Source organism: Budorcas taxicolor, chromosome 4 (genome assembly GCF_023091745.1).
Source record: "Budorcas taxicolor isolate Tak-1 chromosome 4, Takin1.1, whole genome shotgun sequence".
NCBI classification, from domain to species: Eukaryota; Metazoa; Chordata; class Mammalia; order Artiodactyla; family Bovidae; genus Budorcas; species Budorcas taxicolor.
This window is the reverse complement of record NC_068913.1, coordinates 65,845,489-65,917,577: the sequence shown is the minus strand read 5'-3', so window position 1 is coordinate 65,917,577 and position 72,089 is coordinate 65,845,489. Positions and strand designations below refer to the sequence as shown.

At 39.3% G+C, this 72,089-nt stretch overlaps 2 protein-coding genes across 3 annotated transcripts; one reads left to right on the top strand and one right to left on the bottom strand.

Moving 5' to 3' along the window:
• Positions 1 to 5,286: 5,286 nt before the first annotated feature.
• Positions 5,287 to 8,326, bottom strand: LSM5 (LSM5 homolog, U6 small nuclear RNA and mRNA degradation associated). Its single transcript, XM_052638903.1, has 5 exons — positions 8,281 to 8,326; positions 7,120 to 7,215; positions 6,811 to 6,838; positions 6,143 to 6,215; positions 5,287 to 5,544 (listed from the first exon to the last, which is right to left on the bottom strand). Exons 1-5 carry the CDS (start codon positions 8,324 to 8,326, stop codon positions 5,512 to 5,514), a joined length of 276 nt encoding a protein of 91 aa, XP_052494863.1. The 3' UTR covers positions 5,287 to 5,511.
• A 4,163-nt stretch (positions 8,327 to 12,489) lies between these two features.
• AVL9 (AVL9 cell migration associated) lies at positions 12,490 to 64,486 on the top strand. 2 transcript variants are annotated; one of them, XR_008199263.1, is made up of 17 exons: positions 12,490 to 12,704; positions 30,588 to 30,708; positions 32,389 to 32,474; positions 35,581 to 35,652; positions 38,427 to 38,516; positions 39,192 to 39,258; positions 40,585 to 40,625; positions 41,792 to 41,830; positions 46,070 to 46,139; positions 46,411 to 46,943; positions 54,374 to 54,508; positions 55,682 to 55,901; positions 58,136 to 58,253; positions 60,757 to 60,810; positions 61,322 to 61,410; positions 62,809 to 62,919; positions 63,664 to 63,689. XR_008199263.1 is itself a non-coding variant. In XM_052638650.1 (16 exons), exons 1-16 carry the CDS (start codon positions 12,615 to 12,617, stop codon positions 63,777 to 63,779), a joined length of 1,941 nt encoding a protein of 646 aa, XP_052494610.1. In that variant the 5' UTR covers positions 12,490 to 12,614; the 3' UTR covers positions 63,780 to 64,486. The 2 variants fall into 2 exon arrangements, 1 of the variants encoding a protein (XP_052494610.1); XM_052638650.1 differs by lacking the exon at positions 62,809 to 62,919 and having other exon boundaries at positions 63,664 to 64,486.
• The last annotated feature ends 7,603 nt before the right edge of the window (positions 64,487 to 72,089 follow it).

The window sequence follows — 72,089 nt, the reverse complement described above, 5'->3', positions numbered from 1 at the left end:
GCCTGTTGTAGAGGAAGGAGGTAGGGGTGATCTGTCCCAAGGGCCCCCACCACAACCCACAGCTCTGGATTCAATATCCTCCCTACGGGCCAGTCCTGCCCTGAGGGGGCTGTGGGGCTGCCGTTGGCTGCTCAGCTCCCTGATCACCCACTCTGCCCTTTACTGACCTCTCAGGACTTGGGATGTGGGACTCCTGCTAGACAGGCAGCACTCAGTAAACTACTGCTAGGACATCCCTGGTGGTCAAGTGGTTAAGAACCCATGTGCCAATGCAGGGGACGTGGGTTGGATCCCTGGCCTGGGAGGATCCCACATGTTGCAGGGCGAATATGCCCACGCACTGCAACAGAGAACCTGATCATTGCAACTAACACCCGGCATATCCAAATAAATATTTTTTTAAAAATTGCTAGAGAAAGAGAAGACTGATTGTGAGCAAACTTTTCCTTCTACCAACAGAGCTCTCAGACCCCAGGGTTTTAAGGATACAAGTCATGCCTGTACTCCCATTTCTACTTTTCATTGCTCTGCTGGGACATCCAGAAATGGTTTCTGGATGCCAAACTACAAAAGCAGCACCAACAACTGCTCATGTTCATTTAAAAAAATTTTTTTCTAAATTTAAACCATTGAGATGTAATTGACATTTAACATTGTATTACTTTTAGGTGTGACAATGTTTAGTTTCAAGTACTTACACATTCCAGGCTATGCAACACATAGCGAGACAATGGATGCAACCCCCTTCTTAAAGTAGTCAGGAAAGGAGGCAGGACCACTGAGGATCTCAGGTCTTCACTGTCTCTACAAAGAAATTTTACTGAGAGCGAGCATGGGCACTGTGACTAATTTAAAATTCTGTCCTGACTTCAATAGCTTGGAAACGAGCAAGTCCTCAAATTGCTGTACACAGTGATTTTAGAGATGATTAATTTTCTGATCTTTTTTCTCATTCCAGCTTCTTTTCCTGGCATTAGGAAGCCATAGTAAACATTAAAATGTTAAATCATTTAGCAGTCAAATATGTTGATTATCCCAAAATGAATATAGGAAGATCTCCAAAATAGTTAAAAAAAACAAAAAGCAGTAGTGTACAGGACAGTGTGTTCCATACGCTTGTATTTGTGTGTACAGAAAAAAGAGATTATTATTTATATAAACAGACATGCATATACAGGAACTGAATATCTCTGGAAGAATACCTGAGGGAGGGAGTTTTATTTTCACTTACATTTATTTATGTGCAAATACCTCAAACAATGTTCAGTGTTTTTTAATTACAGAAAAAAAAAATGAAGTTATTGTCACTTTCCTGACATCTGTGTCCCAGGCTAATATAACTCTAAGCCAAAGGTAACCTAGTACTTGGCATATTGCCCCCACACACACACTTTTTTTCTATTAGGAGCTCATTTCTGCTATAGTTATATATATAGGCTGTATTTTTGTTTTGAAATTTCAATGTTACTTCTCTGTTTCAGGAGTTATTAAATTTCCACTCTATCTCTAACCAACTTGCTATTTCCTCCTACCAAAGAACAGGTACATTAAATTTTCAGGTGATACGGAATGTTCAATGTTTAATTACTCCCTGCAGAAGTAACCAGTCAACAATTATCACGCCAGGCACAGTGCTAAGTAAGTACCAGAAGGGAGAACTGAGGGGATAAGGCTACTCTTAATGAAATCTAGAAAAGCTACAGTAAAAACTGCTCTTAAAAACCCCCACGTAACTCTTGATAAAGGTAACTTCATCTTGGGATCCACAAAATGGAGGCCTCCTCAGTGACCCAGCTCATGTCACAAATCAAAACCCGTCAGCCTGCACTAACCAGAAATGCCTCGCTGTCGAGGAAACCTAGAATACCCCTGGCACAATCCTCCAACTTAGCCTTAGTTTATCTTACCCTAGATAAGAGGACCCACTAGCCTTAAATCCCTGACCTCCTCAGTCAGTTCTCACTCAGTCCTGTCTGACTCTTTGCGACCCCATGGACTGCAGCATGCTAGGCTTCCCTGTCCACCACCAACTCCCAGAGTTTACCCAAACTCATGTCCATTGAGTTGGTGATGCCACCCAACCAAGCTCATCCTCTGTCGTTCCCCTTCGCCTCCTGCCCTCAATCATTCCCAGCATCAGGGTCTTTTCCAGTGAGTCAGCTCTTATGAGAACTGTGCATGACAGAGAACTTAGGTGCCTTGAGCAGTTTTTTAAAAAACAGGATCTTTTTCTAAAAAATTATTACTTATCTGGCTGCGCTGGGTCTCCACTGCTCGCGTGGGTTTCCTCTAGTTATCTGCAAGCAGGGGTTACTCTCTCACTGCAGTGACTCCTCTGGCCATGGAGCACGGGCCCTAGGGCATGCAGGCTTCAGCAGTTAGCGCACGGGCTTAGCTGCTCCGCCGCATGTGGGATCTTCCTGGACCAAGCACTGAATTCATGTATATCCCCTGCATTGGCAGGATTAACCACTGGACCACCAGGGAAGCCCGTCTTTCAGTTTAAATGCAGCAAATTACTAATGTGTAAAAGATCTATATACCCAGTCTTATCCCTATAATCAAGTCTTTGCTTCAGTCGGATCTGCCTTAAAAAGCTACACCTAAGGCAGTGACTCAGGCTTTGGTGAGGAAAAGAACTACCTGGAGAATTTACGAACTTGGTAAAATGCAAAGGCCAAAGGCCCTGTCCTATTTCAGTAAGCCTGGGCCTGTGTTCTGTAGCAGCTCTCCAAGTCATTCTGACTTGTCATACCAGTTTTGAAACCGAAGTCTGAGGCAAACTGACTGAAGTCACCAATGCCAGCATAGCTTCAGCCTTTTTTGCTAAGGCCCCACCTTCACTACAGAGCCCAGCACATACAGCCCGGGCACCACAGAAATGAAAACACCTGTATAAAAACAGCCATTCACCAGCAGACTGCCAAAGTGAAAATCCTTTCAAATCATTTCAGCTTAAAATCACCTTTTACTCTGCCAGAATCTTCAATCACATTTTCTCCCCAATTTTTAGCCCTCTAGATCCAATATTCCTTGCCCATGCACTAAATTTTGAGGGATTTTAGAGAGCCAAATAAAGAGTTCTTATTATGTAAACAGTGGTTCTTAACCACTGCGATTGTTTTGCCCTCAGGGGATATTTGGAGCCACTTCCTTGGGAGGAGCAGGGAAGGATACTACCGGCATCTAAAGGAGCCTACAAGGCACAGGACAGCGCATGCTGCTAAGGATTATCCAGACAAAAATGTCAGGAGCACTGAGGTTAAGAAACCCTTATTTACAATAGTATCCATTCTAAAAGAATTGCAATGTAAGACAAAAGTATAAGCAGGTGGGAGTCAGACCATCAGTATTACAGCTAAAGACTAGATTAAGAGATATACTTTATCTGTAGGCAAGTGGACCTTCTGTCACTGAACCCCAGAAATAAAACCAATCTTCTTGCCACAGACTAGATAACTGGAGGCCTCCCTTTGAGAGGTCACATTTCTCTAGAACTCATAGCATATTGGAATTAAGAACATGTGCTCCCTGCGGGCTACTAACTCCCAGGAGGAAACAAATGAGCATGACCAACCACCTCGCTCCTGCCGGATATCAAGCAGAAGGGTAGAAAGAGGATGGCATTACTTCATTCATGTTCCTTCCAAAAGGAAAAATAAAAAAATATTAATAAAAAATTAAAAATTAATTAAAAATTAAAAAAAAAGTATTGCCTCCTATCCCTCCAACAAGGGTCGCAAGTAGTGGGATGGAATGACAGACTCCTAAGAACCTACCATTAAATCCATGCAAAGTTTGCAAGCCAGCTATTAAACCCATGGCAGCTTGAAACTAGCCAAGCAGGAGTGTTTACACCATGAAAGTAAAAAAACACACAAATCAGTGCTTTGTTTTTTGAAAAGTAAAGTTAGGTCCTTTTACCGTTTGGAAACACTGAAACTAAAGATGGATTCAAGATTGATATGAAACAAAATATAATAATGCACTAATATATGTGTGTGTGTATATATATATACACACACACATATATATAGTATCATGGTTTTAATCATAGATAAAAACCATTAAGGACAAGGCCAACACAAAAAAAAATTATTCAAAAAAGTACCAACAGGCAAACTACAAATGGGAAGTTACTGTAAAATGCATTGAGTAACCTATTAAGAATTCTTACAGATTAGTAAGAAAAAGAACAGTATCTCAATGGCAAAACTCTCATATAACTCACAAAATACAAATGAGTTCAACATTAATTTAAAAAAATTAAACATACCAGATTTTGCCTATCACAATGGCCAAGAGGGGAAAAAATAGAACACAGCCAGTGTTGATAAGTATGTGATGGGTACTATGAAAAACTGGGCTTCCCAAATGGCTCACTGATAAAGAATCTGCCTGCCAATGCAGTAGATGAAAGTTCGATCCCTGGGTAGGGAAGATCCCCTGGTGCAGGGAAGAGCAACTCACTCAAGTATTCCTGCCTGGAAAATCCCGTGGATGGAGGAACCTGGTGGACTAGAGCACATGGGGTCACAGAGAGTCAGACACAACTGAGCACACACACTAAGAAAAGCTACAGTGTGAGGCTGGCATAAACTTTTTGTTGGCAACTGACATTGATCTTACCATGTAAGGTAAATATATACCAAATTGACCATGCAAATTTCTGAATTTATTCTAAGAAAACTAAAAACGCATAAAGATTTAGTTAAGACTACTGTGACCAATAATAAAGAATAGGCTAAATAAGTTATGGTAAAACCATTTAATAAAATACTTTGCCCACATTAATGTTGCTGAAATATCTGACATAGAAACTTTTTCACCATTTAAATTCAAAAAAGTCTTAAATGGAGGCAACAAAATGGTACATTTAGGAAGTTTTTTTAAAAAATGTGTACGGAGAGTATATTGAAGTCTAAGAGCATATACAACAAAGTGTGATTAATATTTTTCTTTTCACTTTACATTTCTACAATGTCCATATATTATCTGGGTATGCTGCTTGTTTAACAGGAGTTAATGAACTTGAGTTTAGTAAAAAAAAAAAAATCATTTCAAAGCATCAGAGTCTGAAATGAATTTTGTAAACAATTATTTCTAGTTTTTTAAATGTACCTGTTCAAAATCAAGGCTCATCATTTTGTTTGGAACAATTTTTGTTTGAGAATCAGATGTCATGTAGATGAGAACGCAAACATAAAGTGACAGGAAAGTGAGTGAAACTAACTACAAGCTTTGTTTCACTGGCTATTGCAGTATAATGAATAAACTGACAGTTAACAAAAACACATTTATTTCTGTCTTCAAAGAACAAACTGTTCTTTTCCCAGTATAACCATGATTAACTTACAAAAATGGGTATTTACAATGCATCTTCAAAGCATTTCCCTTTAACGGGAAACTTGGCTTCACAGAATACAAACATTAAAAGGTTAAAAAAAAAAATTCTATTTTGTTGTCATTATAAAAGAAAACAGAACCTAAGCATACGTCAAGGAAATTCATTCATACTTCAGGTCCTTCTCCTCCAGGAACCAGCTGCAAAGGAGGAAAAAGTTTAAAACTTAGTACCACATGATCTAAAAACCCCTACTGAGAGCTCACTGACTGGTCATTGATCAGCCTTTGCCTCTCCCTCATATTCCCATTTTCCCCATGTCACCTCTGTTTACAATTCCAACAGTATCAATTAATACTTAGTGATTTAATGTTTCAACAATTAATTCTTGGTAAAATAAATGATTAAAAAGCACAAGCAGGGACTTCACTGGTGGTGCAATGATTAAGACTCCATGCTCCCAATGCAGCGGGCCCAGGTTTGATCCTTGGTCAAGGAACTGGATCCCACATGTTGCAACTAAGTAAAGATCTTTCGTGATGCAACTAAGACCCAATGCAGCCAAATAAAAAAATAAATAAATATTTTAAAAATACATAAGATAAAAGGTATAAACAAACTAATCTTAGGCCTAATGTCATCTTCAACAGTTTGGCCACAGAATCCTGATCAGCAGAACATTCCCTTCCCATCCTAAGCACCGCTGGGCCAAGAACATTGAGTCAAGCAAGTCAGTTCTGTAATCCCTGCCCCACAAAGATGGCTTAACATCTAAATAAGAGACCTTCACTCTCTTACCATTGTTATATTATTTCCATTTAGCAAAATTTGATCTAATTTAGTAATTCTTCTTCCTTCTGGTGTGATTTCACTAAACAAAAAGATTTTCAAAAAGTCAGGATAAAGAGTGATAATCAAAGCCAACATTCTGACCCGCCAAAAGGTTAGTTACTATATATAAAGGAACTGTACACTTTCCAGAGACAAGGTTATCCCCATGGTGATGTCAATTCTCCAAAGGCAATAGAGTGGACTGACTGGCCTAAGACTCACATCCACTAGTGCAGATCTTCATCTAAAAAACTGAAACTTGCCAAGGAGATCAAATATGAAATAAAATGTTTATATATATACATAAGTTGTAGAGTAACTAATTTAAAACATTAAATGTTTTTATTATAAGTTCCTTTATTTGATCTGAGCCCTAAGATCCCTGGCTGCTTTTAGTATCTTTTACCTTAAACCTTTGTCTCCACTAACTTCCTAGCAATTAGTGACAATTAAATTATGGTAATAATCCTCCAATCCAATTTTACTAACATCAGTAGGTAAACTTTCTCTCTTTAGGGTAATTCAAACAGGCAGTGTGCTCTCCTACATCCTTTTACTGACTCAACAGCACTAAAACTGCCTTAAATCAAACAGAGATTCCCCCTACCCATTCTTTAATTTTTAACACTACTCACAATTCAGTGACATCTTCCAATACCATATCTGAAATTTGGTGTTAAGAAAATAAACATACCAAATTAAATTTACTCTGGCTTATTTCTTCGTTCAGTTTTAATTATAACATTGAATACAATGGCTCAAATGCAAGCTGCGTGCAATTGGTAGGAACTTCATCTTTCAGTACCACAATCCCTTAAAACACTATCACAATTTCCAAAAAAATAAATTAAACTTTATTATAATAATCAGTAAGTACTGATAGTCTATAGTTCTTTTTTAAAAATCTGAAGAAAAATCCATACAACCACCTTTTAAAAGGATACTGACAAAGTCATCAAATCCCAGAAGTGTGCCAACAATCTCTTTATCACTCTTCATCACAATGTGAATTCTTGATCCTATACACTTGTCCACAAGCTCTGTAGATAAGGGCGGGAGAGAGAAAAGATTAGTTTGCCCATTCATAACATTAACAAATATTTGAATGCCTACTGACACTTGTTACATGCATATGGTGAAAAGATAAGCCAGGAAAAGTATTCACTCCAAAACTTTAGACCTTATGTTACATATCTCTGTTCAGTCATTCTATTAAAAGGAAAGTTTTCCCTCCCTGTTCTTCATTTAACTCTCCTTTGTAGCAATTTATCATGGTTGTGGTTTAATATTATTTTAGTTATCTGATTAACATATGAACGCCCCTCTTGACTCTAAGCTGAAAGAGAGCTGAGAGGTGGTTTTTACTCATCAGTGTATCCCCAGTGGACAATGCCTGAAATGTACTGGTCATTCAGAAGAATTTGTTCCAGGAAGGAAAAAAAACTTTACAATCACTGCCACATCCACTAACCCGATAACCCTTCAAATATAAAATATTAAGGAAAAAAAAAAGGCAGAACTGTCTTCACCAGAGATTCCTCCTTGTCATTAAGTCTACGTCTGCCCTGTACCGTTTCCTATACTGGTTTGCATGCTATCTGAAGGTAATGGCCGTGATTTAAATTTGTTGAACAGTGCCCAATCACAGTGTCTAGTGCACAGATGGCACGGTAACTGTTTGCTGAATAAATGAGTAACAAGAGCTAGTTTTCAGAGACCTCTTTAAAGGCTCATTCCAGACCCAAGTGCCTCACTCAAAAACCAGCCAGACAGGCTATATAACCCGGGTAGTTTAAAAGCCCGGTTGCGGAATGGGCCTGTTACTATTATAAAGGCGAGCGCCCAACAAAGAAGGTCGACGACGCATTCACCAAGACTGAACCTTTCCGGTGAAGGTTTGGGGAGTCAAAAATCCCTGCCTCAAGAAGAACCCCCCCCACGCCAGAGAGACGTGTGCGGCCTGAGGCCTCCGAGACTTGGAGCCTAAAGGAGAGCTGCAGAGAAAGCTACATTTTTCTAACACTCGGTCAGGGACTGCCTTGCTCTTCAGCCCCAACCCTAACTTTCAACTCCCCGCCCCGGCTCCCCAACAGGACAAAGATTACCTAGAGGAAGCAGCTGCGACGGGTTAGTCGTAGCGTTAGCCGCCATGGCTACGCCGGAAGTGGCCTGCCTCTATCGACGTCGGAACGGCGAGTTTGAAAGAGCGCGCTTCCGCTTTTTTCCGGCCCGGGCAGGCTCGACCAATCTGAGGCCGAGAGTGCGATTGAGGAGATCCAGCCACTTCTTTATCCTGCAGTGAGATTCTAGAAAGTGTTTCTGTTCACTGAGCGTTCTAGGTTCTCCACAGATAACTCTCCTCTCCAAACTTCCAAGAGACTTTAGAGATCTCCGGTCTTATAAATAAGTTATTTCTCTAATCCGGAAGACTGCGAAACGGAAGCCTTTGTGCTGTCTTATTTCTCCTTATCGAGGTGTGTCTCATATCAACCCAGCATCTTTCTTCGACCAGAATCAATAAATTTGATTTTCCCGCCACCGATTCATTGTGTTGCAATTTTCGTTAAAAAAAAAAAAAATCTACCGCTTCTTTTAGAAGTTTGATGATTTGAAAACCCACAACTAGCATTTTTAATAAAGTTTTCTGGGCGAGGGGTAAATTTTAAGTATGTTTTCTATTTTCTACTATCGTTTTCTTTTTCTGTTTTTCTATTCTACTTTTTCAATTTTTTCCATTTCTACTGTTTTCTATCTTCTACTATCAGGAGTTGGTGATGGACAGGGAAGCCTGGTGTGCTGCAGTCCATGGGGTCGCAAAGAGTCGGACAAAACAGTGACAGAACTGAACTGTCCTTTTTAATCTTGTAATATCTAGGAGTCTACTATACATTTTGTATACACTGTTTCTTCCACAGTCCAACAGGCAACCACCAGATGTCATTCTATGTTAATAACATCACATTTAGGAAACCTTGGTGCTTTTACGCATCTGTTTTGAAAAGAAAAAGCGAACAAATTTTTTGCGTTGGTCTATTTTATGTTTATATCTGAGGAGCTTAAAGCTAAAGAGTTTAAGCAGGAAAGGCCAGGAAGAACATCATTCACTCACACAATGGCTGCAAAGCACCAATCATTCATTCATCGAACAAATACTTTAGTTGAACATTGGCATTTTGCTCAGTATAAAACAGCGTAAAGAACAGAACTACAACGTCTTCTGCCCTTATAGGAGCTAAAGGATAAATGGGGGAGAAAGACAACTAGCAAGCATTCTGTACAAAGCACGTGGAATTTAATATGTAAAGCAAAAAGTCCTCTTTTAACTTCAGGGATTTTAGTCAATCGTCACATCATTCTTTGGCAAGACAAAGTAATGCCAAAAAAATTTTTTTTCCGATATCTATTCTTGTTTCATTTTCACCATACCATAATGTTAATATGAACCAAATTCAAGGTATTGTTGCTACCTGATAGAGTTTAAAATTCAAGAAAATAAGCTTCAAGTCAATATCTTGCTTTCCATTACAGAAACCAAGTTAACATTCAGCACTATTGATGAAGAATAAAGGAGGTCTTATACTCTGAAAAAGGAGATACAATTTGTTTACACAGTAGTTAATGGGGATTGCAGGAAGAGGTGTTTTTATTCTACTGAGTTCTTTCCTGAGGCAAGACACGAAAAGAAACAACAGGCCAATTCCAAATGAATTTGAAAACTATCATAGCTCTGTCTCCGAGGTTTTTCTCCTGGTTCTTACTTACAGAGCAGACATAAAACAGAACTTATAATTTATCATAACATATTATAATTACAAGAAGCTCTTCAATGTACTGTATGTTCAGAAAGACATTTCTAATTTTTTCCCTGGAGATAAATTTCATCATAAAATACAAGCAAATGTTTCCTTTCAAAATAATATTAAGGAAGTATTTCATTATCTCAAATCGCTATTTCCAATCTTGTTCTTTCCAACACTTTTTAATATAAAGGAGAAATTCCTGTTTTCCCTCAACGTGTCCTTATAGACAATATGTTGCTGATGAATGTATTTTATATAAATAGAGCTCATTAAAAACTAATGTAAAAGTTGTTAAATTGTTAAATGGACCAGTCTGTATAATTAGAGATTGAAAAAATTTTAGAAATTCCCTTGCTTACTTTCTCTCCCAGTTTTCCATGACATATCTTCTTTGTAGGCCATTATTTTAAATGACATATTTTAAAAACATTTAAGCAAATAATGCTTATGAATAAATAATTACATCTTAGTTAGAGACCCTAGCATGCAAAATGTAACAGATTTGGGGGAGGATGGCTGTGCTGGGCCTTATCTGTGGCACTTGAGATCTTTAGATGTGCCATACAAACTCTTAGCTGGGGCATGTAGGATCTAGTTCCCTGACCAGGGATCAAACCCAGGCCCTCTGCATTGAGCCACTTTATACTGCTATCACTGGGGTCTCTGGCACAATGAAGTAAACAGTTGGCATTCACTACAGATACAGAGTTCTAAGATGCCCTGACTTTTCTTTTTTTAAAAAAATGTTCAATTTCACTTCAATATTAGCTAGGCTAATTGTGGAAAATGTCAAAGCAGATGGAAGAAAACAGTAACATTCTGTATACAGGGAATGTTATAGTTTCACACACAGTTCTGAGTCAGTACCAAAAATTTTGTAATACAGAAAAGAAATAGCAACAACTTGAAGTTTTTCTACAGTATTATTAGCATTAAAACAATTCTACTGAATCACAGAAAGTATGTTCTATTAATAAGAAGAAAATGGAAGTTAAAGTCACTCAGTCCTGTCCAACTCTTTGGAGACCTCACCAACTTTAATAGTCTTCAAGGCGCCTCTATCCATGGAATTTCCAGACAAGAATACTGGAGTGGGTAGCCATTCCCTTCTCCAGTGTATGGTCCCTACCCAGGGATTGAACCCAGGTCTTCTGCATTGCAGGCAGATTCTTTACCATCTGAGCCGCCATTATACAGTTTTTCCCAGCCATACTTCGATTAGAATGCAGGTCCTTAAATTTTAAGGCCAGAGTGGAAAACATTAACTATTAAGGTTGTCTAAACTAAGAGATGGGCAACTTGTAATGATAAACTTCACAACTAGTTATTGCAATGATTGTGAATGCTATTTGAAGCAGGCACCTACCCGCAAACTGCCCTGGACAAGACTTGTTAAATCTGCTAGTATTTCCACTATTCACTTTAAATTGACATAAAATGAGATACAGTTTCTTTTTTAATTCAACTAGAACAATCAGTAAGGAAATAAAAACCTCTGATAACTGACTCCATGTATTTTGTGCTGATCAGAGTACTAAACCCAGAGAGATAGAATGAAAAAAAAATTTTTTTTAAATAGCAGGACTAAATTGGCCTTTCCTGGTGGCTCAGATAGTTAAGAATCTGCCTGCAATGCAGGAGACCTGGGTTCAATCCCTGGGTCGGGAAGATCACCCGGAGAAGGGAACGGCTACCCACTCCAGTATTCTTGCCTGGATAATTTCACGGACAGAGGAGCCTGGCGGGCTACAGTCTATGGGGTGGCAAAGAGTCTGACACGACTGAGCAACCAACACTTTCACAACAAAGTAAAAAATAAAATATCAGGACTAGAATAATCATTTTTACAGGTTTCTCTGTAAACTTACTTTATTTTCAAGGATATTCTGCATGAGGCCTTAAAACGCTTACAAACTCTTATACATAATATTTAAATAAGGAAAAAACACAGAACGAAGCAAAAGAGAAACTCTGGGTAAGCAAGTAACTTAAAGGTTGAATACACAGACATAGAGCTGCACCGATATGTCTCCATGTCATCAAAATTTAAGAATAAAGGGCAGAGACTCCAGGCCAGAGAGGCGAAGGGAAGGAGGTGGAAGAATTGGATAGACGGAAAATGAAGGGGAAAAAGGCAGGAAAAAACTGACATTAAAGATGGGTAGGGGCGGAGATTTTAAGGAGGAAGAAGCAAGGACAGAGGAGGAAGGGGGAAAAGGTCGCACACAGAGGGGGAGAACTGGGGACAGGTGTGCCCAGAAGCCCCACCAGGCCCCGCCCTCGGCCCCGCCCACCCAGCGCCCCCGCCCCGCTCCCCAGGCCCCGCCCCGCCATCAGGCCCAGCCCCGTCAGGTCCCTCCCGGTCCTGCCCAGTCCCGCCTCGCCCGCGGCGGCCCCGGCATCAGGTGACAGCCCGGAAACAGCGGAAGCGGATGAGGGAAGCGCGGCCGCGGCCCGGGGGGGCGGTGCAGAGCTGCAGGATCGTCGGCCTCCTCCCGGCCCCGTGCGCGGCTCTCATGCGGCTCCCTCGCTGACACCTGAAATCCACCTCTCGCCGTCCTCCTGGGGATCGCGGGGTCGCCGAGCTTGCCGCCCTCGGCTGTTGAAGTCATCGTTGTGCGGGCCCGCGGCGTTCGTCCATGGAGCTCAGGCGGGGCGGCGATGGCCCCCCACGGGGGCCCGTCCTGCACATCGTGGTGGTCGGCTTTCATCACAAGAAGGGCTGCCAGGTGAGGAAGGAGCCTGTGCCCGCCCCCGACCGTTCTGGCGTTCGCGCGCTGCCGACACCCACGCCGTTCCGCTCGGCTCAGACCACCCTCCAGTGCCCAAGGCCCTCCGCCCCTGAACTTGACTCCTGTCTCCTGATCCTCGCACTCTCCCTACCTGAAGCCCACCCCACACGCTCCCTGTTTTGCCCTCCCCCTGAAAATTGTATCTTGAGCAGCGGAGGAGCTATGTGTCGGTATGTTGGGGTAGGTAGATATTTAGGTTCTTCCGTGGAGTCAGAGGAAGGTAATCGATGGTCGGCCCACTCTTCCTCATCCATCTCTGTCTGCGTTGACTTTCTGGTTGTCTGCTTTTAGTGGGATTCCCTTAGAAAAAAAATCAGCACTTGGGCTGCGTTTTGAAGGTAATGAGCTCTGGGCTTCCACACGAGTACCTTAGGATGGTCGAGCACAGGCGGCACCGTGGGAAAATCAACTTCCTTTGTTTATCTGTGAAAGCCCTGGAACCCCTGTTGGGCTGATGTACTGACTCCGCCCCCCTTCACATTCGGCCTTCGAGTTCCTATTTAGTCTTGTCCAGATCTTGCCTTTTGATAGACTCTCCAGCTCAGTTGCAGTGAGGGGAAGTGTTATTTACTGAGCAAAGAAACGTGGAAACACTAAGTCATTCTTAAGCTTCTTCACTGAAATGGTGAACGGGAACAATAGGACATCTGCAATCTATGTATCGAAGGCAGGGGAACAAAGGTAGAGGATATTTAATGAGCACAGACATTGGAAGGCAATGATGTCATAATGTGCTATGAACAGTAAATTGAAATGCTTAAAAGTATTAAAAATGCTGATTGCTACCGCTAGGTAATATAGCATTTCAAAGAAAATGTAATATTTTAGAAGACTGATAGGCAAAATTTCAGTTCATTAGAGGATAATGACAGAAAAGTGATGGAGTGAAAGTAGTTGTGTATGTGTGTGTTTTAAAGACAGCTTCACTTAAAAATATATTCCTTGTCCCTCAAGTAAAAATGACATAGAAAGTTACCAAGGAGGACGTGACATTGTTCAGGGTAGTATTAGAAAATTCCAAGCAACAGCAGTGGAATATATATGTTTTTTAAATGTAGCCTTATATTTGGAGGTAAGAAAATAAATATTTGAGATAACTGTACTATGGCACGTGAGTAGTGCCTTTGTGCTCAGTCGTGTCTGACTCTTTCGATCCCATGGACGGTAGCCCTGCCAGGCTTCTCTGTCCAGGGCATTCTCTAGGCAAGAATAACTGGAGTGGGTTGCCATTTCCTACCCAGGGGATCTTCCCCAGCCAAGGGTAGAATCCGCCTTTCCTGCATGGCAGGCAAGTTCTTTACCACTGGGCTACCTAGGAAGCCTGTAAGCAGTGTTCATCATCCTTAGACTTTTAATACTTTAAAACTTCATCTAGTTGTATGACAACTAACATCAAAGAGATGAAGTTTTTAAAGTATTAAAAATCTAAGGATGATGATCACCGCTTACCTCAGATATGGGTGAAGCAACTGAAACTTAGAGGAAGTAGCTGATCTTGCCAAGGTTATGCTGGAGTCAGACTTAGAATTGCCTTGGCGCCCTGTGTGTTCATTCAGCTGAGCCACGTGGCATGTAGGAGTCTTCTATGAAAAAGTAAGGGGTGGGTCCCGTTCACAAACAAACGAAATTTTTAATGACAAAAAAGAAGGAAATATTGGCAGGGAACAGAATAAACTTTAATCATTGCTGTCATCTAAAGTCAAGATTAATTATGTGTTCTTCCTGTTTTATTGGTAGAAGTAATATAATTTATGTTTCCAGTAAGGAAAAATGACTTATCGTATGAAAAATATATACTAATTAGGGATTGCTGCTGCTGCTAAGTCGCTTCAGTCGTGTCTGACTCTGTGTGACCCCATAGATGGCAGCCCACCAGGCTCCCCCGTCCCTAGGATTCTCTAGGCAAGAACACTGGAGTGGGTTGCCATTTCCTTCTCCAGTGCATGAAAGTGGAAAGTGAAAGTGAAGTCTCTCAACTCTTAGCGACCCCATGGACTGCAGCCTACCAGGCTCCTCCGTCCATGGGATTTTCCAGGCAAGAGTACTAGAGTGGGGTGCCATTGCCTTCTCCGTGCCTTCTCCTAGGGGCTGCTAAATAGCTACTCCACTCAGACAGCAGAGCAAATTAATGAAAAGGCTCTCACACTGAGTTGGTTGATAAAACTGACAGGTCAATGCAGTCAAAAATAATTAAACTTTTGCTGGAGACATAATTTGTATAAATTTATGAAAGTTCATCCAACTGGAATAGGATGTTCAGTTGATGTAGAATAGTATAGGAAAAGATGGTAAAATAGTTTGTTCAACTACATTTCTAATTTTTGGTTGCCCTACTTTCCTCCCTTTTTTGTCTTAGTTTTTATAAAATATCAAGAAAGTGTTCTAAAAATCCCAATTTAAGTCATACTGGGTTTTCCAGGTGGCGCAGTGGTAAAGAATCTGCCTGCCAATGCAGGAGACACAGGAGATGAGGGTTCAATCCCTGGGTTGGTAGGAAATGATAGCCCGCTCCAGTATTCTTGCCTGGGAAATTCCATAGACAAAGGAGCCTGATGGGCTACAGCCATGGGGTCACAAAGAGTCAGACATGACTGAACACATAGGCAAAACATGCGTTGTATTAGTTCTTAAATGATGTTCTTCACTTTTGCAAATGATTTTAGAAGACCTACAACTCTGCTTTCTTAAAAAAATTTTTATTGGAGTATAGTTGATTTACAATGTTGTGTTAGTTTCTGATGTACAGCAAGTGAATCAGTTACACATAAATCCCACTATTTTTTTAGATTCTTTCCCATATAGATCATTACAGAGTGTTGAGGAGAGTTCCCTGTGCTATAAATAGGTCCTTATTATCTATTTTTATATAGTAGTGTGTATATGTCGGTCCCAATCTCCCAGTTTAGCCTTCCTCCCTTTCCCCCTACTAACCGTAAGTTTGTTTTCTACATCTGTGACTCTATTTCTGTTTTGTAAATAAATTCATTTGTACCATTTTTTTAGGTTCCACTTGCAAGTGATATCGTATGATATCTATCTTTCTCAGTCTGAGTTACTTCACTCAGTGTGACAATCTCTAGGTCCATCCATGTTGCTGCAAATGGTATTACTTAGTTCTTTTTTATGGTTGAATAATATTCCGTTGTATATGCACCACATCTTTATCTTTTCCTCTGTCAATAGACATCAGGTTGCTTCCATCTCCTAGCTATTGTAAATAGTGCTACAGTGAACTATGGGGTGCATGTATCCAACTCTGCTTTCTTAATCTCTCAAAAATCCAAATATGTTTGATGTTCTGTAAAGTTACATGCATTAAGTCCTAGGCAGAAGGACTGTTGTAGAGACTGCTTTTCTTTGTTAATTGGTATATCAGGTGTTTCAGACTTTTTAATTACATAAGGTTTCCCTCAGGATGAATTAATCAACTACCTTCTTGTGTAAAGGATTAAAAGTACATGGCTCATTGAACTGTGGCTGGCTTTGGATTGTTTTAGGCGGTTTGAGGGTGCTTTGTTAGACTGCTCTTCCAAGTACTGAAAATGCTGCAGGTCATGTTGAGCACCAGTTCATTCAATGCACTGAGATCATTCATAGAAAAAATTTCCATACTTGGTTGTAATTTATAATATTTAGATTCAAGTGAGCCAAAGTTAAACCTTCATTTAAAGAAGTAACTCCTTGTAGCATTGTGCTGGGTTGAACATGGTGACTTTATCTAGAGGAATGTACTAAGTCTTTGTAGACTCTTCTGCTATATTCTGCTGTAAAGGTGCTCTCTAGTGCTGTGATAAAGAAGTCAGGTCCGTTCACATGGGTCAGAGGAAAAACCATTTGTGTTGAAGGTCCTCAAACTAGGCATGTAGATGTTCACTCCTTCATCTTGTTTCTGACATTTTTCCAACTTTGAGGCCTTCAGATGTATTTTAAATGAAAAATGCCTCTTAAATTAGAATCAACATCTATTAACGTTATCATTTGATTATTTTCTCACTTTTAGTTGGTTAATTCATGGGGGTGGATTCTTCTATAGATACATGTTCGTTTCTAGTGTTTGTTCTCATTTATTGATATACTTAACATTTAGAACATTTTAAGTGAGCTAAGGTACTACCATGACATTTCAAATGGTTTTGAAATATTTACTCATTCCGACTCTTCCCCTGAAATTGTTTAAAATTTAGCACTTAGTAAAGAACTCTTCTTCCTTAAAAATTCACCTGCAGTTAGACCCATTAACATGAGGTAATTTATAGACTTCTCTGTAGTAGTTTGCTTATTATAGATTCTGTGTTCCAGAGTTTTGCTTGTTCTTTATTTGCTTTGTGGAAGTAAACATATAAACCGAATTTGTCAGATTCACCATATTTTGGCAAAATAACATAATCAATGTATAGCAAATAAATATTCTGGTTATTTCTTAGAGTGGAACTTTATTAAGCACTCAAATTAGTAGGGAATAGTTATTTTCCAAAAATGATGTCATAGAAAGTTGGAATTAGGAACGTCCCTGGAAGTCCAGTGTTCAGACTCTGTGCGCCTAATGCAGAGGGCACAGGTTCAATCCCTGGACCTGGAACTAAGGATCCCACATGGCACAGCCAAAAAAAAAAAATTCCAAACCAGAAAAAGTTGGAATTATTGCTTTAATTTTGGCCACTATTCTGGTAGAGTTCATGGTTTTATATACAAAGCTAGCAGTTTTAATTCTTGAAGAAACTGGTTTTACCAGCCTGTACTTCTCTAAAAGGTAGAATTGTGAAAGAACTAGAACTCACACTTGCACTAGTTAGAGCAGTGAATGAGTGAATAAAGCAACTAGATACAGTGAAGAGAACAGTGTATTTTCCTGGTGGACTGAGTGGGCTCATCATAGGAAAGTATCTGTGAGTGGCAGGATGTAGCATTGTAAATTCAGGGGTGGGTTGAGGAAATCTGGAGGGACATTTGGTTTATGTTGGGGTTATAGTGTCAAGTCCTGACTCACTTCAGGTTTTGGGGACAGAAGGCTGGCTGACAAATACACAGTTTAGGCACCTGCTGTTGATGGGATCCTGTGGTGACAATAATGAAATATTGGGGAGATCTTATTTATAATTCTTGTTGTAATTAAATAGGTCTTTGGGACAGGAAAAGCAAATTTTGTGAGAATTAGAGGTTAGGGAAGAATAAAATCTAAAGTTTGTTTTTTGTTCTTTCTTTAGCTATGCAGAAAAACTCCAGAAATGAGATTACGTTTTCTGGCCCTCCATAACATTTTTATATATTGGTGGAGGTTTCTCCTTGATTTTAGCCATGCTTTTTCTGTGCTGAAATGAAACTTTCTCACTTTGCAGGGCTGCAACATTAACACTTAGTAGCAGTGGAATACGTTTTCTTTTAGGCCTTGGCATCACAGCTAAGCAGGATAGGGGGGCAGGGGGTCAACCTTCAAGAAATCAGGAAGATTCTTTTGTCTTAAGATTCTCCACAGGTGGCTAAGACAGTGCCTAAGAGCCTAACAGTATATAAATTTCTTTCTTTACCTTAAGTCCTTGATCCCCAGTAACCCACAAGTTACCTAAGTAATATCATGGGTAGTCTTCTCCTTGTTATCAGTGTGATCGCAGATCCTTTGCTGAGCCCAGATTTTGCTAGATATGGGGAAATTGCAGGGATGGGCACTATAAGAGGAAGATGAAGACCTACCTACTGAATAATTTTTAAAAAGACTGGTCCTTTTATATTCTTTGGTTAAGATGCCATCGGATTAAAAACTGTTTTCGTCCTAGGATATTTTTAGAGGCTGTTATTTAAGTTGATTTTTTGGACAGTTTTTAAAATAGTATTTCAGCTGTTTTAAGAAATGACATTTCTTTTCAGAAGTAATATGTATTCACTGTGGTAGAAAAGTGAGAATTAGAGAAAAAAGAAAACTGGCACTTAAAATCCTTTATCCTAGAGAAGTCTGCCTTGATAAAATTCCTCCATTTCTCCATTTTTAAATGAATATACATAGCTTTTTCCAGGAATGTATTAAACTATAAACAAGTTTTTTGACCTGCCCTTTAAATGTAACTTTATACCATTAATATCTTCCATTTTGAGAAGTATTGAATTTTAGCATCTTAAAATAGCTAAGTGTTTTATTGAAATCTTTATTTAACTGGTCTCCTTTTTAGACACTTCAGTGGCATTCCAGTGTTTTGCTATTTTAAATAGTGCAGCAAAGAACATCATTGTGACATTGCACCATTTTTGTTTAAGTGTGGAGACTATTTTAAGCCATCTCTCTTTTTAATGATGAGCTTGTTAAAATAAACTTTGAAGCAGAATATCCTGAACACAATTTAAATTACTCTGGATGATTCTGTCTTCATCACAAATGTCACCCATTGTACTATGGCATTCTGGGTTTATTTTAACATAGAGTGATTCGCACATGCCTATGACTCAGCGGGGCTTTTGATAACCAGTCCGAGAGAGGGTACTTCTCAGTGTCGACCAGAAACATAACGATGTAGTTTTCAGCTTACCCTCCCTTCTTTCTCATATGTTGCTTCTTTTCTTATGTGGACTGGAAGGGCATATCTACTAAATATGTACGAAATACAATGGCTTAGTCATGAATTTTGAAAGAAGACCTAAAGAATTCTCTTTATCCAGGGGTTCATGATAGCTAGTTAAGCTGATAGATGCTTTTCTCACTTGTTCCTGGTCGGCAGTGTTCTAGGTAATTAAATCGTCAGAAGTCCAAGTTCAGGGTAAACTGTTTTGGGTGTTCAGTTAGATTTGAAAACAGCCCTCTGCACTTGTATTTTCTTAATCCAACTTGTTGTCACAAGGTTTGCTGCTAGCTATGTATTAAGGGAATCACTGCAGAGTTGTTAATGAAACCTGTTCCTGCTCCCCTAGCCTTCACGGGTGATGTTAGTAATTTGTTAGGTTCTGTTTGGTGGGTATGGTGCACACCCAGAAATTGAAATTTTTTATTGAACTGTTCAAAATAAATTTATGTATAACAGATTGCTAAGGTAGAGTTTATTAAAATAAATTGATTTAATCATTTCTTAAGAAGTTTTCTAATTTTTTTCTGTAAGAAAATAATTTTTTGTTATTTTAGTATATATTCACAATAGCTTAGAGATTAATGTTCCATTTATATCATGTTATCCAGAAGATCAGTCTTCAACATTGCACCAGATTTTTTTTTAATAATTACTCTTCCTATCTTCCATTGTTATTGTTTAGTCGCTAAGTCGTGTCCGACTCTTTGCGACCCCGTGGACTGTAGCCTGCCAGGCTCCTCTGTCCAGGAGATTTCCCAGGCAAGAGTATGGGAGTGGCTTGCCATTTCCTTCTCCAGGGGCTTTGTATATGGAATTCTTTATATCTCTTTGTAATTTCAGCTCTGCCAACTTTGTTAGAGAATAATGAGGAAGAGTGCCAGTTCTTTTCTAGCATTGAATCTTCCAGAAATTTGCAAAGGAAAGTATAACTTAGAGAAGACCTGATTTCTATGTCCAGCATTTCAAGTGAAAAACATTCTGACAGAGCCTTGGTGCCTACAATGTTTTGACTGTTAGGAAAACAAATCCCTGAGATGCTTACAAAGGAAGCAGAGAAGTGGAGCAGCTGGTTCAGAATCTCATGAAGTCCTCTCCTTCTCTCAGTAAGCCTTGTATCCTTATTGGTGGAGTCCAAGGATGTGTTTAGTTGGTGTGCTGTTTGGCACTGTGGCTTCTATGGGTCTCTGACAGTGGAGTGGTTGCATTGTTAGAGAACAAGGGCATTTTTGAAGTACTCAGAGTTCACATCAGGACACTATGTTACTGTTTTGGTTTTGTAGTTATTCACTGGTGTTTTTCCAACCTTTTGCTTCCGAAGACAAAGTAAATGGACTCTGACTAGAGGACCCCAATTTGACTTGAAAACTATGGGAAAGGGTGGTAATTTTTATTATTCCTGGAGAGTAAACATATGTCACTGTTTTTTTACATAGTTCATTTAGCATTTTGAAAAATTGTCTTTTTATTCCTTGTGGTTAGAAAATTGTTATTCAGCTTTCGGGCTTCCCTGGTCTCTCAGTAGTAAAAGAATCTGCCTGCCAATGCAGGAGATGTGGATTTGATCTCTGGGTGGGGAAGATCCCCTGGAGAAGGAAATGGCAACCTACTCCAGTATTCTTGCCTGGGAAATCCCATGGACAAAGGAACCGGGCTACAGTCCATGGGGTTGCAAAAGAGTTGGATATAGCTTAGTAACTTGTTCAATCAATCAGTCGTTTCTGACTCTGCGGCTCCATGGACTGCAGCACGCCAGGCTTCCCTATCCTTCACCATCTCCCAGAGTTTGCTCAAACTCATGTCCATTGAGTCTGTGATGCCATCCAACCGTCTCATCCTCTGTCATCCCCTTCTCTTCTTGCCTTCAGTCTTTCCCAGCATCAGGGTCTTTTCTAATGAGTCAGCTCCTCACATCAGGTGGCCAAAGTAAGGAGCTTCAGCATTAGTCCTGCCAACGAATATTCAGGGTTGATTTTCTTTGGGATTGACTGGTTTGATCTCCTTGGAGTCCAAGGGACTCTCAAGAATCTTCTCCAGCATCACAGTTCAAAGACATCAGTTTCTTCAGTGCTCAGCCTTTCTTATTGTCCATCTCTCTCATCCATGCATAACTACTTGAAAACCACAGCTTTGACTATATGGACCTTTGTCAGCAAAGTAATTTCTCTGCTTTTTAATATGCTGTCTAGGTTTGTCATAGCTTTTCTTCCAAGGAGCAAGCGTCTTTTAATTTCATGGCTGCAGTCACTGTCTGCAGTGATTTTGGAGCCCCCCAAAATAAAGTGTGTCACTGTTTCCATTGTTTCCTTGTGTATTTGCCATGAAGTGATGGGACTGGATGCATGATCTTAGTTTTTTGAATGTTGAGTTTTAAGCCAGCTTTTTCACTCTCCTCTTTCACCTTCACCAAGAGACTCTTTAATTCCTCTTTGCTTTCTGCTGTTAGCGTTGTGTCATCTACATATCTGCTGCTGCTGCTGCTAAGGCACATCAGTCGTGTCCAACTCTGTGTGACCCCATAGATGGCAGCCCACCAGGCTCCCCTGTCGCTGGGATTCTCCAGGCAAGAACACTGGAGTGGGTTGCCATTTCTTTTTCCAATGGATGAAAGTGAAAAGTGAAAGTGAAGTTGCACAGTCGTGTCCGATGCTTACCGACCCCATGGACTGCAGCCCACCAGACTCCTCCATCCATGGGAGTTTCCAGGCAAGAGTACTGGAGTGGGTTGCCAGTGCCTTCTCCGCTACATATCTGAGGCTATTGTTATTTTTCTTGGCAATCTTGATTCCAGCTTGTGCTTCATCCAGCCTGACATTTCACATTATGTGCTCTGCATATAAGTTAAATAAGCAGGGTAATAATATAGCCTTGATGTACTCCTTTCCCAATTTTGAACCAGTGCGTTATTCCATGTCTGGTTCTGACTTTAGCGACTAAACAACAATTCAGTTTTCACTTGTTAGCAATCATCCTTTGTCTTCTTTTTCCCTCCTCTTATCTTCTTTTATAGTTATTTAAGTGTGAAAATTTTATTGCTAATTGAGATCAAAATAGATTTTGCCATATGAGTGTTTGTTGACATAAAAAGATACTTCAAATATGTGTGATTTAATATTTAGTATTATCCTTTCAGTTCAGTCGCTCAGTCATGTCCGACTCTGTGACCCCATGAATCACAGCACACCAGGCCTCCCTGTCCATCACCACCTCCCGGAGTTTACCCAAACTCATATCCATTGAGTCGGTGATGCCATCCAGCCATCTCATCCTCTGTCGTCCGCTTCTCCTGCCCCCAATCCCTCCCAGCATCAGGGTCTTTTCCAGTGAGTCAACTCTTCGCATGAGGTGGCCAAAGTATTGGAGTTTCAGCTTCAGCATCAGTCCTTCCAATGTTACCCTTTAGGGGGTATATATTAATATATACTAATTTAATATTATCTTTTTAGGGGAGCAATAGATACATTTGTTACACATTGTCTGTGCAAATACCTTACCAGATACCATGTTTGATCCCCAAATTTAACTTAGATTTTGGGCTGTGAACTTTCACTATATAATAGTACTCTTACTGGATGATAATCATTCTAAATATTTTCTTAGTCTCTGGCGATGTACTTTGTGTTTTGTCAGTGATTTTTCACATATACTCAGGACTGCCATATACAATGTGCAGACCCTGTACAGCACAGCTGCAGGGGAGAGCCCTTCCAGTAGACTGCCATTGTTGGTGGGTCTCCCTAGACTATCCAGTGAGACTGCCTATATACCTGCCTTTACTTTCTGCTTAGTTTTATTGGCTTTATTGTTTAAATTGTGTTTTGATTCAACAGAGTATTATGTAAGAGTCTCAGGTAACCTCCAAGAGAATTCCTCTTAAGCCTTTGTGCCATGAATTGTATGTATGTGTGTGGATTATTTTGGATATATTAAATGGGCGCATACAGAGTATTGAGTCAGCACTCAAAACATGTAGAATTTACACCTTAAGATTTATAAATCCCATTAAGTCCAAATAACAGATTCACTGTTGTTTTGTTTTTCCCCACTCATCAACTGTGTATCTAACAATTTAGTCATATTCTACACTAGCTACCCAGAGTTAGCCTCATACTCCACAGGTTTAAGGGCTCAGCCCCACAAGATGCGCTTACTTTAGACATCAGTCCCAGGTCCCCAGGCTACCTGCATTTCTGTCCAACTTTGCTACAAATTCAGGGGTTCCCGTGTTCCCTGTTCAGATTCTGAGATTTCCTAGAGCAACTCACAAAACTCAGGAAAACACTGCTTACTTTTACTGATTTATTTAAGGATACCTCTCTGGAATAGCCCAATGGGAGAGATGCATAGGATAAAGTATATGAGCCGAGGCATGGAACTTGCAAGACCTCTCTGGGAACAGCATCCTCCTAGCACCTCAGTGTCTTCATCAGCTGAGAAGCTTCCTGAACCTGATTGTTTGGGGATTTTATGGAGGTTTCATTACATAGGCATGATGGATTAAATCATTAGACATTGGTGATTGAACTCAATCTCCACTCCCTCTCCCCTCCCTGAGATTGAGAGGTGGAGCTGAAAGTTCCTCGCTTCGAATCAAGGCTTCCTCATTCTGGTGACCAGGCCCCGTTCCAGAGTCATTTAACTCCACCTAGAGTCACCTCGTTAGCTTGTTGTTGTTCAGTTGCTCAGCCGTATCTGACTCTTTGCAACCCCACGAACTGCAGCACGCCAGGCCACCCTGTCCCTCATCAGCTCCCGGAACTTGTTCAAACTCACGTCCATTGGGTCGGTGATGCCATCCAATCATCTTGTTCTCTTTGCTCCCCTTTTCCTCCTGCCTTCGGACACTGGCGTGGTTGCAAGCATCTTCTTATGGATAACAAAAGATGTTCCTATCACTTGGGAAATTCCAAAGGGTTGTAGGAGCTTAGGGTTAGGACCAGGGACATAGGTCAAATATATATTTTTTATTACATCACACTTAACTGTCCTGTATAGCTAATAATAATGTTTTTAAAAAAGCTATAAAAATATTCAACAGTAGAGAGTTGACTAATGAAACAAAACTATATTGAAATTATTGTATATGTGTAGACACAAAGGAGTTTGTGTGGAAGTGTTATAAACTTGATTAGAAAGTTTAGCAGTCTCCAAATGCAAGGATTTGTTGGTGGCAGGTAAACCAGTAGAATTCTAGAAAGTTGCCAACACAATATAGGCAATGTTCAATTTGTAAAAAGTTGTATCACCAAAGTTGGCTGTTTGAAATTTTGAATACATATTCCCGAAGAAGCATTGTTAAAAATATTCTGGGTGCAAGTCAGTCTAAAGCTGCCTTAATTTACTCATGAAATTCTTCAAGCATATGTAGTATCTACAGTTAAAACAATTTTATGAGTTGACTATATTTTATATTCCAACTAAAGTCACTCAAAGCAGGTTTTTCTTCAGTAGAATCAGGAGAATATATTGAACATAACATAGCATCAGATATTAATTAGACTCTGGTCACTGGTAACTTGTTAACTAAATCATCAGAAAAATAGATCTTTTCACCTCCCTTTGCTTCCAAAAAGATAGGATGGAAATAAGATTTCCTTCAGAAATTAGGAACTGCTTGTGGTTGGTTATCTTTTGCTTTTTTAAATTCTAAAAGCAGTCATTTAAAAATAAATGCCAGTTTACCTAAAAGTAAACGATAGTATTTTCAACTTACCTTACCGTCAAGTGGTTTAGAAAATGTATCCCTATACACGTGCAACACAAATAAAGCACATGTGGACAAAAATTAGCAGTTTGTGAATACAGATGAAAGTATAAGATTGTTCAAATTTTCTATAACTTGGAAATTTTAAAAAATGATGGGAAAAGAGAAAAGCAGGAATATTCCTTTATCTCCGACCCTATTTACCTCTCCAGAGATAAAACCTCTATTTTAAAGATGTTTTTCAGGGATGTTTTTTAATTCATTTACAAAGATGTGCTATGTAACTGTTTGCATAAATGTGATTACAGTAGAAGTAGGATTATGCTATATTTACTGATATCCTGCTTCCTCATTAAATTTAATAGTTGCATTAATTTTCTATTACTGTTACCACAAGCCACACACTTAAAACAGTGCAAATTTATTAAGAGATCTGGAGGTCAGAAATCTAAAATGGGTTTCACTAAGGCTAAAATCAAGGTGTTGGCAGCTCTGCGTTGCTTCAGGATAATCTGGGGGAGAATTAGTTTTCTTGCGTTTTCCAGCTTCTAGAGGTCACCTGCACTCCTTCGCTCAAGTGACTTCTGAAGGCTCAAGTGCCTTCCTCCATCTTCAGAGCATCTTGAAGCATATCACTGTCACTGTCTCTGCCTCTGCCTCCTCTGCCTCATAAGGACCCTTGTGATTACATTGGGACCGCCTGGATAATCCCCATCTGGAGATAATCTTATCTGCGACATCCCTTTTGCATTGTAAAGTAAGGACAGATTCTGAGAATTAGGAGATGGACATGTCTGGAGGGCTTTTACCTACTTTACAGAATATCATACCTGTCTTGCTTTATCTATATATATAAATCTACCATTCTTTTTAACAGCTGGAGAGAACTGATGTAAAATCTCATTGACCAATCCTCTGATGAATATTTAGGTTTCCAGTTTTTATGCTACAGTAAGTCATATCACTGTGAACATTTTTGTACTTCTCCATGTGAACATCTATGTGTATTTGTGGAATAAATTCCTAAAATAGAACTTAAGTTAGAGTAAATGTATTACTGATTTGATAATTCTGCCAAATAGCCACCCAAACTGCTGTACCAATTTATAGTTGCACAGCCAAACCCCATATTCTTGTCAGCGCAAAGTGTGAATAATTTTTTTCATGTTTTTCAATAATGAGTAAAAATTTTGAAATTCCTTTCCTATGTTTAAATAGGAGATTGAGCACTGTTGTACTACTTTTTTTTGGAATTTTCACGATTAAAGTTGTCGAATGAAAAAAGAAGGCACAACATAAGAGTTGTGAGTTAAATTTTATTTGGGGGCAAAATGAGGACTATAGCCCTGGAGACAGCCTCTCAGAAACGTCTGAGGAACTGCTCTGAAGAGGTAGCTGGGGAGGTCAGTATGTATACCAATACTGTGTGATTTTGGTGAAGGGGGGATACATGAAGTTAAGCACACATTTGGCAAAGGGTTACTGCTAGTCACAAGGAGCAGATATCCTTGTCAATGATTTTAGTGCTTTTCTAGGTATAATTTAAAATTATATCTAAATTTTAAGATTTTAGCTGTAAGAATTTAGGCTCATAAATATTCTGAAAATATCTGACAGCCTGCTCTGCCAGTTTTTCTGAGAGCACAGAGTGCCTCATTCCTAATCTCTGCCCTAAATTCCATTCAGAGTATGTTGAAGGTCCGTGACTGAAGTGGTTAGTGACCTAATCCTTGTAGAGACAGGTTTCAAGTGATAATTTTTAGTTGGCAAAAACTTTTTGGATCATAAAGAGCAACATACTTCTTGATGTACTTGTGATAATTTGAATCCATGATGCTCATATTTATTAAAAAGCATGTTTATTCCATACTAAATGTTTTTAAAGTAAATACTATACATTAAAATTAGTGGTTTTTCAAATGAAATTATTTTGTAATAATTACCAAGTCTTCTTATGTTAAGTATTATATATTGGACTTTAGTGTTTACATAAAATACAATAATTTATTTCCTTGGTGTTTTGTGGGGGGGCGGGGGCGGGAGGTTGTTGTTTTTCCTGTTAAACCAAGGATTCTGAGTTGGTAATTTTTTTCTTTTTTAACTTTGTAACTACCAGATTCATAGCTTCAGGTTTGAACTTATATCCTTCTCTTGATGGCACATTTTGCCTTCCCTTACACTTTGAAGAATTGCCAGTATAAAACTGGTATGATAGAGAAGACACAGAGAGATGTGAAGGTAGCCTGAGATTATTTATGCCTCCAGTTAACTGATATTAAATAACTGATCTTGGAGAGAAAGTTTGACTCCATAAATCAAACCTTTGAAAAACCCTTTCAAACTGAAATGTTGATTGCTTCTGGAGGTGGGGGGCAGGGAAATTTAAACATTTCAGTATGGCACGAGATTACTTGTTAAAAACAATCATTTTTAAAGCCCTTTTATAATCAGCTCTCATATGACTAGTGGCACATTGATTACCTTAAATGTAGGAAAATCAGCCATCATGTCCTTCCACATTAAAGGTGAGATCTAAAAGTGATTCTCATCCTTATGTTGTTCCAACTTTAATGTATTTATTACTGATGTAATGCAAATCCCTTTAAAAAAAGTATGTTTTGAAAGAAAATTAAATGTAAGTCAGTGTGATACAATCCAGGTATTCAGCATTGAATTTTGTCAGCTCTCACTGAGATAACCAAAAGATAAAGAAGCAGAGGGAAGAATGCTGGTAAACCTGGGGAATGCCAGAAACTGGCGGCTTCTGCTAAAAACCGTTATTTCTCTAAGATACAGTGTTAGACTTCATTGATCAGTTCTCAATCTCAGGGCAAAAAATAACCTAAAGTGGTAGTTAATGCCCACTCATCCCCTAACAGCTCATTTAAACCATAAGCTCCAGTATTGGGAACAAGGGAGTCAGCTGATGAGAAGCAAAGCTAGATCTTGACTCAGCTTCTCAGGCTCCCTTGTTGACTCTCTCCTACTCAGTTCAAGAGGATATTGGTTTTTCTCAGGGCTCCCTGTCTTCAGTTACCATCTATTTGGTTCAGTTCAGTTCAGTTCAGTCACTCAGTCGTGTCCTACTCTTTGCAACCCCATGAATAGCAGCACGCCAGGCCTCCCTGTCCACTCAAACTCATGTCCATCGAGTCAGTGATGCCATCCAGCCATCTCATCCTCTGTTGTCCCCTTCTCCTCCTGCCCCCTATCCCTCCCAGCATTCAGGGTCTTTTCCAATAAGTCAACTCTTTGCATGAGGTGGCCAAAGTATTGGAGTTTCAGCTTCAGCATCAGTCCTTCCAGTGAACACCCAGGACTTTAGAATGGACTGGTTGGAACTCCTTGCAGTCCAAGGGACTCTGAAGAGTCTTCTCCAACACCACAGTTCAAAAGCATCAATTCTTCAGGGCTCAGCTTTCTTCACAGTCCAACTCTCACACCCATATATGACTACTGGAAAAACCATAGCCTTGACTAGACGGACCTTAGTCGGCAAAGTAATGTCTCTGCTTTTGAATATGCTATCTAGGTTGGTCATAACTTTCCTTCCAAGGAGTAAGCGTCTTTTAATATCATGGCTGCAATCACCATCTGCAGTGATTTTAGAGCCCCCCAAAATAAAGTCTGACACTGTTTCCCCATCTATTTCCCATGAAGTGATGGGACCAGATGCCATGATCTTCGTTTTCTGAATGTTGAGCTTTAAGCCAACTTTTTCACTCTCCTCTTTCACTTTCATCAAGAGGCTTTTTAGCTCCTCTTCACTTTCTGCCATAAGGGTGGTGTCATCTGCATATCTGAGGTTATTGATATTTCTCCCGGCAATCTTGATTCCAGCTTGTGCTTCTTCCAGCCCAGCATTTCTCATGATGTACTCTGCATATAAGTTAAATAAGCAGGGTGACAATATACAGCCTTGACATACTCCTTTTCCTATTTAGAACCAGTGTGTTGTTCCATGTCCAGTTCTAACAGTTGCTTCCTGACCTGCATATGGGTTTCTCAAGAGGCAGGTCAGGTGGTCTGGTATTCCCATCTCTCTCAGAATTTTCCACAGTTTCTTGTGATCCACACAGTCAAAGGCTTTGGCATAGTCAATAAAGTAGAAATAGATGTTTTTCTGTCCAAGGGATTCTCAAAAGAGTCTTCTTCAACACCGCTCTGCATTCACATGCTTATATCTTTCCTTTTCTCCTTTGCTTTTTGCTTCTCTTCTTTTCACAGCTATTTGTAAGGCCTCCTCAGACAGCCATTTTGCTTTTTTGCATTTCTTTTCCATGGGGATGGTCTTGATCCCTGTCTCCTGTACAGTGTCACAAACCTCCATCCATAGTTCATCAGGCACTCTGTCAGATCTAGTCCCTTAAATCTATTTCTCACTTCCACTGTATAATCATAAGGGATTTGATTTAGGTCATACCTGAATGGTCTAGTGGTTTTCCCTACTTTCTTCAGTTTAAGTCTGAATTTGGCAATAAGCAGTTCATGATCTGAGCCACAGTCAGCTCCCAGTCTTGTTTTTGCTGACTGTATAGAGCTTCTCCATCTTTGGCTGCAAAGAATATAATCAGTCTGATTTCGCTGTTGACCATCTGGTGATGTCCATGTGTTGAGTCTTCTCTTGTGTTGTTGGAAGAGAGTGTTTGTTATGACTAGTGGGTTCTCTTGGCAAAACTCTATTAGCCTTTGCCCTGCTTCATTTCGTACTCCAAGGCCAAATTTGCCTGTTACTCCAGGTGTTTCTTGACTTCCTACTTTTGCATTCCAGTCCCCTATAATGAAAAGGACATCTGTTTTGGGTGTTAGTTCTAAAAGGTCTTGTAGGTCTTCATAGAACAGTTCAACTTCAGCTTCTTCAGCGTTACTGGTCGGGGCATATGCTTGGATTACCATGATATTGAATGGTTTGCCTTGGAAACGAACAGAGATCATTCTGTCGTTTTTGAGATTGCATCCAAGTACTGCATTTCGGACTCTTTTGTTGACCATGATGGCTACTCCATTTCTTCTGAGGGATTCCTGCCTGCAGTAGTAGATATAATGGTCATCTGAGTTAAATTCACCCATTCCAGTCCATTTTAGTTCTCTGATTCCTAGAATGTCGACGTTCACTCTTGCCATCTCCTGTTTGACCACTCCCAATTTGTCTTGATTCATGGACCTAACATTCCAGGTTCCTATGCAATATTGCTCTTTACAAAAGCATCAGACTTTGCTTCTATCACCAGTCACATCCACAACTGGGTATTGATCTATTTGGTAACAACTCCCAAACGTATATCTCCAATTCAGTCACCATCCCCACTACACCCTACCCTTAAACACGTCAAAATTAAACGCCTTTAAATCAAAAAAGGGGAAAGGCTTACTTTTTTTTTTCTTCTTCTTATCCTCCTTTTTTCTTTTTCTTCTTCTATACCGGTGGGTTTGTTGATATTGTCAAATGGCATCAACAAGCATGGCTTATCCTTACTTCTGTCATTGAGAGTTTGAAAGCATTTTTGCCTGTCGAGGTATAACTTTTCCTTTGATCTTCACCCTGTTGGCTAACATTCCTTCCCATTTTAGGTCGAGTTCTCTTACCCACCCCTGATTCCAGGAGATGGACATGATAGTCACAGCTTACCTGAAGAGTGGAAGTACTTGCCCTTCCTTGCCTTACCAGATGGCGCACACAACTACCAAGAAGGTATGTAAACAGACAGTGGAGCAATCAATAGATGCCTTTTTTGTTTTTTTGTGTTTTTTTTTTTTCAAAATTGCTCCGACATCTTAGAGTCTGAGTACTGGTAATGAAAGACATTTGGCCTAGTGATCGTTCATAAAATATTTAAGTGCTTGTTTGAAGAGGACTAGTGAGTTATTTATACTAGAGGATCTGCAGAAGAGTACCAGGCTTATATCGGCAATGGTTGGTGAACATTGGCCACTCTTTTGCCAAGAGCTCTGGCCAAGGTAAGAGATTAGCCATATTAGGACGTCTGCTATTGGTAGCACTTTCTGTATTTAAACCTCAGACTCCTCTCAGAGACAAACTCAGGAAGGTTACCTGGACCAGCTGCAGGCTGATTGAAGCTCTAGCTACAAGTTTACTAGCTTCATCTTCCAGTGCCCACCTGAAAACACCTGGGGTTGTTTTTCCTCTCCTGAAGCATTGCTGTCACAGTCTGCTTAAAAGATTTCACGCATGAGGAGCGTGTTAACACCCTCAAAGAAAGCAGCGCTGTGAAGTTAGTATGGAATCTCCTATCACCCTATACATGAGTGCTTTGAACGGCTTAATGAAGAAATATGCTTTATCATGGTTTTATAGGCTCTTCTAAGACACCAGATTAAACTTGGTTTGGTTGCTTGTTTTTCTAAAATTTATCACTTTTTGTATGAAATGAGGCAAATTCTATGCAGTTTAACATAAAATTTAAATGCTGTATTCTTAGCCTCGCAAACCTTTTTAACTTTTTATTTTGTATTGGAGAATAGCCAATTCACAAATCTTTTTGTAAAAGTATTTTTAGTATGAGAGCTTTTAAACATACAGAAAAGTTAGAAGACTAGTAAATATTTGACAGATTTTCTTTATATGTCTACGGTTTTGCCTATATTATACTTCCCTGGTGGCTCAGATGGTAAAGAATCGGCCTGCAATGCTGGAGACCCAGGTTTGATCCCTGGGTCAGGAAGATCCCCTGGAGAAGGGAATGGCTACCCACTCCAGTATTCTTGCCTGGAGAATCCCGTGGACAGAGCAGCCTGGCAGACTATAGTCCATGGGGTTTCAAAGAGTCAGACATGACTGAGCAACTAACACTTTCATGGTTTTGCCTATACTATTTGAAAGTCAGTTGTAAACATCATGACGCTTTATCTGTAAATACTTCAGCCTGCATTTTCTAAAAGTAAGATCATTCCTGGGGTGACTTTGGATTTGACCTTTACCACAGCTAAGAGATTTAACAGTAATTCCATAATACCACCTTATATCCAGCCTACATTCAGATTTCCTCAATTGTCCTAAGAATTTCCTGGATCTGTTCAAAATTTCTGTGTTGCCTTTGGTTGATAGGATTCTTTACTTTCTTTTAATCTGGGATAATCCTGTATAATAAAGTATTTTCTGAGAAAGGCAACTGTAGTCTCAATTCATCCTGTTACAATTCAGCCTCTGGAGCTTTTTGTGTGGTGAGTATATACTGAAAGGCAGGGAGAGGAATTCCAAGAAACCAGTGGTTTGATGCTGGAAATAAATCTGACATGGGTTCCTGTTACTTCATCGTTTTTGTTTCAATGACTGCATTATACTAATGTCAGAGTTGATTATTAAATACAAGTAATCTACTTTGGTATTTACATTTTTCTGTATATCTCTTAGATACTGTGTTTTTTCACTTGCCACCCAGAAATGGAAATGGAGCCACTATATATGGTATCTCTTGCTATCGACAGATTGAAGCCAAGGTAAGACAGTTAAAATTAAAACCAAAAAAATACTTGAAAACTCCTTGTACTGGCCATTTAAGATGTAGAACTTGGGGAGATACGTATGCCTTTATTTTTCATGTGGTACCTGTAATATTGTTTTAAATTTTTACAAACTGTGTAGCTGTTTTCTCTACTGTACCAGTTAATTCACATGAATGTTTTTCTAAGTTGAGATTAGTGACTATATTTGTATCATAATGTTTGGTACATTGTTTTTAGATAGTGATACCTAAACTATCCATTTATCTTTAGAATACTGTATTTCAATTACATGGTATCCTTGAGTTTTCTATTTCTAATGTTTGGTATAAAAAAAAAAAGGAAGGATAATGAGTGTTTTTCTTTTTTTCAGAAACTTTCTAGAAGTAGTGGAAAGTACTGACCGTAGCTGCAAACTACTCACAAGTTATCTTAATTATCTATAATTAAGATTTTGATCATTCTTAAACTTACCTGCCCTCTTAATGCCTAACTTAGTATAATAGCTCTGACTAACAAATTCAAATAAACCTAGATGGGTAGCTTCCCCTTTCCTGCTTTGTTTCTGAGCACCACCATTCTTTTTGCAGTGTGGATACCCTGAGTAGATCGCTTTCCTTTTATGAAATCATTAATACTCTGAAGTAGTGGTACTGGTATGTGTCAGTCACGTATGACTCTTTGTGACCACACAACTATAACCCATCAGGCTCCTCTGTCCATGGAATTCTCCAGGCAAGAATACTGGAGTGGGCCAATATTGTAAAGTAATTAGCCTGCAATTAAAATAAATTAATTAAAAAAAAAGAATACTGGAGTAGGTTGCCATTTCCTTCTCCAAGGTCTCCTGCATTGGCAGGCAGATTCTTTACCATTCGTGCCACTTGGGAAGCCTGAAGTAGTTCTCAGCTGCACATTGGAATCACCTGGAGAGTTTTAGATAAGTAGGGATGACTGGGTCCCCACTCCAGAGATTCTGAGTTAATGTTCTGGCATCAGGAGTATTAAAAGCTCCCCAGGTGATTCTCATATTCAGGGCAGATGTGAACCACTGCTCTAAAACAATCGTTTTTAACCAGAACTACTTGGAAACTTTTTAATTATAAGCATAATTGCTGGGCCTTTCCTTCTACAGACTGAATTAGAATCTCTAATAATTGATCCTAGGCAATCACAAAGTTTTAAAAGCTTCCTCAGGTGGGTAATTAACTTAGTCATAAAAATTTTTCTGTAATTTTTATAATGAACGTTTCAAACACAGATAAGAATGGTACAATAAATACCTGTATACCCAACCATCTACAGTCAGCAGTCGTTAATATTCTACCACATTTGCTTTGTGTGTGTTTCCCTGAACCATTTGAAAGTAATAAGTAAATTCCAGCATAAACAAGCTAGTTAACTACATGAAATAACCCTCCACGCACAGGGCCTAGAACCAAGGACACACGTTGTAAATGTTTTTGGTTCAGGTGAATGAATGCTGTGCTTAATTGCTCAGTCGTGGCTGACTCTGCAACCCCATGCACGTAGGCAGCCAGGCTCCTCTGTCCATGGGGATTCTCCAGGCAAGAATACTGGAGTGGGTTGCCATACCCTCCTCCAGGGGATCTTCCCAACCCAGGGATCGAACCCTGGTCTCCCGTATTGCAGGTGAATTCTTTACCATCTGAGCTACCAGGAAAGCCCAAGACTCCTGGAGTGGGTAGCCTGTCCCTTCTCCAGGGGAACTTCCTGACCCGGGAATTGAACCAGGGTCTCCTGCATTGTAGACAGATTCTTTACCAGCTGAGCTACCTGGGAAGCCCTTCAAGTGAATAACTGAATTTAGAGAAAGAGAAATCTGAGAATTTGTATTTTATTTCTTCACATACTGACCCTTGCACGTTGATATTACTAGATGACATGAATCGAGCTGCTGCCTTTTCTTGGAAATCTGTTCCTTTTACCGCCTTTTACCCCTGTAAATTGTATGTGTGTATTAGTCGCTCAGTTGTATCTGACTCTCTGCAACTCCATGGACTGTAGCCTGCCAGGTTCCTCTGTCGATGGAATTTTCCCAGCAAGAATACTGGGATGGGTAGCCATTCCCTTCTCCAGTAAGTTGTATAATCACAGTACAATTATTTCTCCAGTGCTGTTGTTATTAACAGCGGTTCTCATGCTCTGCCTAGACATTCTTAAAATGGCACTCCATACTGCCTGTCTCCCTTACCTCCTGAGTCTGACCCACTTCTTTTAGGGTTGCCCGTTTCTCCAGGTTGTTCTCTCCTTATAACTAGACAGATAAATCAGACATCAGAGGCCCTAGAGCCTAGGAGAAAGCCTTTCATTCCCTTTGAACAAAGGTGAGACCTAATGGATGAATCCAACAAAGGTAAAGAGGCAGAAGCAGATTGAAGAAAGACTCTACTCTCAATGTATTTAACAACAGATCATCAGTTCTCAAGCAGTTGAAGACACAGATCCGAGGAGATGTCAGGCAGTTCACGAGAAGGGGGAGAGTCACTCTTGCTGCCCTCACAGCTTTTCCTGAGGTTGATAAGTCTTGTTTCCTAGCAGAGAACTGCAGAAATCTTATGTGGTCATTCTCAAAATCACCGGGACCTGAGTTATGGCTCAGAACTGGACTACATTAGGATACAGGTGTGCCAGGACAGACTCCCAACAGTGGAGAATTACCAGCATAACAAAACTGCTGACGATTCTTCCATCTCTGGAGAAACAAGCTCTTAAACTGTCCCCTTCTCACCAGAAACAGAACTCTCTGAAAGGGGTATCCATTTTAAAACTGGAACCAAGGATGACTGGTTTGCATTATGGTTGTGGCAGTTTATACATAAAGTATTCTCCACCAGACTGTAAATTCCTTGAGAGCAGAGATGGTCTCTCACTGTTACATTCCCATTGCCTGCCAGAGTCTAACAGAGTGCTCTGGTTCACGTTTATTCATTCAATAAATATCTTCTGAGATTCTCAGTAAGTACTTTTAAATTTATTAAGCACAAGTATTTTTTTTCTGATTGCCAGCTTATATCGAAACACAATGATTTTTAAATATTTCCATGAAAAGTTTCTAATAATGACTATTTGTTTATAATAGGCATTGAAAGTACGACAAGCAGATATCACCAGAGAGACTGTTCAAAAAAGTGTCTGTGTTCTAAGCAAGCTGGTAAGTAACCGAATAACCTGTTAATATCAAACACTTATGGCAGCTTTTTATTTGAGAATAAAGCATTTTTGGAATGAGGAGAGGGACTTCCCTGGCCGTCCAGTGGTTAAGACTGTGCTTCCACTGCGGGGGTTATGGGTTTGATCCCTGGTCTGCAAACTAGATCCCGTAGGCCACAACTACGACCCGGCACAGCTAAATAGATAAATATGTTAAAAAATAATTTAATCGTATGGACCTTACTAATAGGATCTGAAGGATCAGGGTATTTCTTCCAAGATAGTAATTTGACACATAGGGCAAGAATAGTCTCCTAGAAAAGAAATGATTATAAAAGATTTCAGTATCAGAAAATTGGTAGATTGCTAATCTGATTCCTATACACAGTTTCTTGAAGGGCAGCCTGAGAAAATATATATCAGTGAATTTTTTTTATACTGGACCAGACGACCAATGTATAGGAGTGCTGAATGTTGGACGAATACACCATTTTGAAAGGCTTCCTGAACAATCATTCTTCAAAGAACAATAATAATCATAATGGTGCCATTTATCAAGTGCCTATATGTCAAATATTCTATAGCAGGCACTTTTTTAGATAGACTTGTCATTTTAAACCTCATAAGAAGAGAGATCTAAGTATTTACTGTTCTTGTTTCACAAATAAAGTTACATCTCAGACAAAATATGTCTCGCAGAGACATGTAACTGCTAATGATAAAATTACAGTGAAAATCCAGTTTTATTGGACAGATAAAACAGGCAGGGAGATGGAGAGAGCTGGCTTACACAGAAACATCTGATGGTTCATAGTGCCTTTTAGCCTATATGTAAAAATATGTTTAGATAGTAATAATGATATATTAACCAGGATTTTTGTTGTTGCCTGCCAGAGTCTAGCACAGAGTGCTCTGGTTGATGTTTATTCATTCAATAAATATCTTCTGAGATTCTCAATCAATACTTTTAATTTACTAAGTGTAAGATCTTTTTTTTTCTGATTGCTATCTTATATTGAAACATAATGATTTTTAATGACTTTTGTTGTTGTTTTAGCCACTAAGTTGTACAGCCTCAGGGACTGTAGCCCGCCAGGCTCCTCTGTCCATGGAATTTTCCAGGCAAGAATACTAGAGTGGGTTGCCATGTCCTCCTCCAGGGAATCTTCCCGACAGGGATTGAACCCACATCTCCTGCATTGGCAGGTGGATTCTTTACCACTGAGCCACCAGGAAAGCCCATTAACTTGGAAACTGGAGGATAAAACTATTCCAGTATTACTTGTTTTAACTAGTTAGAGAATATATATAGCATTAGTTTCTGCATCCTGAAAAGGACATAGAAACCAGAAAACATCTAGAAAAGAACATTTTATTGTTGTTCAGTCGCTAGGTCGCGTCCAACTCTTTGCGATCCCATGGACTGCAGCACATCAGGCCTCCCTGTCCTTCACTATCTCCTGGAGTTTGCCCAAATTCATTGAGTCAGTGATGCTATCCAACCATCTCATCCCCTGCCGCCCTCTTCTCCTTTTGCCTTCAATGTTTCCCAGCATAAGAAAAGAACATAAAAGGATGGAAATGGTAGGAAGAGGGTTTTAAATAGGTAAGAATTAAGGAGTAACTTTGTTTTCAGATACACAAAAGAATATTATGTAGAATATAATAAAGGACACAGACTAGTCGTTTTTTTTAGATTTTAAGCCTCTGCTACGTCACTTCAGTCGTGTCCGACTCTGCGACCCCATAGACGACAGCCCACCAGGCTCCCCTGTCCCTGGGATTCTCTAGGCAAGAACACTGGAGTGGGTTGCCATTTCCTTCTCCAATGCATGAAAGTGAAGAGTGAAAGTGAAGTCACTCAGTTGTGTCTGACTTTTAGCGACCCCATGGACTGCAGCCTACCCGGCTCCTCCGCCCATGGGATTCTCCAGGCGAGAGTACTGGAGTGGGGTGCCATTGCCTTCTCCGTTTAAGCCTCTATTGAAGGCCAAAAAAGGCAAAATAAACTTAATCATGAGTGTTCAACTAGATATAAGAACTGAGTGCTGCAAGGATGATTAAATGTACCCACAACCTAGCAGAACAGTGTGCAGAATTACGATGTTTTAAATTTTATGATACTAATGGCTAACATTTAAGTGCTTTCTATAGCCAGATAGTCTAGTAAGTACTTTTGAATGTGAAAGTGTTAGTCACTCATGTCCAGCTCTGTGTGACCCCCTTGGACTGTAGCCTGCCAGGCTCCTCTCTCCGTGGGATTATCCTTCCATATACACGTGTTTACATTAGGCAGCAGATGTGGAGAGGTTAAGTGCCCAGAGTTATGTGACTGAGTGACCAGAGCAACACGCAGGAGGTCTGTGCCCACACCCTCAACCCAGTGCTCTGAGTGGTGGTTACTTTGTACCTGCACCCCAGCAACTAGAACACATGACTTAACAACACTCAACTGTGAATAATAAGATACTAAAGTTGTCATTAGGCAGCAGATGTGGAGAGGTTAAGTGCCCAGAGTTATGTGACTGAGTGACCAGAGCAACACGCAGGAGGTCTGTGCCCACACCCTCAACCCAGTGCTCTGAGTGGTGGTTACTTTGTACCTGCACCCCAGCAACTAGAACACATGACTTAACAACACTCAACTGTGAATAATAAGATACTAAAGTTGTCAGTAACTTTTTCCTTTCTGGTCTTTTCAAGTCAAAAAGTTGTGAGGTGTTTGTTTTGTTTTTACTATTATCAAACTAATGGTAATCTCTCTTTTTCTTTAAGCCTCTCTATGGCTTACTCCAAGCAAAACTTCAACTCATTACACATGCATATTTTGAAGAGAAGGATTTTTCCCAAATTTCCATTCTAAAGGTAACTTTTTATCCTCCATGGATGTGTCTGAAGACAGATTCATGAATCAAGTAGATCTTTAATATTGTGAGAGATGATTTATTAACTTAAGAAAGACATTCTTCTTTGAAAATAACATTGAAGGGCCAAAGATCTGCCCAAAATGTACAATTTCTACGTAGTAAATTTAACAAAACTATCTTTTACTGGAAATGATGACTACAGTTGATTATAACAAATATTTCTGTTAATGGATAATAGCCATTTTCTATGGCATTGCTTCTCTACATTTGTTATCTCATTAATACCCTGCACAGTATGTTTATATATCAGGCTTCTGGATCCTAACTCCCATATCAAAAAGCACAAAAACTACATGACTGTTTTACTGAAAAATAATGTTTTTGTCAAGGCTGCCATTATTACATATACAGCATGGATCTCCCCTGGATTCTAGTGAGAGAGAGACAGTTATTTAGCAAGGGTGTAGAGGGAATTTATCCTAGGAATCCATACCCGCATGGGAATGAATCAAGCTCTAAAATATAGAGGTACAGAAAGAAGGAGTGCTGGAAACTGGCAGAGTTTTAGAGAGACAAAACTGCTTCAAACAACCAGTTTTCCCCTGGTCATCCTATTTCTGATTCAGTGTCTAAACTGATGGTAAAGTGTTCTAAACTAAATCTTATTTTATAGGAGCTCTATGAACATATGAATAGTTCCCTGGGAGGAACTTCGTTAGAAGGATCCCAGGTATATCTTGGTAAGTCGCTTTTTCTACAAGTCAGAAGAAATGCCCTCTTTTCTTTTTGTTTGGCACGTTGGTTGCGTGTAAAACTTCATGATCAGAGTTACATTTCTATACGGTATCTAAATTCTGCAACCAAAATTTAGAAGTATTATTGTATAAAGCCTATTTCAGCTTTTCTTTACGTTAATGCTGATCAGGTCAGTTCTGTTATGCTCCGAGCCCGTATCTCCGAACCGACCGAGAGAGCAAGGCCACCACAGTATTGCAAACGCAAGAAGGGAGTTTGTTTATTCCTAGCACGCTAGGGCCCAAGTCTCATCCCACACAAGGGAATCTGACAAGAGCCCCGAACAAAGAAGTATGGCGGCTTATATACAGGCAGTTCTTTGTCTCAGTTACAGGAGTAGCTGGTGTTACATGATTGGCCAGGCAGGATGAGCGCATATCCTGTCTCTTTCTGGTAAACATGACTCAGGTCCTAGAGACCATCGTTTGGTCCCTAACAAGTTCCTTATCATACCAGGGAGAGAGAGATCAGCTTATTAGTGTCTTTCTATTCTAAGATTTTTCAAGTTGGGGGTTTTATGCCATTTTCACAACCAAGAGCATCCATTGGTGTGTCGGGCACTCAGTAAAAGTCCTTTTCATAAGTATTTTTTAAAAAGTCTTGATCACATAGTAATTTATGCTCACTCACTTCAAATTTTAGCATAAAGTAGCCAAACTGTGCGAGGTTCACTTTTGCAGACCTATGTGTAGTGTGAACTATAAAACTCCTATTTCTCTCTGAATTAATTTATCTTGTCTTATGGCAGGTGATCAGAGAAGACTGTGATTCAGAAATAATACCTATGGGGTATCGTGCCCAAAAGCCTTGTTTAAATGATTGACTGCCACTGTGAAGTACAAGCTTCATGATTTCTAAACTTGTGTAATTTGTAAGATGGCTTTAGAATGGGGAGAAGACGTGAGAGTTGCTCGGCCACAACATGAGCCTCTAGCCACAAGTAATTGTTTGCATTTAGATTAGAATTAATAGAAATTAAATAAAGTTTAAAAATCAGTTTGTCAGTTGCCGTATTTCAAGTACTCAGTGGCCACTTATGTCTACTCTATTGGACAATGTAGATTTAGAATATTTCCATTATTGCAGGACATTCTGTCCGACAGTGTTGAAGTTCTGTTTGTATGTGTATGTGATCAGATATTACATAAATATTTAAATTTTGCATAGTCCTACTTCTACCTAACTTTTTTGAGGAGATTCAAACTTCCTTTGACAAAAACAGTAGGTTGTAGTCACAGATTAACTTTTCTTTTCTTTTTTTAACATTATAGGTTTATCTCCTCGGGATCTTGTACTTCATTTTCGACACAAGGTATGATACCTTATTTAAATTTATGATGTACTAAAATTATGTTCATTTACCTAGGAAGGTTCCATGAGCTGCATGGTCTAATGCAGATTATGGCATAACCATGTTTTAATTTTTCTGAGACAGCTGTCATAATGATAGAAAGTTAAAAGTATTGATAGTGCTTATATAATAGAAATTTCTAAAAGTACACAGTGTCTGTTTATTTCAGTGCAGGATAAGATACTTTTTTCTACAGTAGTTGATATTTGGGATATTATGAAATTAGAGTGGAAAGAAACATGTTTTATTTTATTTTATTCCTCTTCACTATGGTTTATTACAGGATGTTGAGAATAGTTCCCTAGGCTATACAGCAGGACCTTGTTGTTTACCCATTCTATACGTACTGGTTTGCATCCACCAATCTCAAACTCCCAATTCACTCCTCTCCCACCACCCCCGCCACACACTTGGCAACCACAAATCGGTTCTATAAGCCTGTGAGTCTATTTCATGGATAAGTTTATTTACATTGGATTTTAGATTCCGCATGTAAGTGATATCATATGGCATTTGTATGATAATTTAGTATGACTGACTTACTTCATTTAGTATGATAATCTCCAGGTCCATCCGTATTGCTCCAAATGGCATTGTTTCTTATGGCTGAGTAGTAGTCCATTGTGTGTATGTGTGTGTGTGTGTGTATATACCACATCTGAAAGAAATATGTTTTAATTAATCTTGTAGACTATTTTGTATGTTGCCCTGAGACTAAAACATTTTCCAGCAAAATATCTATACTTAACATCTTTTGACTGGGGCATACATACATTGATTGTTCCCTTAACACGTTTAGTGAGTATCTGTCTGCTCTGTGAGTGCCCTGGACAAACAGAAGTAAAGGAATAGTACCTTTCCCTTAAGGGGCTTGCAGATATTTCAAGCAAAAAATGGCACAACTTCCTCCAATTTGATAGTGATTTAAGTGGTACTCACATTTTTTAGAGAACTCAGATACTTAATTTCTCAGTATAAGTTCATAATTTTCAATTATTTTTAAAGCACTAGAATTATTTAATATTATTGACTCAATGCTACACGGTTATGTTTGAGGAGGGACAATGGCAAATGAATAATAGGCTTGGATTTCTTATTTTAATACAATATTATTTTTCTTTCTTCAGGTTCTAATCCTATTTAAACTAATTCTTCTTGAAAAAAAGGTGAGATTTGAATGGATGGAATACTTAACATTTATTGACATTTCTTAAAATTAAAGTATAAATTAAGACTTTGGCTATCAAATTGCGGTGAGCTTTAAGTGCATATTCTTTTTTACTACTATAGAAGTGTGAATTCGTGCAGTGTTTTCTGGGGGCAGTTTGATAGTATTCAGTTATCAAGGTGGTTTTAACTATGTAGGTAATAGGGAACTCTATGTGTGTATGCATATGTGGCCGTGCTGCATTGGCATGTGGAATCTTAGTTACCTGACCAGGAACGGAACCTGCACCATCTGCAGTAGAAGTCCAGAGTCTTCCCCTGGACCACTAGGGAAGTCCCCAAAACTCAGTCTAAATTGACTTAAAAAATGTATTGGCTTGCTTCAGACTTGAGAGTATGTTGACTGAATGGTTTGATAATATAATTAATTACCTAGATTTTTTTCATCTCTTTGGTCTACAGTCCACAGTGCTAGCTTTATCTTGAGCCTGATTTCCCTCGTAGTATAGGATTACTGCCAACAGTAGTTGAGCTATATGCTGCCTCAGCTATATGCTGGTGGCAAGAGATAATATCTTTTCCCTAATCTAATGAGAATTCTTCCCTTCAGTTCATTTGGGCCTGTGAGACCATGTGCCTACCCAGAACCAATAATTGTTGCTAAAGAAATGCCTGTATTGATTGGCTTAAGTCTGGGTTCCAGATGCACTCTCTGGTACAAAGGGACAGGATTGCCATGATTTTAGATAAAAAATTATAAGGGATTTTAGACCAAGGTCTCTGCACACTTAAGCCCCAGGGCCAAATCTGGCCCACCACCTATTGTTGCAAATGAAGTTTTCTTGGAACACAGTTTCAGCCATTCTTCAACTTATTGTTTATGACTGCTTTTGCACTACAGTGGGAGAGTTAAGTAGTTGGAACAGAGATCAAATGGCCCACAAATGAAAAATGCTTACTATCTCACCCTCTATAGAAAGTTTGCTGACCTCTGGTTTAGACTAGTCAGGAGCTATCCCTGGATCTGTGGTCAGTATTACTGTGCTCAATAGAGATGGAATGGATGTTGGAGGGTCAGTCATTCACAATGTCCAGTATAATTCATTATCATAAAAATGTTTATCCATTTGGCCCAGTAATTGTCCTCTTAAGAGATTTATTTTCCAGAATTTATCTGAGTTGACACAGAGCTCTAAGAGAATTAAGTTTTGATTTATCTTATATATAATTCCAAACAACAAAAAAGATTCTGAGTGGTTTTATTGTTGTAAAGATGTTTCATAGCATGTTAAGTGAAAAATGGTGATCCAACTACATATCAAGCCCAGGATTCTGATTTTATAAATAAATGTATTTATTCATTGAAACGAGACTGGAAGGAAAGACAGTGACAGTTTGGTGACCATGCATATTTTTTAAGAAGGAAATACTTTTCTGTATTCTGGTTTTCTGAATGAATATGTATTCTTTCTTCAAACAGGAAGGTAAATTTTTTAAAAAATGAAACATGTACTGGTGAAATAGTTCAACCTTTAAAAAAAGCTCTTAGTTGTAAAATACATAAACATATAATTAAGCATCTTAACCATTTTTAAGTGTGCAGTTTCATAGCATTAAGTATGTTCACGTTGTTGTGGTATTACCATCTGTCCTCAGAACTCTCTTCATTGTGCAAAACCGAAACTCTACCCACTAAACAATAACTCCACTTTTCACCCCTTCTTCCACCACTAGTGACCACCCTTCTACTTTCTGTCTCTATAAATTGGACTATTCTAGGTTTCTCACAAGTGAAATTATACCTGTTTGCCTTATTTCATTTAGCACTGTGTCCTCAAGGTTCATCCATGTACAACAGATGTCAGAATTTCCTTCCTTTTTAAGGATGAATAATATTCCATTGAATGTACATAGAGCATTTTTTTATCCTTTCATTCATTGATGGACACTTGGGTTGCTTCCGCCTTTCGGCTCTCATGAGTAATACTGCTGTGAACATGGGTCTGTGTAAATGTCTTCAAGGCCTTGGTTTCAGTTTTTTGGAGTGTATACCTAGAAGTGACATCTCTGAATCACATGGTAGTTCTGTTTTTAATGTTTTGAGGAACTGATGTATTTTCCATAGTGGCAGCACCATTTTACATTCCTACCAACAATGCACAAGGGTTCCAATTTATCCACATTCTATCCAGCTTTTGTTATTTGCTTGTTTTTTGATAGTAGCCATCCTAATGGGTGTGAGGTAGTATCTCCTGGTTTTAATTCACATTTTCCTAGTAATTAGTTATGTGAGGACCTTTTCATGTTTTTGTTGGCCCCTTGTATATCTTCCTTGGAGAAATGTCTTCCCTAATCCTATACCCATTTTTAATCAGGTTTGGTTTTTTGTTGTTTAGTTGTAAATTTCAAATCTTCCCTGGTAGCTCAGAAGGTAAAGTGTCTGCCTACAATGCAGGAGATCCGGGTTCAATCCCTGGGTCGGGAAGATCTCCTGGAGAAGGAAATGGCAACCCACTCCAGTATTCTTGCCTGGAAAATCCCATGGATGGAGGAGCCTGGTAGGGTACAGTCCATGGGGTTGCAAAGAGTTGGACATGACTGAGCTACTTCACTTTCTTGTAAGTTTCAAATTTTTATTGCAACTTATAATTTTTAAAAAATGTTTTTCAAAACAGCACACATGGTTACATATATCTGAAAAAAAAAATTTGCAAAATAATACTTAGTCTAGCCACATGCAGTGGCATTTATGATCAAGTAGACTTTATTTAACATGGCAAGTCATAGGTATACCCTTTTTATATTCACTTGGTAAAGACATCCTTTAATGCAAGTCTTGGTTTCTCTGTATTTGCACACTACTCCTTAAATCATCAATGTTTAAGGAGAGCACAGGTGATTGTGGGCACCATGCTTTATTAGATATGACTTAGTGCTACTAAATGATTTAATTGTTAAAACAAAGAAAAAAAACTCACCTCAGCAACTATGCTTGTTTTTTCGTCTAATTTGATTATCATTAGTGTTAGTGTTAGTTCTATATCTAACTGAACCCTGTCCCTCAATTTTTATTCTGAAAACCCTACAAGAAAGTTGATAGAATAATTTTATAATGGACACTTTACATCCTTCATCTGTTGTTAGCATTTTGACACTTTTGCATTACATTGTTTTATATATGTCATTCTTCCCCCTGAATCATCATAATTTTCAGCTAATTTGTAGAACCACGGTACTTTATCCCTAAACATTTTCAGATATATTTCTTAAGAATAAAGGTATATTCCTGGGGCTTCCCTGGTGGCTCAGTGGTAAAGAATCGACCTGCCAGTGTAGAAGACAGGGGTTCAATCCCTGATCCAGGAATATCCCACATGCTGTGGGACAGCTAAGCCTGTGTGCCCTAGAGCCCATGCTCCACAAGAGACGCCACCACAATGAGGAGCTGTCACACCACACCTGGAGAGTAGCTCCAGCTCTCTGCAACTGAAAAAAAAGCCCACGCAGCAATGAAGACCCAGCACAGCCAAAAACAAATAAATAAAACCTTTAAAAAAAGAATAGGGTGTATTCCTACATAACAAAAGTATTTTCATATTCAAGAAATTTAACATTGAGATAATAAATGATATCTAATGTACAGTGCCTTTTCAGATTTCCCCAGGTATCATAATAATGTGCTATAAACTGCTTTTCTTAACCTGGGGACCATGGATCATGTAGTGATTGCATTGTTAGCTCTCTTTAATCTCAAACAGTTCTACCACCTCACTTCTTGTTTTGTTTCTCTGTATTATTATTTTTTCTCTTTTGGCAAGAATATTGTATAGGTAGTGATGTGTCCTTCTGGGGAATCATAACTGGAGGTCCATAACTGCTTGTTCTCTTATTGGTGATAGGAAGTTTGACCATTTGACTAAGGTGGTGATTGCCAGGTTTCTTCCTATTAGTACTTGTTATTTTCCTTTGCAATTAATAGGTGAACTGTGGGATGATAAATTTGAAGCTAATGTGAATATCCTGTTGCCCAAGAGCCTTGCACAATAGTTTCAGCATCCATTGGTAATTTTTACTTGAACCATGATTTTCTGATTCTGTCATAAATTCTGCATTTATTAGCTGTTATACTTCCATAAAGAAGAGTTTTCTTCTCTCCCTTCTTTGCTTTTTTCTTTTTTTAAAAGTGTCATTGTGGACTCATGGATTTTCTAATTTAATTTTGATTGACTCCATTTCAGGTTCTCTTTTATATTTCTCCAGTGAATAAATTGGTGGGTGCCCTGATGACTGTGTTATCCCTTTTTCCAGGTAAGAGGGTAGCAGTTTCCACTCTCTTATTCTGGACCTTTGAATGATAAAAATTTTCAAGGACAAAGTGGTTAGGGTTACTGTCTATTTTAATAGGATATTTTCACTTTGGCAATAGATTTCTCTTTTGTCTGAGATTTTCTTGTATTCAATTAAAATTTGAGCAAGCATAGCTCTTATAAGAGTTTCACTACTTAAAGCAGAATACACAGCTCTTATCTTCTAATATCTCTTTCTAAGCCAAACTGTTCTCCAATATTGTATGTTTTAGGCATGATTGAACATGGACTCAGTGACAGTTCTCAGTACAGACCCCGAAAGAGTATGTCTGAAGATGCTGGGCTTCAGGAAAGCAATCCCCCTGCAGATGAATTTGTTTCTATGCCTGTTTCTGACATTTCAAATACCAACTTGGGAACTGTCAAGAAAATCCTGGGAAACCATGGAGGAGATGCAGCCATCAAAACTGAAGAACCTTTGTTCCAGGTAGAAGATGATAGCAGTGAACAAGAAGCCAGTGATAGCAATCAGTATCTGAAACCTCCTTCTCGCCCATCTCCAGAGTCTTCAGAAAGTGACTGGGAGACCTTGGATCCTAGTGTCTTAGAGGATTCCTCCTTGAAAGAACGAGAACAGGTGGGGTCAGAACAGACAAACTCATTTCCAAAGGACTCTTTGCCCTCAGATAGTCCTCCGATTACTGTTCAACCTCAAGCTAATACCGGCCAGGTGGTCCTAATACCAGGGCTGATTTCTGGCTTGGAGGAGGACCAGTATGGCATGCCCCTGGCCATCTTCACAAAGGTAAGAGTTAATGTCCTTTATTAATGCCCATAAGGATAGCACAAAATCCTTTCAGAATTTAACTTTCAGTGTTGAACACATTTAAGTCTGAAAATTCTCATTGAAAACTGTAAAATAACATGGCAGATGTGTAGTACTCTGACATCTGTAACCATGATGTAAGACTGCAGGGGATTTTGATTAGAGTTTGGAAACTGAGGTCAGCAATCACTGTGTTTTTCAGTAGTCAGGTTTACCTTCAGGGGAAAAAACAAGACAGCCTTGATTACATTTAATGAATGTATATTAAAATAGCATAATTCCAAAAGCTTCAATTTTATAAGAAAGAATAAAAAGCTTAGATGGCTAACTTAAATATCAGCACCCTTCATAGATAACAATATGCTGTTTCGGTTAACTTGCCTTAAAAATTAATCTTTAATCTTTTTACGGAAAAACATACAAAACGTATTTCTAATTTTTAAAAATAATTTAAACACACCATAGTAAAACAAATTGCATCTTTGATTCAGTATCTTATTTCTAGGATATCATTTCTTTGTGTTAGTAATACTATATTAGGATTCTGGAAGCTACATTTGAAGGTTTTTTTTTTATCCTAACAGGAGAAGGTACTTTGTTGTCATTCATGAATTTTTTTTTTAATGAAGATGAAAAATCCCATTTCATTTTTCAGTCAAAGAAGTATTTATTACCTTCCTACGTGCCAGGCCCTCCCTGTACTAGGTTCTAAATTCTTATATCCATGGCTTTTCAGTTTAACCATGAAAGACAGATACATCTGTCCAGTAACTAGAACAAAATTTATGTTTTTCTCTAAATACCTTCCTGTATGCTGGAAGTAAAACTTTATATGGAAAAGAAAATGGATAGCATTGACTTGACATCAGTCCTTCTCCACTATGTGATAAATTCTTTCTGGGTTTATCCAGTTTTACAAATGAGTACTTGCCCCAAGTCAGTACTGCTGAATAGTTAGCAGAAAATGCTGTCTTTGTTCATTTTGTGGTCTGTTAGGGGATGCTGAAATTATCTTAATCAGTTTCTTGATTGAACTAATGCATATTTGCTTAAAACTAGAGTTTAGGAGCCTGGGTAGAAAACTCTGGGCCCTCAGACTACTAAGTATACTCAACCGCCACAAATTGTGGGTTTTCTGAACTCACATGTGGGTGTCATGACTGCCTATACTTTTTGGAGCCCTTACTTTTGCAGCTTCACCCACCCACTCTAATTTTTATCATTGTGGAGATACCAGGAGGGAGATTAACTGGGGTAGGGGATTTTGGTTTGTCTGCGAGGTCGCTGAATTAAACAAAGCAATGTTAATGTGTTGTATGTGCTGTTAATAAACTGTTTGGCAGAATATTCTCTTTGTGTATGTTATACCAGTACTGAATATATGATGGGCTTACCACAATCATTATGGTAAATTAAACATTTTCCTTTTAGGTTTTCTGTTTTATTATGTAATGATTCAAATTTAACTTGTTTAATCACAGTTTCAAATACAATTGCTGATTCTTTGATGTCAGCAGCTCTGGAATATGAAGTATACTTAAAAATGAGTTGCCTTTAGGCTTTTCTTTTTTCCTTCTCTTGAAGATCTTAAAAACACTTGTAGAGAAGACCTGGATTAGCAAAGCATCCTGAAAAGTCATTTCAAGTGTAGCCAAAGAGAAGCTTGGATACCCACACAGTATTGCTGAAGTAAGATAGCAAGCTTTGAAGAGAATAGTGAGTTGACTGGTCTCCTGACTGTGTTAGCATATGCAAGTTATGCTTGGAGAGATTCCAAAGCTCCAAATTTCCAGTCTTCTCTCGGACTTGAAATTGATGGTGCATTTCTTCTCAGTCTTAGAGATGAGGCTTATTACATAAACACTGTAGATACCAGACTCTAAAATATGCTTGAACTTTTCCTGAGAGCTGAATTAGGGATGTAAGGAAGAAACTAGGTTGCTGAGGGAGAGGAGATGAGACTGGTGGCAACTTTAGGACAGGACTGTGGGATGAGAGGAGGGCAATGAGGGAACCAAAGGAGAAAGATGAAAATTTAGAAAATGTACCCATGTATTCATAGATAGCTATGGGTGATTTTTTAACTTTTAAAAAAAGATAAACACCTACTTCTTAGTTTTTTAAATTGCATGTATCTGGTACTTTTTAAAATTTAGTAATAATCGCCTCCACCAGAAGATCACTTAATTCAGAATTCTCTTGTTTCAGTCTGTAACTGTTTTAGTAAAACAATAAACTTGTGAAAGAATTAATATTAAATGTAGTCGGAAACCAAACTTTTTGGTGCTTCATGTATTAAACTTCTTTATATATTGCTTCTGAGTTTATATTTGGTTTGCTTGCTTACAGTGTGTCATATTCAAATTTAGGGAACCTACAAATAACTTCTATAAAGTAACAGATACATGTTTTTGAGTTTTATTCAAGCGGCACCACAATTTTTCCCCCTCCTCTCTCAGCGTGATTTTTAGTTTCATCATAATTTTGCATGAAGTTGTGTTTTATTATTCCTCTGTAGTTTTCTGGTTTTGGCTATTCTGCAATATGTAAATTCTGTGGATGGATATCTACATCGTTTCTGGTTTCTGGTTACTACAAATAACGCTTCTGCTGCTGCTGCTGCTAAGTCGCTTCAGTCGTGTCCGACTCTGTGCGACCCCATGGACGGCAGCCCACCAGGCTCCCCCATCCCTGGGATTCTCCAGGCAAGAATCCTAGAGTGGGTTGCCATTTCCTTCTCCAATGCATGAAAGTGAAAAGTGAAAGTGAAGTCGCTCAAGTCGTGCCCGACTCTTAGCGACCCCATGGACTGCAGCCTATCAGGCTCCTCCATCCCTGGGGTTTTCCAGGCAAGAGTACTGGAGTGGGTTGCCATTGCCTTCTCCAAATAACGCTTCTATTAAATTCTTATTCAGTAATCTTGGCTGTATATGTGCAAGCATTTCTTTAGGAGTCAGTGCTTAGAAGTGGGAATGCTGGATTATAAGGAATGGGTAGATTAGCTTTACTAGAATAATTCCAATCTGTTTTCTAAAGTGGTTGTGACAATTTCTATTCCCACAGCAATGGATAAGTGTTCCTTTTGCTTCACATTCTCACCAATGGTTGTTATTGTCAAACCTCCTAATATTTAGCCAGTCTCGCGGCTCTTGTCTTTTCTTCTGTAGTCACTGTTGAGGCTGACCGTCTTTTCATATTCTTGGTAACCTTTTGAATTTCCTTTTGTGTAGTAATTGTTTAAACCTTCTGAATTGTCTCCCTCATTCTCATGATTTGTGAGACTTCAGGCTTTGTAGTTTTGACTTCCACATTTTGGGTTTTGTCTACCTGGAATTCATTTTTGTGTATGTTGAGGAAGGGCGTCTGTCTCTGTGCTCTGTTGCTGCTTCATCCATGTATCTGTCTATCCTTGGGTCAGTCCCGCACTGTGTTAATTACCATTATGTCGTGTCAGGCAGAGAAAAGGCTTCCCCTCTTGCTATTGTTCTTCAAGAGTTTCTTAGCCCTTTGCATTTCCACATCAATTTCAGGATCAACTTAAGTTCTTTCTTACACTTAAGATTTAAATAGGGGTTACCTTTGCTACTGCTACTGCTGCTAAGTCGCTTCAGTCGTGTCCGACTCTGTGCGACCCCATAGACGGCAGCCCACCAGGCTCCCCCGTCCCTGGGATTCCCAGGCAAGAACACAGGAGTGGGTTGCCATTTCCTTCTCCAGTGCATGAAAGTGAAAAGTGAAAGGGAAGTCACTCAGTCGTGTCAGACTCTAGCGACTCCGTGGACTGCAGCCTAACAGGCTCCTCTGTCCATGGGATTTTCCCGGCAAAAGTACTGCAGTGGGGTGCCATTGCCTTCTCCAGGGGTTACCTTTAAGTGCTAGATAAAGTCTGGAGAGAACTGACATCCCTACAGTATGGAGGCTTGCAGTTCACAAACATGCTTATCATCTCAGACCTGAGAGATAAGTAAGTGGCAGTTGGTCCTCATGACATTGTAGCCCTTCCCAGGTCACAACGGAGAAGGCAGTATGCTTTTGAAGTGCTGTAACAGATCAGCTCACAGCAGGTCTGCCAGATTTACCAAGCTGAGGTGTGTTTTTTGATGCTGTTTCTTAATTTTAACCATGGTCAAAAAACAAATAGAAGATTTGTCCACTTTATCATTTTTAAGTGCACAATTATGTGGTATTAAGTGTATTCTCATGGTTGTACTACAGATCTCTAGAACTTTCTCATCATGCAAAACTGAAAGTCTGTGTTCTTTAAACCACAACTCCCCATTCTCCCCTCACCCCAACCCTTGGCACCCATCATTGTTTCTATGAACTTAACTACTTGTAAATACTTACATAAGTGGAATCATACAGGATTTATCTCTTCATGACTGGCCTATTTCACCTAACACAATATCCTCAAGGTTCGTCCATGTTTTAGCATACGACAGAATTCCCTTCCTTCTTACGGCTGAATCATATTCCATTGTATGTATATGCCACACTTTCCTTATCCATTTATCCATCGATGGGCATTTGGGTTGCTTCTACATTTTGGCTATTATGAGTAGTGCTTCTGTGAACATAGGTGTGCAAATATCTCTGCAGTTTCTTTTTTTTTTTGGCCATTATATACCTCAGCCCAAATGTAGAAGTTAAAGCACCCTAGAAAAGAGGAAAGTAGTAGTGTGTTTGGGTGTAGAGGCTGCTGTATTTTAATGTACTCAGACTCTTGCTGCCACTGTACATTGGAGATCTTTAAATTTAGGCTAGATTGACCATCAGTAAAAGTGACGATGCTAAAATTTTAAGGTTATTTTGAACTACTATTTAACATAATTTTACAAATCTGCAATCCTTTCACATGGTTCAATATTCAGAAGGTTCCAAAGCATCTATAATAATAAAAAATCTCTCTCATTCCATTCCCTACTACTCAGAGAATAGCAGGAAATTTGTTCCCCTCTCCGTTGGCAACCAACCTTACCTAATCTATGTCCTTTTTTTTTTTTTTTTTAAACAAAGTATTCCCTGGAGACGAACTTCATCACTTACTGCAGGGTACTCCATCATATAGAAAAACATTTATTCATTGCCCTGCTGCTGCTGCTGCTGCTAAGTCGCTTCAGTCGTGTCTGATTCTGTGCGACCCCATAGACAGCAGCCCAGCAGGCTCCCCCGTCCCTGGGATTCAACACAGGAGTGGGTTGCCATTTCCTTCTCCAATGCATGAAAGTGAAAAGTGAAAGTGAAGTCGCTCAGTCGTGTCCAACTCTTAGCAACCCCATGGACTGCAGCCCACCAGGCTCCTCTGTCCATGGGATTTTCCAGGCAAGAGTACTGGAGTGGGGTGCCATTGCCTTCTCCGATTCATTGCCCTAGTCATGAATGGTTAGGATTCCTGTCTTTTGCAATGATAAGTAATGCTGTAATAAGTAACTTTTTACAAATCTCACACATGAACAGGTGTAGGATAAATTGTAAGAAGTAAAATACTGGGTCAAAGAATATGGATGTGTGTAATATTTTAAGGACTGTATTTCTTCATTTTTTAAAAAAAAAAACTTCGAAACTATTGACTTTTTTAGAAAACTACATTCTTAGTTTTCGTGCGACTTAGCCAAGAATTCCACTGTTGACAACAGACTTTTCTTCTTTAACAGAATCAGCTGTGAAATGCAATACTATGAGCAATTGAATCAATCTTTGTAAATATTGGTAGTTCTGAAAGTGCCCTTATCAAGGATTCTCAGTTCTGGCTGGGGGAGTAGGAGTACTCGGGGGAGTCCATATAAAGTTTGAAAGAGCATTCAGCATTGTAGTATTTATGTTCAGAAACAGGTAACAAGTTTTTAATTGGTAGTACACAAGGTAAAGTATGACCCATGAGTCTACCAGCCGTTTGAGTGATTTGGCATGAGGAGCATGGGTCCTTTCCACCTTCAGTCACAAGAGGGCGTGGGTTGGGAAGCACTATATACTGAATCTGTGTAAGGCATAGACATGGGTTTCTGTTTGCTGCTTCTACTGTTTCACATGTTATAGAGGAGAGGAAAACACTGTCAAGAAGGAGAATGGAGCCAGTTTACCAGACGTGTGTTCCAACTTCTGGAAGTCTTCTCTCCCGTCTTCCCCTAATAGCTGGCTGTGTGCTACATCCTAGACATCGGGAAGGGCACGAAGCAGCAGGAGTGGCGTTGCCTTCCCTCAGAGAAGTTCTCATGGTGGAAACAAGACATTATCTGGATAACTGTGGTTCAGTGTTTTGCTTTCTTTTTTTTAAAGATGATTAGAATAACAAATAAAACTGTCATCGAACTTGATTGAAAACAAACTCAGGAGTTCAGCAAGTCCTCCCTCCTGGCTTTATACACAAATTATGCCACTTGTTGAGATCTATCTTGATTTAGAATTTTTCAGCAGAAATTCCATTTCCTCCTTCAGTGCATCATTCCAGTGTTAGCATTACTTTTTTCTCAGGATATAGGCCTTTTTTGTACACTTAACTCCCTGCTGTGGCTTGACAGTTAAAATATTTAATTTTCAGGGCAGTGGTATTTTCGAATGCAGTTCAACTGGAAATTTTAAATACACAACTACTGCCATGGTCATTTTTGCTTTGAACATTTAGTAGCAAATATCTTGAAATTCTGTATCATTTTAAATTATAGGACAGTAAAATAATTGCTATGCAGTGCTTTGCTATTCTCACAAGAGTATTTTGGTGGTTATGTGGAAATGCCTGTGTTTTTAAATTTTACTGGAAGAAGGAACAGCTTTCTACTAAACAGCATACTTTTAATGGGCTTAATATAAGTACTTCATTCCTAAATGGAAAAAAAAAAAAAAAAAAAACACCTAGCTTGTTAGTTATAGTGGACGCTTTTAAGTTGAACTGAAAGCCAAGTGGTCACACAAGACAAACCTTCATGTTAGACCACCTTGCCAAGATTTGACCATTCATGGAGCAGGTTAGCAATTAACTGGCCTTAATACAGTCAGGACCTGTGGTTGTTATTATTGGTATATTATTGTGTTGATTCAAAGATCAGCTGTGTTAGGAATAGCATGAGGTTGGGGGAAGATTGGAACTTTCCTCTCCTACTATTAGCTGTCTAGGCTTGACGAGGGGCTTCCCTGGTGGTTCAGTTGGTAAAGAACCCACCTGTGATGCAGGAGACCCAGACTCCGTCCCTGAGTGGGGGGAATGCCCTGGAAAAGCAAATGGCAACCCATCCTAGTATTCTAGCCTGGGAAATCCCATGGACAGAGGAGCCTGGTGGGCTACCATGGCCCAGTCCATGGGGTCGCAAAGAGCTGAACACAACTTAGTGACTGAACCACCGAAACACCAGCTGTTAGGAGAGACATGGCTGTTCCATTACTTTTCTAACATTTTCTACTCTTGTAACTCATAGGGATATCTGTGTTTGCCTTACATGGCACTACAGCAGCATCATCTTCTCTCTGATGTCACCATTCGAGGATTTGTTGCTGGAGCTACTAACATCCTTTTTCGACAACAGAAACACCTCAGTGATGCCATTGTGGAAGTAAGTTGACATCTGAGTGCAGGTCCTTGACTGCTGGTCCCTGTTTTACTTTTTTAAATGGAATTTGGGGCATAGTAATAACACTAATAGTGGTCATAATTGCTTCCTTTGCCAGGCATTCTAAGCACCTTAGGTATATGAACTTATCTAATTTTCATAACAACCTGTGAGATAGGCATTGTTACTGTCCGTATCACACCTGCGGAAGCTAAGGAACAGAGGGGATCAGACAGCTGCTAAGTGGATGAGCCAGGATTCCTTCCAAGGCAATCTAGTCTTACTGTAGTCTCACAATAAAAGTATGTTTATCATTTAAATAATTTAAATACCTCTACCTTGTTTAATATGCCCCAATATCAAGCGGAAGGAGCTAGAGATAAACATTTGATATCTTATTAATATAGAAGAAGTACAAATAATATAACTTTTACAGTTAAAATAATTTTTACAAATGGGTGAAGGGAATTTCAGCCACCCTAAGGTTTCTGTAGTTCCTACCAGAAAGTACCAGAATGTGCTTCCTGGGGAAATGTTTATAATACAATAAAGTAAAAATCTGGGATTCAAAGCTATATGGATCCCAATATTGAGGGAGAAAAATACATATATTATACCTTCCAAGACAGAAGGATATAGATGAAAAGACCACAGAGTTTTCTTAAACATTATTGTTACATTATAGTTCTGAAGTGGGTTGACAAGCTGATGGGTATTTATTATTATACTTTAAAACTAACTTGTAAGTTACATATAGTTCTTTCTGTGTCAAGTATTACATAATGAATATACCCCAAAGTATCTGTTCAGTCAAAGCAAAAATTTTTAGTAATTGTATTTAATTAATTGTATTCATTTCTGTTTGTATGATAAAGATGATTTTTACTGTACATTTCTATGTTTTCCAAAATATTTGTGAACATGAATCACTTTTATAATTCAAAATTAAGTATTTATGCATGTAAGAACAAAAAAATCAACATTTTTTTAAATAGTGAAAAGTAAGAAACAGCTTCAGAATAAAAAACCTGTCTCTTTCTTAGGCTCATCTTTTGAGAATGCTATTATTCATATTTTTTATTTCCAGCTCCAACTTCCCAGTAGTTACTCTTTAAAGTGTGGCATGGATGTCTGCATGAATGCCCAGACTCTGACTTGTACCTGGGTACCCTCTAGGTAGAAGAAGCTCTGATCCAGATCCATGATCCAGAACTTAGGAAGCTGCTCAATCCAACCACTGCAGACCTAAGGTTCGCAGATTACCTAGTGAGGCATGTGACTGAGAACCGGGACGACGTCTTCCTGGACGGCACGGGCTGGGAGGGAGGAGACGAGTGGATCCGAGCCCAGTTTGCAGTCTATATCCATGCACTGTTGGCCGCCACACTGCAGCTAGGTAAGGAGCTCACAGTCACTTTCTCATTTTGTAACTCTGGATGCTTTGAATTGCATAAGAAATAAGGCGATCAGAAAAATTACCTGTCACTGCACACACATAGAATTAACTACTCTTCACAGTTTGAGTAATTCACATCCTTCTGGACCTTTTTCTATGCATGTTTTGGATTTTAGTTTTGTAGTGTTCGTGGTAGTCCTTCTGCAAACATGGATCCCATTTTTCATGTTTTTTATAGCTTAGTTTTTCTTTTACTTATAAACATGTATCAAGAGAGTAAATGCAGATCTTCATCACTTTTTACATGACCTAGTATTCCACCATACGGAAGGATATATAGGTAGTTGAGTGCTCCTTATAAACACTGCTTACATGTTTTTAAGATATATGAGGGTTGGAAAAAAATATTTTTAAAAATAGAAATCATTGGAGATCACATTCTGAGTGATTAAAGCTTCAAATTTATCTGTTCTAATAGTATCCCTATTAAATGTTTAAAATGGATCAGGCAAACATAGAATCACTCCTGTGTTAAAATTCTCATTCCCTGTAGAAACGAATATATTCAAGGAGAAATGAAGCTTTGCAATGAGCTTTCACACCTGGGATACCTGCCACCCTGCACATTAGCAAATCAGTAGATTTGGTAGTGATGGTCGTAATGTTGTTAAAACGATATGGACCTTCTGTTTTCCCTGCTTCTCAGTGATCTCTCCAACTGTTTCCAGGTTGCTTTTTAAAAAATTGTGGTGAAATCCATATAAAATTTACTGTCTTAACCATTTATAAGTGTGTAGTTCCTCAGTGTTGAAGTACCTTCACGTTGTGGTGTCAGTAGATGTTTAAATCAACCCCACTGCTGCCGCCTCCCCGATTAGTTCTTCCAGTAGTACATGCAGAGTTTTAAATCCAGGCTTCAGGCATGTTCTTCATTCATTGAGAAATCTATGGAGTGACTCCTTATTTGTTAATGGGATTTTTTTTTTTTTTAATGTCTGCCTCTTCTACAATTGTAGCAACTGAGATCTCCAAATTAAATCCTCTAACCCAAAATCACTCAGTTTATCTAGTAAGAAAACCCAGGTCTCCACCAGTCATGTATGTTCCTGAGTAATTAATTTACTTCTTAAAAATATTTTCCTGAGTACACAGTAGCTATGTATTTTCAGAGGGAACATTTAACATGTGTGGAGACCCACCCTTATTTTTTTTTTGAGCACTTTAACATCTTCTAACTCATTTCATCGTCCCAGCAATCTTAGGGGTAGATACCGTGTCATCCTCATTTTACAGATTTGAGAAAGTGAGGCACAGAGAGGTTAAATAACTTGCTCTTCCCCACTGGTAAGAGACTGAGCTGGACTTCAACCCAAGTAGTCTGGTTCACACCCAAGCTTTTAAAGGAAATTTAGGCCAATAAGCTGATTGATGAATATGTTCTTGAAAGCACTTCCTTATGGTGTATATAGAACCATGAATGCTCTTTTCTTCCTCTCCCAGCAACGAAAGTCACGTGTTTCACCTTCAAAGCAAGCAACTTGGAATTAATATATGAAGCGATAGCCATTTGAATCATTTCTCCAAACCTTTTCTGTTCTTCCAAGTAGAAGAAGCACTGTGGATTGAAGCTTCCTCTTGATAGTGACGAAGCCAAAAAGTTTTATGCATTAAATATATGAAAATCCCCTTATTAAGTATTTTGACCCTGAAATGCATGGACACTCAAGAATGAGTTTCACCGAATAGTAAGATAAAGAAAAAAGAATGGCTAAAAAGAACCAATTATTCTGATTTCCTTTCTTAGAAAATGGTATTTGTGAAAAGATTTTTTTTAAATACCTAATTGCGTACTCCATAATATATATGTATGTCAGTATGTTTAACTCACTCTAGTCTGTAGTTTTTAATAAATAGTACTATGCCTCCTTACCTTGGTGAGGAGAACATGGAAATATTTTGGAGTTTTTAGGAACCTTAGAAAATATTTGGCTCAACCCCCTTATTTTCTAGTAAGAAAAATGAAATTCCAGGTGATCAAGTGACTTAGCAAAGGCCACATAGCTTCTTACTAGGGTTCTGGAACTTGACCCAAGTTTCCTGACGTTTGGTAGGCTTTCTCCCCAAGAAAGCAGCAGGGGACAGGGAGGCTAAAGCCATTTCTTTACTGTTATTATTAATCTTTATAACCCTGACTGGCTACAGTCCAGCCCAACTTTCAAATATTTACTTCACAGATAATGAAAAGATCTTATCGGACTATGGGACGACCTTTGTTACAGCTTGGAAGAACACTCACAACTACAGGGTCTGGAACAGCAACAAGCACCCAGCACTTGCAGAAATAAATCCAAAGTAAGTACATCCTCTACAGGGTGATAGAGGTGGTTGGCTTATTAAGGGTTTCTGAATAAAGAAAATCATGTCTGAACTCTGATGATACTGTGAATATCTTCAAGAATCCCTTAAATAGATTCTTTATTAAAAAAAAAGGCTCCCAAGTACAGGGAAGCAGCTGAAAACTGCTTCCCTATTCACACTTCTTACTCACAAAGCACAAGGCATTTTGGAAGCACTAACATTTCTCCCAGCTTCCAGTATAATTAGGAGACGAAAGTCCTAGCCTGTGGGGATGCTCGTATGTCATATCGATCTTTCCTCCGTTTCTCTGGATTTTTGCCTCAGCAGAATGGTCAAGCGAGACAGAAGCCTTGAGGGAAATAGCACTGGTTAAAACTGAGAGGTTATTGTAAAATATGAAGCGTGAACAACTGAAGTCAATATTTGAATTCCTAGATAATCGGTAAAATCTGGTGCCATTTCCATATCAGATTCTAAGATCCAACAAAACTTAATACCTGTCATAATATTGACTGTTGACTGGGCAAAGACTTTATTCCACGTAAAAGGCATTTAAATGTGCTAGAGAATTGGGCCATTAAGAAAAAAATATGTGAATGGGAGAGTGGAGTCTAAGGAGATCAATTGATATAATGTGTACATAGTGGGAATTTCTAAATTCAAGGATTTTAATTTCTTTATGATATAAGTATACGTTGAACTTTTGTTTTCATTTGTGGTTTTTTTGTGTATGTGTTTTTTAATTTTTATTGGAGTATCATTGCTTTGCAGCGTTGTTTCACTTGTATTTTAAACTTTACTTCTTCATGAAAATATGACAGAAATCAACTTAGTACTGATTACCATATTATTTAGGAACTTGGGTAAACTTGACTTGGGAATGTGCTTTAGTGGGGCTACACACACAAAATCCAAGGATTTATGTCATTGTAACTTGCAGAAGCATCTGCAAGGAAACAGAGCTTGGGAGAACATGTCTGCTAAACTTAGCCATCTAGGTTCAGGACCAGTTTTGGTGAATTTAGTCCTCATACTGGGCTATGACAGAAACCTAGATTGCCATTTGGATGTGGTAAAAACATAGAGAATGAAAAGGCAAAAACACTGTAATGGAATTAAATGAAAGGACTAAGTTCAAAGTTTTCTCCCTCACTAACCACAAGGTCTGTGTTCTGAAGAGTAATGAAGAGAAACAGATGTGAGCTTGCTTGCCTAGTGGCGCTGGTTGTAGTGGTGGCTGGGGAGTGGCCGTTCACAGTTCTGTCTCCTCCCCTGGGCTCTGTTAGCCTGGACAGATCTTTACTCAGCTGCTGTGTCTGCTGTGGTGCCTTTAACCTGAAGCAGTGCTACAGATTTTAATGCAGGTCCTTATGAGGATTAGCTGGCATGTGTTTTTATAGGATTGTGAAAACAGTACTTTTAAAACTATGTAAATAATTGAGATTATTTAGGTTGAGGAGAAAGAAAGCTGAAGCAAAAGACCAGAAAATTAGATAGGGAACTTATGCAGATATGATAGTCAGCAGATTTTCAGTATTTTCACCAGATTAAAAACAAGAAATGATGATCGTCTTCAGCTGTCATCAGGGGATATAATTTAGAAATATTCAAAACTTAATGTAAGGTTTGAGATCTTTGAAACCCTTTCTTCCGCTCCTGATTAAGTCCTCTCAGTGCTTGCAACTGGTGATTCGGAAATTCAGATAAAAGAGAGGTTGTTATGTATGCTTAACGTGACCAGTAAATAAATTTGTTATCATTTGAAAAGCCATAATAGCATTTTTTAAATTTTAATTGGAGGCTAATTGCTTTACAATATTGTGGTGGTTTTTGCCATACATTCACGTGAATCAGCCACATAATAGCATTCTCATGTTTTAATAAGTGGCTGCAAATTTCACCAGGGTGACTTTTTTTCTGGTCACTTTCTTTGTTAGACACTGACAGAAGGACCCCTGGCCTGTGTATGAGATAAGAATCTGAATGTTTACTGATTCTTTGTTTTATAGTGTAATGTTGATCAGGTTGCCTGATTTTTATATATACTGTTTCCCTAAGATCTGCACTTTGAGTTGCTTTTCTGATAACACAGATTAAATCTTCCTTTGACCAATAGCACCCATTTATAAGATGGCCAGAATCAAGCCACGGCCAAAGTCAGGGACTCTAACCCTGACTGTCCCAGGAGCTTTTTTAAAATGTTGGTGCTTGGGCCCCACCTCAGACCAAAGAAGAACATTAGGGCGGCACTAACACAAACCAACCCCACCCAAGGGGAAAAAACACCTATTTTATAAGCAAAGTACATAAGCTGAGAGAGACTCCCGTGACTGAGTGGAGAGCTGTGATCAGAGCCCTATTTCCGGTATCACATTTGGAGCACCGCCGCCCGCCTGAGTCACCCCCGTGCAGTTTCCGGGTACTTCCTTGTGATAACTCTGTGTTGCAGCTTCACTGGTGAGATACTCATAGTCTAAACTCAAACTTTGTTTTACAGCCATCCTTTCCAAGGACAGTACTCAGTGTCAGACATGAAGTTAAGATTCTCACAGTGAGTATTTAGGGAAAATCCTAGGAACATTCTTCTGTCTGAATTCATGCCATGTGTTTCATCGCTAATTGGGAATTGTTTTTCTCCACTTCATAGACTTGTGCTTCAAATAGTAACCAAATATGTGCATAACGTTCTCTAGCTCACAGTGTATATGTTTCAAAATGAAAACACTGCTGTTTCATGGAGAATGGTGTGAACTAATAGCAGGATTTGCCATTTTTATTCTGGTGAAGTAACTTTAGCAAATTATGACCATACGAATTATGTATAACCATACATCCTTATGTCCTTACACCACTTTCTGGCTCATCTATATTTTCTTTTAAAATTTTCTGAAAATTCCTGTACTTAAAATATTAGTAAATTAATTGATGTATAACAAATAATGAATTACTAATCTTCTTTTCTCAATAATTCTGATTTGGGGGATGATTATAGAGTGGTTAATGTATATGTGAGTGATTTTTTTTTTAACTGTACTTACTTAACATTTCTCTCCTTTATTCAGTTCTGTTCAAAACAGTGAGCGTGGCAAAAAACTTGGAAACGTCATGGTTACAACAAGTCGGAATGTTGTACAAACAGGAAAAGCTGTTGGTAAGGATGTCTTAGGCAGGAACAGATTGGAATCATAAAACATCTCTTCTCTATCCTCAGTATGTCACAGATAAAAACATAAAGTTGCAGAGATGTGTAGATCACATAATCATGCAAGATGGTTGAATATACAGCGGTTTTTCTTTTTAATTTTGGTTGGTCTTATTCATTAAAACAATTCTTGTGACACTAGATAATGCCAAACCAAGTTTAGCAAATGTTGTCATATCTGTTCTGTTATCAGGAGTCAAACTTCTCTGGATTTCTCTTGCTGTTCCCTGAGCTGCCCACAGTTCTTTATAAATAGTAGAGTACTATTTATATAATAATAAAGTAGGCATTAGGAGCAGCTGTCTTTAAAGGTAGTATCACATAGTAAAGAAGATCAGTGAAAACCAACAATTTTTTTATGAAAAGATCACATTAATGATACTTCTACAGACTAGTAAAGAGAAAAAGAAGATACAGATGACCAGTATTGGGCATGAAAGAGGGGATACCACTATAGATCTTACAGAAATTAAAAGGATAATTAGGTAATACTATGAATAATCTTGTGCCAGTTTTTCAACTGCTTAGATGAAATCTATAAAATCCTTGAAAGACTCAAATTGCCAAAACCAATGCAGTAAAGACATAGAAAATCTGAATAGCCCTAAATATATTAAATAAATTGAGTTTAAGTTTAAAGGCTTGCTACAAGTTTTTAAATGTAATCTAAGCCCAGGTGGCTTCACTTACGAATTTTATCAAACACTTAAGGAATAATGTTAATTTTATACAAACTCTTTCAGAAAGTAATGGCTGAGGTAATGCCTCCCAACTTGTTTTATAAGGGTGTATTACCCTGATACCAAAACCAGACGAATATTTGTTAGGTATACCCTTCTGTACCTAGCTTTATTCATTTTGGCTGTTTTGAAGATTATTCCATCTCTTTTTCTAAAGAAATTTCTTGTTCCTTCTTTCCTATATTTTTAACTGTTTAATTTTATGCTGTTTCAAACTTAAAGAAGTCATGTAACAGTGTACAGGGAACTCCCAGTTGTCTCAGGTGCCCAGTTATTTACACTTGGCTACATTTGTTTTGTAATATCAGTATTAAAAATAGGGCCCATCTCATTCCTCAGCTCCTGAGAGCTAAGGGTTAGCTGACTAACCCTTACTGAACACAACTCTAAAGCCCCAGAACTAGGTGATATCTGTGCCAGGGCCCTCCTAGCTCTAATGTCCTGTACATCTGGAGATGGGTAAGAGAACTATTCTGCAGACTTAAAGGCGAACACGGGGCACACAGTCCTATCACCCCTGTACAAGGGAACAGAATTAAATATATAAGCATTTATTTCCATACAGTATTATACCTTTGACTTATTTTGAATTCTTTGTTTTTGGTAGAAAAATTCTACTTCATCCAAGGTATATGATGTCAGTTAATTTTTAGTGATGCTGCTGATACTTAAATTCTATGGCCTGTTCCCTTCTTCCACACTCCCCTCTCCAAGAACAGTGAGTGTGTATGATTCAACTTACATAATTTCATTATAACATCAGCTTTTGAGATAATTCTGTTAAAAACAAAACAGACCTCAGGCAGATGGAGCTCTGTATGTTTTAATTTGGTGTACCATGGTTATTTATTTTATTTATTTGAGTGCTTCGGGCCTGTCTTGCAGCGTTGCAGGCTTTTCTCTGGTTGTGGTGCATAGGCTTAGTTGCCCCGAGGCATGTGGGATGCCAGTTCCCAAACCAGGGATCAAACCCGTTTTCCCTTGCATTGTAAGGCAGATTTCCAATCACTCGACCACCAGGGAAGTCCTGTGATGCAACATGATTTTAGATGACAATAACAAATTTCCCTAAGCAGCCTAACAATTCTTTCTTGTAGGTGGTTTTCAGTTATAAACTTGGATTTGGGTTACAGAGAGCACATAGAAGTTTTGTTTTGTTGTGTGTGTGTGTTTTTGTTTTTGTTTTTAAGCTCTCCAAGTCATTTAAGAACCACTGGCCTGGGAAAAGTTTCCCAAAGACTTTCAAAGTACTTAGGAGAGCAGTGTCTTAAACCCAGACACTAGTCAGGTTCCTCTTAGACATTCCCATGGTAAGGGATTATTTTGAAACTAGAAGTGTCAATTTTATTGTAGTACCTATTAACATATCAATGTGTTGCAGTTAAGTAACATTGGTTTTTCAGTGCCTCTTAACAGAAGTGAAGATCGTTTTCCTTCTATTTTTCCCCTCCTTTCCACTCAGGCCAGTCGGTTGGAGGAGCTTTTTCCAGTGCAAAGACAGCTATGTCTTCATGGCTTTCTACTTTCACGAGTTCCACTCCACAGAGTCTCACTGAGCTGCCTGACGGGAAACCCTGAGCCGAGCAAGCCACCCAGAAGCTGCTGTCGTTTTCTTAGGTTTTAAGCGTCCCCTGTCTGTCTACTGCTCCCAGACTGTTCCTCTTCATCGGCTGTAGGTCCACAGCAGGGGACCAATAGGTCGAACTGTTTACATGGACGGTTGCCCTCTGTCTAAATGAATGTCATGGGACACTGAAAAGATGAAAACCACAACCGCAGCCGGGATGGCTTCCCAGGTTGGGGTTTAAATTGACTACATTTATTTCAGTCTGAGCCTGATTAAAACACACAGTGAACCTTCTAATGAATTTTGAGTTCTGACATTATACATTTGTTTACTTTAGAAAAGTTTCTCCTTGATGTAAGTTTTATTCTGTTGTTGCTGTCTGAATATCCAGATGGATATTTATACCTGCTAAGATTAAGTTATATTACTATTTTAATTTCTCTAAAGTGAGCCCTAAAATGTTCTGATAGCGTGGAGGGGCCATATAATCCAACCCTTTGCTGTTATTTTGCTGAGTTATATGAGGATTTTTTTGTTTGTTGGTTCTCTACCTGCAAAACAGATTTGTCATTCACTTCCTCCTGGAAACCATAGAAGTCAGAGGTGGTAGTTCTGAGGATGGAGTGTTTGTGATTTTAATTTATCCTTTTCCCATCCTACACACTTGCTTTGAGGTGTCAAGGAGTGTCACTGTGCTTTCTTCCTCTTCCTAATTGTTCAAGTGCAAAGAATGAGCATGGTGATGGTTACAGCGGAGTTGAAACAGTTTAACTGTATATTTAGGGCAAGACTTTTAAAGACCTAGGTGGGTTCTGTTGACTGTAGTAACGTTGCAATCTTTACATGCATTTTTTAACCCAAAGTTTGTGCCTTCTATTTCTTCTTTTGAACGGTTTTCCATTGGGTGTTTACAGATATAACAGGTTTTTTCTGTCTTACTCTTCATGAAGCTTTTCGAGGCACTTGGCCTTCCTCCTTCCCTGATAGAAAATCCTCATGTAATCAATGTCTACCCCCTTCCAAAAGCATTTTTAAAAGAAAAGATGATCTGTAAATATTAAATAGAATTCTCATCTTGGCTCACATTTAGAAAAGCAAGAGAAGAAAACTTCAGCCATGACATTAGTCATGTTTTGTGAAGGACATCTGGGTTCATGTTAGACACAGGTGTGCTCACAACTGAAGATTTTTACACAGCTAGACCTCATGTAGCTGCCAGGCTCAGCTCTCATTTGCTTTTCAAGGGGACTTTGATTGGGTGTTCTCAGGGAGTACTTACAGGCAACAGACTGCTTTTTCAGTAACAAAAGATACTTGGGAAATACATTGTGAATATTACCTACATTTGATGTGATGAGTATTGAGAAAATCAGGGGCCTAATTAGGGAGGACTCTTGATTATACTTGATTTATCCTTTAAGAAATGTTTGTGTAAGAAGCACTACTGGGGTGTGTGAAATGAAGCATAGGGACATAATCCAAATATCCCTGAATTTTCCAATTTGTGTTTTAACACAAGTCCTACAAACCTAAAAGCATACTTCCCTTTGAGTATAATGATTTAAGAATTCATTGCTGATAAAGGGCTTATTGTGGGAAACATAAATTTTACTGCTAGGAAAGCTTTCTCAGGAAAATACTGTTTGAAGAGAAGAAGGTAGTACCAAACAAAAGTTTTAAAAGGTACTTTAACGTTGCACTGAGATGAACATCTCATTGTTTGATGAGGGCGCTTCATTGGATGGAGTATGATAGTGTATCAGATAGCATTCACAGTGCTGTGAGGGGTCAGCCAGCACGCTGCTGGTTCATCCTTCAGTTTGTATGATTGGGGTGAATTTTCATCTCTCATCATTCAAAGCAGCCCAGTCCACTTTGGAATTCCACTGAAATAAAAATAGTTACATAAAATTTAACTTTGCTTTGCTATCACTCCGCATTTTCATGCACACCTTAATGGAACTTTCTCTTCACGTTTCCAGTTAAGAGTTCTACCCTTACAGTGGTCATTTAACTGGCTTTCAACATAAAATGAGTATTTCAGAAGATGGAACTTCAGTCATAGACGGTCAAAAGACCATAAGTATATCTATTCTTTCAGGCTCTAGGAGGTGTGGGGTCTTCAGGGAGTGCGGCTGTCACACTGTCGGCGGGGCCCCGGGCAGCCAGCACAGTGGAGAGGCTGGAGGCCTGGCCCTGGGTCCTGGGGGCCCCGCGCGCTTCAGGTTTGGGTTCTGGGCTCCGCCCAGTGGCAGCCTGGAAACAGTAGCTTCCTCCGGTCTCCGGCTCTGTGAGCCATAGCAGCCAGCACGGATGTGGCCGTCTGTGGACATCTCACTGGTAAAGATGTGTGCTTTGCTTGGCCACACAGTGCTTTCATCTGAGAACTGAGTGTGTTTAAGTAGGCCTGAGGGAGCCAGGGTCAGCCAGGCTTTTTCAGTGCGCCAGGCAACACAGACTGCATCCACAGCTCGGTGGACACTTCTCTGCTGTCCAGGTGACTTAAAGATAGTGTTTGGAAAAAGTCCCTGGCTGGCTTCAATTCCTACCAGGCACTGTAATGACAGTGACATAGGTAAGGGAAAGAGGGCTAAAGCTGGCCCAAGTGTCCCAGGCTAATGACTAGGAGAAGCTGCGGAGTGTGGCTTGTGGTTATTTTGCATTTGCATTGGCTCTTGTAACCAGGATGAATAGTCTATCCCCAAAGCCGCTAGTGATTTGCCAGCCCTCCGACCCTAAGACAATTCTCTTCCACTTTTTGCTTTAAGAAACACAGCAGTAATATCCTTGGGCAGCAGACCAGAGCATATAACCTGATCTCCTCAACCTTATCTTGCTTTCTGAGTCCTATATTAAGCATTGAATTTTTTTTAAGGATAATTTACTCAGATAGGCAAGGAGGAAACAAACTTTGAAGGGAGAGATGAGACATTTATTGTTGCAAAGCCGAGAGACGGGGTCTTAAAGTCTGCATGAAAGTATTTTGGGAGCAGTATTTAATATGCTAAAGGATGTACGCGTTCTTTAATGAAGAAGTTAGATTTTTCATCTGCTAGTTACAAGCTGTAAAATGAAGCTTTGTCTCCCTGGCAGGCAAATTTTGGTTTGGTTTTGTGGAAGTTCAAGCCAGTGGTCCTTTTCCCTGAGGTGTGGTGATGAGTTTAGGAACACCCAGCTCTGGGAGGGGCCAGTGGACTAATCCTGAACCCTTGAACTGTTATCTGCTTCAGCAGTTTTGGAAAGTAGCCTGTTAGGATGGTAGCCGATGAATGTGGCCTGTATTCTACTGGGGAGTTGTAGGAACTCTGGAGATGGTATTGACACTGCTGTGCTCTGACTGTGTGGCCAGAGTATTCAGAGTGGCACAGTATTCAGTCTGTCCACCCAGTTCTGTGGTATCCTCTAAACAAGATAGAGAACGCAGCCCTGGTTTCTAGAAGAAGATTGTCATTCCACGTAGTGCAATGTGTCACTAGGAGTCTTTTCATTCCAAGTCTTTGGGCTTCGTAACATTGGAATTGTTTTTTCATAATTCCCGACATTCCATAAATATTTGTCAAGGACAAAGAAAAGGAATGTGTTTCTTTATTCTTCTCACATAAATAACTTTGTACACATGACTTCCTGCTTTCATATGAAGGAGAAGAAACTAGCTCCCTTATGTGGCAGCTCCAAAATTAAAAGATTGTTGCACGTATAAGGGGTTGAATATATTTTATAAAACTAATGCATTTGTATTTCTGTGCTATTCTAAAGATTACCTTTTTACTTATATTAATTAAAGATATAGAAAGTATATATTTAAATCATGTAAATGTGACTCATTAGGGAGTTTCCTCAATCTTAATATTCATCAGCTTCTCACACTCACATAGTATGCTGCTCAAATTTTTTTGTGTGCAATATGAACATTTGAACATTTCAGTCAGGTACTGAGCCAGAAAAGGTAATTGAAGTTTTTAGAAAACTTAACGTTGCTTAGAAAATATTTTGTTTTCTTGAAATAGTAATAATTTATAGCTAGGAAGATAAGATCAAGACTTATTTCAGGCCACTTGGTCACTGGTTCCTAAATTTAGGAAGCACTTGATTAACAAGTTGTTGAAAGCATTTAGTGGGTACAGGAATAGTTTAAATACTTGAGGTTAAAGGCTTTCCTCCGATCCCTTTCTAAGTTTTAGCGTAGAAATCTTAGAAAGTTTTCTAAGAAGTATAGCTGTGGTCCATGTTCCAATCAGAAAGGTAGTTTCTCTTTGCTCTATTAGTTTTATAATTTGTACTAGTCATTTGTTTCTGTTGTCATTTGTTTTTTTAATGTTAAAATTATAACATGTCTAATCATACTGAATTATAAAAATTCTACTGTATCTTTCTTTTAAGGAAAAATGAGAATAAATTATCCTGTTTGTCCTGCATACAGTGTACTTGGTCTGTCTTCTTAGAAGTACCCTTCATGTTGTCAGTGTGGTTTCTGGCCTGTTTCCCCAGTGCACAGAAGGGCCAGCTTCATTTATTAGGAAACTAGCAGAACTAGAGGACTCGTTGCTCGTTTTTCCTCTCTCGTTTTAAAATTACTTCTGGTGGTACTTCAGTCTGTGAGGCAGTTACCCTTGCAGCAAGAATGTTCAGAACCTGGGGCCACACAGCATACAGCCAAACAGAGCTTGGTCATGCAAGAACATCTTGTCACATGCTCACTGACAGAAATCCCCAGCGGACAGGGGCATTGTCGCAAGCAACTCATTTTTCCATCTGCACTGGTGAGCTTCAAAATAGCCTTGACATTGCCACTGAGGATTCCTAACACATTTTCATATGTATTTCCATGTACCATGGTTTCTTTCCTTACAGCTGTGTTGCAAAACAGCTTCAAAGAAGGAGACAAGTTTCTTTGCCCTCCCAGGAATGGGCACTTCCTTGAGTGCAGGATTAAGTTTAAGGTACCAGTGTTCTTACAACGTGGACCATTGCTGCCTGGATCTGACAAGGTGACTCAGGCAGTAGAGCTTGACACTACTGGCATCTCCCCTTTCCCAATGACCTGCCTTCCCAAGGACCTACACTCAGGCTCTGCCATGGTGAGAGGATGGTCCCCCTTCGTCTCCCGGATCAGCGTTGCCTGGCGTTCATTCTCATAGGATGGGAGATACAATCAACAAATCTGGCAGCATCTGGAAGGAGCATGATTATAGAGCCAGTTTCTTCCAAGGAATCACCCATTGTGAAGGGCTTCCCTCCTCCTCCAGTAATCACAAGCTCGGGGAACTGCTCAGTAACAGAACTGATCTCTCCCCCAAGTTTACAATCGACAAACCCCCAACTGGCCTTCGACTTTCACGTCACATGACTGATCCACTCCAGTCAAGACGGCTAAGGTCTAGTCATCAGAATAGATAACATGCTTTGTATGACTATGGAGTCAGGCTGGGAGCCTCTGGTGTACGAGAACTGAATGGTCATACTCGTTGCTCTTGATCCGATGTATATACTTATTTTTGGAACCACTGACATCCCCACAGAACACAAAAACTAAGATTCATATATTTCTAAATGTAGGTTTTATCCTTCACTAGACCTAGCTTCCAGAGAAGGCAATGGCACCCCACTCCAGTGTTCTTGCCTGGAAAATCCCATGGACGGAGGAGCCTGGTGGACTGCCATCTATGGGGTCGCACAGAGCTGGACACGACTGAAGCGACTGAGCAGCAGCAGACCTAGCTTCACTCCTGGGGCTCAGAGCTGTGGACTGGGGAAAATGATGAAAGTCACTTGATAAGATACTGATCATTGTTGAAGCCAGGTGATGAGTACACAGGAGTTTGTTAGACTGTTCTGGTTTTGTATATGTTTGAGAATTTTCATAATGAAAAGTTTAAAACTTGCTAGTCAAACACCTCTACTGCTGCTGAAAAGGCTCCGCTGCTGCCACCCTTCCCTGGCAGTACTCAAGTAGTTGCAGAGAATGTTGAAGCCTTCAGTCAGGCTCTCAGCATCAGGTCAGTGTCTGCTAGTCCTCTTCTGACCTTATGTGGTTCTGGTCACTCATTCTTGTAAAGCAGAATCTCTCTCGTTAACTTTAGAATGGAAGGGCTGGGAGGGACAGAAAATTAGTTTTTGAAAAAGTTTGTCCAGTCCCTGAGTGCTCACTGTTCCTCAGTAACTCATCTCTGTTCCGTCTCATTCTAACTTCACTTCCATTGTGTGTGTATGCTGTCACTTCAGTCGTGTCTGACTCTGCGGCCCCATGGACTGTACCCCAGCAGGCTCCTCTGTCCATGGGATTCTCCAGGCCAGAACACTGGAGTGGGTTGCCATGCCCTCCTCCAAGGGATCTTCCCAATCCAGGCATTGAATTTATGTCCTGTGTCTCCTGAATTGTGGCAGATTTTTTACCGCTGAGCCGCTGGGGTAGCCCTCACTTCCATCATTCCTGGTCCATTATGCCTGCACCATACTGGTTTCCCTACTTCCAGTCCACCCTACCCCTCACACCCAGATTCATCTCCCTAAGACTTTAGGGTATTTTTAATTGTCCCTTGCTACATGATAATCCTCCAAGTCTACTTAACTGTCTACAGAATTAAATCCAGATTCCTAAATCAAGCACTCAGTGTCTGCCACATGGTAATGTCCCAAGCTTCTCCAGTGACCCCCTGGCCTCCACAAGCCCCCAGCTAACTGACACCTTTGCTGTGGTGACACTTTCCTTCTCTCTAGCTGTTGGATGAGCATTGAGAGAAACCCTGTATACACTAACTGAACATCAGCTTCAGCCCCTCTTGTTCCTCAAAGTCTCCCCTGGGGCTAACCTAAGTTCTTTCTAAAATACTTGACTCAGCTTTTATCGATGATGTTGTTCAGTTGCAAAGTTGTGTCTGGCTCTTTCCGACCTCTTAGACTGCAGCACGCCAGGCTCCTCTGTCCTCCACTGTATCCTAGAGTTTGCTCAAATTTGTGCCCATCGAGTCCATGATGCCTTTATTGAGCACCACACAAATAGGTGCTTTCCAGTTTTGAAGATTTTCAGCTAGCAAAACTTTAAGAAAGGGATTGCAAATTAAGTGTGAGATATACATCTGGAAAGAAATGTATACATTAAGGTTAACCAGTCATACAACTGATGCCCAGGGATGAAATAGGGTTTTGCCAGCACCTAAAACGCTCCATCCTTTGTGTCTTTCCCAGAGCATAATTCTTCTTCCGGAGATATCTGGTTCTCTGATTTTGGAGATAATTATTTCTTTGTAGTTCTACCTCATTCTTCCTGTGTACATATACGCAAAGCATTGTTTTGGTCTTTGAACTTGTATAAATGGAATCACCTCATTGGTATTGTCTTTTTCTGCCTAATTTTGGTTTTAGGAAATTATTCTCTTTCACTGCTTCCTAAGCTGTCTCACTGTACAGCTGCACAGTTTATCCCCTCTATGTGGGTTCAGTTCAGTCGCTCAGTCGTGTCCGACTCTGCAACCCCATGAATCGCAGCACGCCAGGCCTCCCTGTCCATCACCAACTCCTGGAGTTCACTCAGACTGGCGTCCATCGAGTCAGTGATGCCATCCAGCCGTCTGTGGGTAGGCATTGGCTATTTGCAGTTTCAGGTTTTTGTGAGGAGCAGTGCTGCTCTGACCCTTCTAGAAAACACTTCCAGTGCATCTAATGCACATTTTCTGTACGGGATAAATGTGGGAATGAAACTGGAGGCATGGAAATATGTAAACTAAACTTTTTTGTTAATGTTAACTTGTTTTCAAAGAGATGGTGCTATTTACCCTCCCACCAGCAGGGCATGAGAACAGCATTGTTCCACATCGTCCCCAATGCTTGGGTATCATCAGGAATTTAAATTTCTCTTGATTTGGTGAGTGTAAAATGGTATCTCATTGTGGGTTTTAATTTGCATTTCCCTGTTGTACTAGTAAAATTGAGCACCTTTTTATTTATTGATTGATTGTTCAGATTTCCACTTTGGGGAAATGCCTATTTGGTTTTTACCCATTTTTCTATTAGTCTATCTGTTTCTTACTTGCTTGAGTGTGTATGTGTGTATATGTCTGTCTATAGATATATATTATTAGGGATTTCTGGATACTATTTCTTCGCTATGTTGCAGATTTCTTGTTCTGTGGCTTACCTTCATTCTTTTTGGTCTCTTGCTGAATCAAGTTCTTAATGTAGTCAAACTTTTATCTTTCCTCTTAAGATTAGTGGAAATCCTATCTTTTTGTGTTTCATTTGACAAATTTTTTTTCCACCTCAAGGTCATAAGGATAATCTCTATAATCTTCTAGTGTTTCAGTTTTCCTTTTCATACTTAAAGA

Coding starts and splice junctions, on each gene's coding strand:
- LSM5 (XM_052638903.1), bottom strand. CDS start 8,326: ATGGCGGCTAACGCTACGACTAACCCGTCGCAGCTGCTTCCTCTAG. Junction 6,839..7,119: donor GGGATTTGATGACTTTGTCA/GTATCCTTTTAA, acceptor ACCAAATTTCAG/ATATGGTATTGGAAGATGTC. Junction 5,545..6,142: donor ATGGAAATAATATAACAATG/GTAAGAGAGTGA, acceptor CCTCCTTTGCAG/CTGGTTCCTGGAGGAGAAGG.
- AVL9 (XM_052638650.1), top strand. CDS start 12,615: ATGGAGCTCAGGCGGGGCGGCGATGGCCCCCCACGGGGGCCCGTCCTG. Junction 30,709..32,388: donor CGCACACAACTACCAAGAAG/GTATGTAAACAG, acceptor TATATCTCTTAG/ATACTGTGTTTTTTCACTTG. Junction 40,626..41,791: donor TACTTCATTTTCGACACAAG/GTATGATACCTT, acceptor TTCTTTCTTCAG/GTTCTAATCCTATTTAAACT.